Source organism: Microcebus murinus, chromosome 10 (genome assembly GCF_040939455.1).
Source record: "Microcebus murinus isolate Inina chromosome 10, M.murinus_Inina_mat1.0, whole genome shotgun sequence".
NCBI lineage: Eukaryota > Metazoa > Chordata > Mammalia > Primates > Cheirogaleidae > Microcebus > Microcebus murinus.
The window spans coordinates 59,771,139-59,843,227 of NC_134113.1; the positions used below are offsets into that span (position 1 = coordinate 59,771,139).

Below are 72,089 nucleotides of genomic sequence, written 5' to 3' on the forward strand. Positions count from 1 at the left end.
TGAGGTATAGATGTCATATTTTGCACTTTCCTATCTATTTTGACTCTATTATGCTATTTTTTTCCTTTAATATGCTCATAGGTCTCAGGAAAGTAAACAGTGTCTAGTGCTATTTTTCAAATTAATTTTTAATGAATTATAAGTTGAATGAATCCCAAAGAAAACAATAAGGGACAACCATTAGAAGGGGAAATAATGACTCTAATATATATTCATAATCATATACAGTCATTCCTTGGTATACACAGGGGATTGGTTCCAGGACTTCCACATATACCAAAATACATGTATACTCAAGTCCAGAACTCACCTATACAAAAAGTTGGCCCTCCGCATATGCAGGTTTCTCATTCTGAGAATACTACATTTTCTATCTGCATTGGTTGGAAAAAAATCTGTGTATAAGTGGGCTCACACAATTCAGACCCATGCTGTTCAAGGGTCAACTGTGTAAGTTAGTAACATGAATGTCATTTACTTGAAATTAAACATGGAATTTGATTCATAACTGTAGAGCAGAGCAAACATTTTAAACGATGTGTCTGTCTTTATTGCATCAATTTAAGATGTACGACATGATACTTTGATGCACATATATATAGTGAACTAATAACTAAGCATAAGCAATTTAACATATGCATCACTTTTCTTAGTTATGTTTTTGTGTGTGTACCAAGAACATCTAAAATCTACTCTCTTAGATAATTTTCAATATGTAATACAACACAATTAACTATAGTCCTACTGCTGCACATTTAATATCTCAACTAATTAATCCCACAACTGCAAGTTTGTAGCCTTTGACCTACATCTCCCATTTTCCTCCCTTCCGTCCCTCTATTTCTATATATTTGACAATATTTGTTAGATTCTACATGTAAGTGAGATCATACACTAGTATTCTTTCTGTGTCTGGCTTATTTCCCATGGCAAAATGTCTTCTGGGTTCTTCCACATTGTTGCAAGTAAATGTTACTCCTTTTTTAAAACTAAATAATATTCCATTGTGTGTATGTATAAATAAATTTAGATCTAGATATACATATATGTGTATGCACATACATACATATATACTAATATATCACAAATTCTTTATTCATTTCATCTGTTAAAAGACATTTATGTTGTTTCCATATCTTGATAGTTGTGAATAATGGAGCAATGGACATAGGAATGAAGATATCTCTTAGACATACTGATTTTATTTTCTTTGGGTATATACCTAGAAAAGGGAATGCTGGGTGATATGGTAGTTCCAGTTTTAATTTTTCAAAGAACCTCTATATTATTTACATAATGGATATATCCATTATAATCCCCATTTCCAGATCCTCCATAGGCAGCTATTCTAGTAATAGTAAATGTTTTGTTTCTACTTTTTATGCTTTTTTACAAAATATATTTTAATACATCTAGCAAATATATTGATTGCTAGTAATTACTAAAAATATTATTTCCACAAAGTTGTGTTTACTTCCAAAATATACTTCCATTCTAGTATATGGCACAGCCTCTCTAGTGACATAGCAATGTCAATTCAAGGAAATCCTTAATAAAAGTATACATATATTTTTTAAAAACCATAATTAAAATACTAATGCATAAAATAGTCCTCAACAATAGTGAAAGATAAATATACTAACAAAGAAAATACTAATTATAAAAATGTAACAGGGCAATTATATTATGCATTATGACAATGTATACTTTCACAATAAATAATTATACTACATATTGAATTACATTAAAAGTGAAAATTCCACATTAGGAAGGATACAATAGCTTTAATTGCATATATTTTTAAAGTGGAAACTTTAAAAATCAAGTATGTAAATTCTCAGCTCAAGAAGATAGGAACGTAAGAGTAAATTAAACCACAATAAATATAAGAAAGTAAATAATACAGATAAAGCAGAAATCAATGAATTAAAATAGCAGAAATTTAATATTAATAGGAAAAAATCAATAAACCCCAAAGTTGATTATTTCAAACAATTAACAAAATTGGTGAACCTCTAATGTTTACCAATAGGCTACTAATAAATAAGAGGGCTGTCTGGAAAGTATCCAGCCATGTAATATGAAAAATTGTATTAATAATGACTGGATACTTCCTGAATAGCCCTCATATATTAAATGAAAGGAAGAATATCACTACTTACCAGATAATGCAGACACTAAAATTACAGCAGTGACTATTAGAAACAACTTTATAAAAAACTGTACAACATAGATATAATGAACAAATTCTGGGAATGCTCAGCTTCTTAAAGCTTTCACAAGAATATTAGAAAATATAAATAGAACTACATCTGTTAAAGAAATTGACTCTATTATTTTGAAACATCCTCAAGAATATGAATAAATCTCAAAAGTACGTTTAGTTAAAAAATTTAAGCTCTGACTCAAGGTGGGAGGGGAGACAAGGGCAATGTATGTAACCTTAACGTTTATACCTCCATAATATGCTGAAATAAAAAAAAAATTAGGCACAAAAGAGTATATATTAATTGATTCTGTACATATAAAGTTATGTAACTGACAAAAATAAGCTGCTATAATAGAAATTCTATTCCAGATCAGTGGTGCCCTGGGTGGAAGGAGGAGGGGTGATAGTGAGTGGATAACAAAATGCTGCAAGAGTACTTTCTGGCATGTTCTACTTTTTGATTAGAAATGTATCAGTTAATAACAAACCATTCCAACTTAGTGGTTTGAAACAACGCTGACATTATTTTTCATAATCCTGTGGGTTGTCTGGGTTCAGCTGGATGGGTCTTCTGGTCTATGTGTTGTGAGTTGATATCACTGAAACAGCTCCAATTATCTTGGTGTTTGGGGGAGCACAGCTGGTGTCACACTACCTCAGCTGGCGTTTTGTGCTGGCTCTGGGCTGGGTCACCTCCCTTCACATGCGGTTTTTAATCTAGGGCATTTTCAAGCTATGGTGAACTCACTGCTGTCATATGAAGTGTTCCTAAAGGGAAAATGCCAATGTCCAAATACTTCAAATTCTTCTTATGTCATTCTTGCCCATGCTTACTGACACAAACAAGCCAAATAACATGGCCAATACTCAGGATCAATGGGAGTAAAGGTTACATAAGAAGGTGAATAGCAACAGGCATGATTCATTGGGGGCCACCAGTATAACAGTCTACTCCAGTTTTCCTTCTGAGGCCTGATGTTTGATTACAAAATAGACCCCTCCCAGTTTTAGGTCAGTTTTCAAGACACACACCGGACACACAAAGAAAATTAGAAAGAAAACTTCTTACTCATACAAGGAACTTCTTGTGACAGCAGGATGGGCAAGATCCATGTTGGCTTGAGCAAAGCAGAGACAATGAGTTGGGCCACTGTGGTGAGTGTCTTGTGCCTGGGCTGGGAAAAGCACCTGTTAGTGGGCTTGACATTTGCAAGGTTTAGTATTCCCTTTTGGGATAGCACTTGCAACATGAAACAAAATCCTAATAACAATCATACTCCGTGAATTCCATGTGAAATGGTTTATGATCAAAGTTTTATCAATGTTTTCTAAATTACCCTTTTTATGAAATTTTGATAATTGTTAAAAATCAATAATAAATTTATAGCAATTAATAAAATAAAGAATAAGTCCATACAATGGAATATATCACAACCATTTTAATGAAAATTTTTAAAGTATTCCAAAATATAAATTATTTAAAAAAGTGATGACATTTCTTGGTCTGTTTTGTGCAACTATAACAGAATACTTGAGACTGGGCCATTTATGATAACAGAAATTTATTGGCTCATTATTCTGGAGGGTGAGAAGTCCAAGATCAATCTTCTGGTGCCTGGTGAGGGCCTTCGAGCTTTACCATTACATGGCAGAAGGTGGAAGGGTAAAAGTGCGTGAGAGAGCATCCTCTGTCAAGCCCTTCTTACTGACATTATTCCATTCGTGAGTGCGGAGCCCTCAAGACCCAAACACCTTCCACTGGACACCATCTCCCAACACTGTGACATCAAGGATTAGGTTTTAATATAAGTTTTAGAGGGAACAAAACATTCAAATTGTATCATGAAGTATTCATAAATTAAACACTATGCACACAAATATTTTATGCTAAAGCATATCTAAATTATTGAACTGATGCTTGATTCTTTGTGTTTGTAGATCTAAAAATAGCACATTATGTTTAACTTTTATAAAGTTCTCCCATATTGTAAATGTGCTTAATCAAAGTGCACACGAATATATAAAAGTACATATTCAAAATATTAACAAGAATTATCTGTTTGCCATGCATGTTTTTACATATATTTTTAATTATCTTATTTACTTCTCACAGTTAAAATAAAATATTTATAAAAATTAATAAATGAGGAAGATAGGGCCCTGTTAATTTAAAAGCTTCTATGGTGATGCATTTTGTACATGCCTGATTTCTGACGCTTATGTTTATTTCTATTTCTGAGAACACTATCCCCAGTGCTCCTTTAGGAGTTTTTCTTTTCCCAAAAGTTAATTACACAATAAATTCCTTAGTGACTCCTGAACCAGGGTCTCCAATGACATCAGTGTTTACTCATTTAGTTACAGATTGGGTTTATTTTTTTTTAAGTGTGACATTGTGTAAGAGAAATCATATCAAGTTCTCTGAAAACCAGAGAGGAGTCCAGAATGCTGTAGCCTTTTTATTTAAGGAGAGTACAGGAAAATACTGCTTAAATTTAAGATGAAATCTTGTTGAGAAAATTTCTGAAATGTGTTGGAGATAGAAAACTCAGAGAAATCTCCGCTTGTGAGTGTGAGTATGCATTCATAACAACGAGTGATTGGCAGTGCATCTACCTATCTCCACTGACACATCCCTTGTTAGGTTGGTCACCATGAGGAATTTGGGAGATAAATGACTATCTGAAGGTATAACTGTCAGAAGAGTATGTTCATCTTTGTCACTTAGTCTCATCTTTTCATAATTCTAGAATGATACCTTACTTCAAAAAATAGGGTGATTTTGATATTTTATGAAAACATCCTTTAAGCACTTACCACAAGTAATATTTTAAGTAATTAAATAAATATATTGAAATCAACTGACAGCCTGTTTATACATTAATACAACTGAAGTTAACTCAATGTAGCATGATTTTTGAACACGCAGAACCAACCTTTTTCAGAATTTCAATAACACCTGACAGGAAGATAGATAGATAGATGATAGATAGATAGATAGATAGATAGATAGATAGATAGATAGATAGATAGATAGATAGATACATTATATATACATGTATGTGTATGTATATATAATATTGTATAATATATATACACACACATAGACTTTCTTCAATCTAATGACATATTTGTTCATGTTAACAATAGTTTCTTACTCTATTCACTTGTCAATGTAGTAGCATTAATTTCTACAAAATAGAAATATTACCCTTACACTTCAATATCATTGAGTTTATCAAACTTGACCTCTTTGTATCTAGGCAAGAAAATGCTCAGACTGATGTAGAATAAAAATGAATAAGAGAAAAAAAAAATGCAACAAAAAATACTGTTCTGCAGTGTGCCCACAGAGGAAGGACAAGTGCGAGTTGAGAAGAGATGAACTGAGAGGAGGTAACTAGGCTGCAGATACATTTTATTCCTATATCTCAATGTGATCTGCTGTGATTTCTCCCTTTGTGGTCTTTAAATATCACTTCTCAGGGATTAATTTAGTTCCCTTTGTTTAATATAATGTTTTAAATGTTGAGGCTAAACAGCAGAACCTAGGCACAAAGTAGGGCTGATTCTTGTCCTTACCTCAGTAGGAAAAAAACAACAAAAGGAACCAAGTGAAACTATTCACAAAATCGCCAACGGATATTTTTCAAATAGGAAATTCTGGGAAATTACAGACCTTGAGATACTGATTGCAGATAGGAAGTATCTGAGTAGCTCCAAAGTAAGTGATTACTCATATTTTAGGACCAAATAAGAAATGGCTAGCAACCAAAACATAGAATTACAATTCTTGATTTCTTTTTTTAGTATCTCAGTGAAAGGTATGTTGAAAAGATATACATGACATCAAAAAAGACAAGACTCTGAATGACAAATAAAGACAGAAAGAGAAAGGGAGTTATCACTTTGGTCATGAATAGTTTTCAGCATAAACAGATCATTGTATAATGCAATTCCAGGATTAGAAATAACTTCACCAAAGCAAAACTAAACTACATCAACTCAAATTGGGTCACGGAGATGAGAAACTGTTGTTCAAAGACAGTACTTCAAAAGGGAGTAGGAATCGCATTAAATGAGAAAAGTAAAAGTGTGTTTTAGATCAGTAGGTTAAACTTGTGATTCCTATACCTTGGAGTAAACATTCATTGAGCATTTGATTATGAGTCTGGAATTCTGCTAATTGTGTGATATATTTTGCATGAATCATGCTCCCTGATCTCAACAAAATTATATATTCCTGCTGAGTGCTAAGATAGTAATAAACAGAGTTTTCTAAGAGGGCACAAAAGAGAGGCACTTTGCCTAGATGAGAGTGGTTTAGTTGATTTTTCAAAGGAAGTGACCCTAAGTTGAGTGAAATACTATGTCAGTATTAAAAGCTGGGGGCATTGATTGGAGGGAATTTAACCAGATATATCACTGCACTGAGATGTACCAATAAATCATTTTGGTTTATGGCAGGTAAGTGCTTTCCACCAAGTTGTTGCACAAATAATGTTTTATATGAAATATTATATTTAGCAACATGAGTAGCCTATTCTTAGGGATCAAATATTCATAGAGACTTTTCTCTATGTCATTACTGCATAATGTAGTTTTGACTTAAAGATGGATTGCCAAAAATGTGATTAATTCCCATATAAACTCATCTTTGAATCTGGTTATATACATTTTGAACAAGATTTTCTGTAAATGTAAATTGACTACACAGTAGCAGTGACATAGCTACGATAAGGTAAACTACAGAGGGAAAGGCACCTGGCTGAAAGAGAGAGAGCTCTGCACAGAGAATCCATGTCATACTGCTAATTAATTATTAAGTGGTTCATTCTTTATTTTTTGATAGGAAACATACAAAGGAAGTTCAAGAATGGGTTGTGGAAATTTTTGCACAATTTGACTCTGAGGGGCCTATTAGTCATTTGGCTATGTGGCTAGAATGCAAGAACGTGACTATGATTACAGATATGTTAAGTAGATAGCAAGGGACCTCCAAGACTCTCCTGGGAATAAAAATGGGTGCCTTGCCTTGGTGCTGCCTAGAGCAATTGCCCCACCCCACCATCCTGGAAGAAGGACAAGGGTGGGCTCCCATTTTGGTGCTGCCCCACCTTAATCTTTCCTTGAGCAATTGCACAACTGGGGGAAGGAGGAACCCTTACTAACCTGTAAAAATATTCAGGGAATCTCAAGCCCACAGGCCAAGCAGCCCAGGCACAATAGGATTTGAAAAGTGATCTAGAGTAACCTAAGGCTAATTAACTTGTCATTGACCATCAAAGTGGTTCAGTGGTGACATATGGGCCCAATCCAGACATAAAACAGGATTCCAGACCATAATCAATTGGAACAGAGGGATCTGTTTACCATTCTACATCTTGTTGTTATTCTGTAAACCTATATCTTGCTATTGCTCAGTAAATCTATCTTGTCCTTCCTCAATAAACTTCATTTTATGCTTGGCAAGCTTGCTCTTGGTGTGTCTGGTCACTGTTTGGCCAAGAACACACCAAGGACAGAGAACAGACAAGATTACCAACCCTGAACCCCAACAGATAGAGACTTAGAATCTCAGAAACATAGACGCTAATTGATGTCAAGGAAGTTTGATAAAAGTACCCAGGGAAAACATGTATAGCAAGCAAAGAAGAGGTATTAAGAAAGATCTCTAAAAATGTCAATGCTATAGGGAAAGATAGTGGAAAAACTTTCTGGGAATAAGATGCTATTGATAAAAAGAAAGAAAAAAATCAATCAAAACTTGTCATGAAAGACGTGTGACCAAAGCACTGTAAATAATGTTTGCACTCAGGAATATTTGCAACAATGTTGTTCTTATTATTCAAATCAGAAACCTAGGTATCCGTCAATAAAGGAGTAGATTAATAAATTTGGGTGTATTTATATAATGCAATACCAGATTACAGGAGGTAAAAGAACTACTTCAGGTAAAAAGATGAATGTATTCTAAAACATGTTAAGAAAAACACATCAGAAAAGAATATATTCAGCATACCTTCATTTATATGGAGTTTAAAATAGGAAAAACACATGTTTCAAGGATGCAGATAAAATTGGAAAACCCCCAAAAAACAGAAAGTTATTACCACAAAATCAAAATTCTTATTAGGTCTAGAAGGCAGAGAGAAGGTGGTAATCATGGAAGGCTACAGAAGGGGACTCTGTGGTTCATGCTATGTCCTATTTCCTTTCCCAAGTGGCAGTTACACCCATGTTTCCTCAATAGATAGTATTTAAATTATATCCATTATTAGGTACTCTTCTCTCTTATAATATATTTACTCTTAAAGTATCTTAAAAATGAAAAATGTGAATGCCAGACCCACAGTATATATTATTGGTAGTTTGTTAAACTTATATCTCTACTTAACAAATAGTGCATAATTAAAAGGAAGAAAAGAAGAAAGAAGCATGTTAATGGTGCAATTCAAGAGAAAGGTCAAGCATTAGATTGAACTGTCCTTTTTGACACACAAAAATTGTAAATACACGCAACTCAACATAACCAAAAGAGAATATTGTATTTAGTTAAAAGGCTGCTAGGGGTGATCTTTTTAAAAGCATAATTTCACTACAATATTTCACTACAAAATTCACTACATAAATCAAAGTAGAGCTGACAATGAGTTCATGAAAACTTACATTTTACAGAAAATCTTTGTAAATGAAAAGAAGCAAAAGCAATGAGATAAAAGTGGTAGAGCCTTTGAGAATATATTTATAATTGTAAATAACCTTGACTGTGTTAAAGAAAAACTTATTCATGATACTTGTTTAAGACAGGAAGGAAGACTTGACTCAAGGGAGGACTATCTCGACAGAAGTAGGAACCACTGCTATGAAATTTTCAGTGGGGGAGAGAGATTGGGCTCAACTCTGAATACAGAACTGGTAAATGGGAATTTATAGCCTAGAACTGGGTGGGGATCACTAGACGGAAAACAAGCAAGAGGAAGTAGCAGAGGTTAGGGGGATTCTAGCTAATCTGACTTGATTAGGCAGTTGCTGAAGGCGAGCAAAAGCGATCACTCATCACCTGAGGAATGGTGGAGCATGAGAAACCTGTCCAGACATGAAGGGGGATCAAATATTGAGTGGGGGAATTCTGGCTAACTGACTTAGCAGGAAGGCAGCTATGCTCACCCCTATACCATCAACACACTTAGGGCTCTAGCTAAGACTGGACGATGCAGAGGTTAACACAGAGGTCTAAAAGTCGAGGCTTAGTTGAAAAAAAAGAGTCCAACAGAGGCTGAATAGAGTTGGGTCAAGGAAAAAATCTTGTCAGTCATTGGGCAACTGACAGGATTTCAACTTCACCTAATCATAATGTAATTATAAGCAATAGTAGTTACATTAGCTTGGTATGTGGAGCTTAATTATTGTAGTTGAGTGTTTCTCAAACTTTGGTGTGTTTCAGAAATCACCTGGAGAGATAAAGAGCCCAGAGGCCAAGGCTCATAAAAGCAGAATAGAGACTGAGCTTTTGAATTTTTACCATGTTCCTGGATGGTACATCCCATTATATTAGTATGCCAAAACACTGTGCTCTACTTCAGAAAGAACAATAGTAGAAATTAGGTTCATTTTAGAAACTTAGAGATTGTCAATGGATAAGAATAGAAAGTATATGTTTGTAAAAATATACTGTCTTTCTTTATTAAAATAAAAATCTCTTCGGATATGTCAGTGCTATGTTTTCCCAGTTCTATTGCAAAAGCACACAGAGTATCTGTGCAGTCAGCCAAAATGTTCAGCTTCTGTACTTTCATTTAATAAAGACCCAGCACCTCAAGCAAAGCCATGAAACTGGTGATGATGCTTTTTTAATCCAACTTATGAGTATTGAAGAATTATTAGAAGCATAAGATATCAGACAACCTATCAAATCACCTACATCAATGATCTCTTCTACTCATAAGGTTAAAATTGAATTGAACAAGTATACATATATATATCAATTGAAAAAGAAACTTGAGAAAATGGAAAGAACAATGAAAATAAGAACTTTAGCAAGGTGAAAAAAATTTTGAAAAAAACTTTCCCTCAATCAACCATGTAACACTGATCAGTTGAAGCTCAGGATAGCCAGGTAGTCAACATGATTACCTGTTAATTTCTAAAAAGAAAATCTATTTGAATTGCATTAATTGAATTTTTGTCCTAGTATTTATTAACATAAATTTCAATAGCACTGTTTTAAAATTTTTGATCCCAATTTTATAAACTGATTGGGCTGAAGTCAGGAATCTGTGATGAGAAACCATACAAGCCTAACAACATTCATCCTACTGGGATTGACCGATGACCCACAACTTCAAATTTTAATATTTATATTTCTGCTTATCACTTACATGTTGAGTGTAACTGGAAATCTGACAATTATATCCCTCACCTTAATGAATTCTCAACTTAAATCTGCCATGTACTTTTTCCTTCAAAATTTCTCCCTCTTGGAGATTTCATTCACTACTGTCTGTATTCCCAGATTCCTTTATAGCATGTCTACTGGAGATAAGACCATTACTTATAATGCTTGTGCTAGTCAACTATTTTTTATCATACTGTTTAGAGCAACAGAATTCTTTCTCCTGGCCATCATGTCCTATGACCGCTATGTGGCCATCTGCAAACCCCTGCATTATGTGACCATTATGAGCAGCAGAGTCTGCAGAAGATTTGTCCTCTGCTGTTGGGTAGGAGGATTGTTAATCATAACCCCTCCACTTGGCCTGGGCTTAAATCTGGAGTTCTGTGATTCAAATGTCATTGACCATTTTCTCTGTGATGCATCTCCTATTCTCAAGATCTCTTGCTCAGACACATGGCTCATAGAGCAGATGGTCATAGCCTGTGCTGTGATGACTTTCATCATGACCCTGGTGTGTGTAGTTCTTTCCTATATATATATCATCAAGACAATCCTAAAATTTCCTTCTGCTCAACAAAGGAAAAAGGCTTTTTCCACCTGTTCTTCTCACATGATTGTTGTATCCATCACCTATGGAAGCTGCATTTTCATTTACATTAAACCTTCAGCAAAAGAAGAAGTGGACATTAATAAGGGTGTGTCAGTACTCACCACTTCCATTGCACCAATGCTAAACCCATTTATATACACCTTAAGGAACAAGCAAGTGAAACAAGCACTCAATGACTCAATCAAAAGAATTGCATTTCTCTCAAAGAAATAGAAAAATATTGAAATTGCAGGTTCAAGTTATCAGGAAAGTTTGGCATAGTGATTAGTATAAGACTAGAACTGATCAGCAACCTGTGTTTGATGTTTGGTAACTACAGAAATTGAAAGTAAACTTTAATATACTGTAAAAAAAAATATGACAGAGTTAATACTTGTAGAATCTAACAATAAAAATTTTTAACTTGCATTTATAATGTTTTTATTTCTTTTTTAAGTAATCTATCCTTATTGTATTTTACAAAAGTATAGATATCCAATAAATTGAGGGGAAAAACTGGCCCTTCTTCACTGATAGTTTGAGAAACACTGTATCAATGAACCTTAAGTTTCTAAACTATTAAATAGCTTTGTAATCATCATTACATTCAGATTAACTATCTCAAAATATTTTTGATCTTAAAGCTAAAAAAGATCCTAATATGTTTATTTTCCCACCTCTTGCAAAATAATTGTGCTAGGGAACTATCTCTCATTCAGAGATTGTCCAGGAGAACAAGCCAGATCACACCTCCAAACCAGTGTTACCAATTAAGTCAAGTTAACTGTATGTATATGAGACAGGTAGATCACATGCAGAGCCCTTATGACATAATCACCCCTTAAAAGTGCAACTTCTTAATTTTGTTACAGTAGCAATTAAATTTCAACATGAGTTTTGGAGAGGACATTCAAACCATATATGTGTGTATGCATATATAGGCACACATATACACACACACATAAGGCATATACCATATACATTTAAACAGTTTTCTTTCTCTGTCACAACCTACACCGCACATTGTAATCATCATTAATATTTAACATCTCATGTCATTTTGTAAATGTCATAAGATAAAAACTTGAAATTAATATCAGAAAAATGTTATGAAACTACTTTAGTTACAAAATATAGAAGGCTTTTTTTTCAAGTTTTTATGGCTTTGCAAGGCAGATATGTCTTACAATGCCTGTAATCTTAACATTGTACATATTTTAATCAATAACATTTTTTTCTTTCTTCATAGTACAACAAATAATAGCATGCACTACAATAAAGTCAGTTATTATGGTAATTTTTCCAGATAACAATATTATGTACCCAGAAAACAATAAAATATAATAGGAAACTAAGAGACATAATGAGAAAATTTGGTCATTTAAATCAATAAAAGATACAGGTAAAAGTCAATTAATGATATTTGTAGTAGCAACAGCACCTTCAAACCAAAGCTATTAATATGACTGCTAAGGCATAACTTACACTATGGCTATAACATATTATATCAAATAATATCAATTTGCTCACCTTTAATCTTTTAATTTAACACAACTCCAGGGGGAATCAGCATTTAAATTTTTATAATAGCACAAATTATCTCTAAGCTAATATGGAAGAATGAAATCTCATGAATACACATCAGTTAACATTTGAGATAAAAAAAAGTTCCGGAGACCAATAGTGGTAATGGTTACACAATATTTGAAGGTGTTTAATGCCTGTAAATTGTACACTTAAAACTGGTTAAAATAATAAATCATAAATGTTATGTTATGTATATGTTATCATAATAAAAATAGAACAATAAATATTCCTGAATTAGGACTTGCTTTATACAATATCAAAACATATGGGCCAATGAAATTAAATTAATATGGTACTGGCATAAGACAAGATAAAATGATCAGTAGAACAATTTAGATTATGAAAGTATAGAATAGTAAGTAACCTTAATTTTTATATCTGGATTTTTTGTTATATAAAAGTAGAGAAATTTCAGTTCAGTATTAAATGATGGATTATTGAATAATTACTTCAGTCACAAAAATGACATCTTATAAAAAATTTTACCTTTTATTCATACAATGAAAAGGTAACATTGTAAGTGGCATAAATTTTTAAATTAAAAAATAATTAACAGTGCACTTGAATATATATGACATCACACATAAAGGAGTCAAAAAATTAATTAAGATTTTTAATTTTAGGCTGGGCGCGGTGGCTCATGCCTATAATCCTAGCACTCTGGGAGGCCGAGGCGGGCAGATTCCTCGAGGTCAGGAGTTCGAAACCAGCCTGAGCAAGAGCGAGACCAGTCTCTACTATAAATAGAAAGAAATGAATTGGCCAACTAATACATATAGAAAAAATTAGACGGGCATGGTGGCACACGCCTGTAGTCCCAGCTACTCGGGAGGCTGAGGCAGGAAGATTGCTTGAGCCCAGGAGTTTGAGGTTGCTATGAGCTAGGCTGACGCCACAGCACTCACTCTAGCCTGGGCAACAAAGTGAGACTCTGTCTCAAAAAAAAAAATTTAATTTTAATTAATGCCAGAATGTGACAAAAGAAAAAGCATCAGTTTGATCATGTGTATATTAAACCATCTCAACTGGCAAAAGATAATACTGAAAAAAAATTATAGGTCAAATAATATGATTGAAATTAACCACTTGGGTAATGCGCTCACGGGCAGGGAAACCTTGCCCACAGCCAGCACGCATAGTCTGCAGGATAGTTTGTGCTGTGCATTGACAACAAATCCGTTTTGCTCTTGTGTGTTGAGGAAAGCTTTAAAGCACTGAAAGCTTTTTTTACTTTACAGGCAGCTTTACTTGTAAATCAGAATAGGTAATATACACATATATGTCTTCATTACAGTATTTTTTTTTTATTTCAGCATATTATGGGGGTACAGATTTTAAGGTTTCAATAAATGCCCATTTCCCCCCCACCCCCACAAGTCTGAGTCTCCAGCATGACCATCCCCCAGATGGTGCACATCTCACTCATTATATATGTATATACCCACCCTCCTCCCCCCTCACACCTGCCCAATACCCTATTACTGTAGTACCTATGTGACTACTTAGGTGCTGTTCAGTTAATACCAATTTGCTGGTGAGTATATGTGGTGCTTGTTTTCCATTCTTGGGAAACTTCACTTAATAGTATGTGTTCCAGCTCTAACCAGGAAAATATAAGATGTGCTATATCACCATTGTTTCTTAGAGCTGAATAGTACTCCGTGGTATAGATATACCACATTTTATTAATCCATTCTTGGATTGATGGGCACTTGGGCTGTTTCCACAGCCTTGCAATTATGAATTGTGCTGCTATAAACATTCGAGTGCAGGTGTCTTTTTTGTAGAGTGTCATTGGATCTTTTGGGTAGATGCCCAGCAATGGGATTGCTGGATCAAATGGTAGATTCACTTGTATCGCTTTAAGGTATCTCCATATTGCTTTCCACAGAGGTTGAACTAGTTTGCAGTCCCAACAGCAGTGTAGGAGTGTTCCTCTCTCTCCGCATCCACGCCAGCATTTATTGTTCGGAGAATTTTTAATAAAGGCCATTCTCACTGGAGTTAAGTGATATCTCATTGTGGTTTTGATTTGCATTTCCCTGATGATTAGAGATGATGAGCATTTTTTCATATGTTTATTGGCCATTCTTCTGTCTTCTTTAGAAAAGTTTCTGTTCAAGTCCTTTGACCACTTTTTAATAGGGTTATTTGATTTTTTTCTTCCTGATTTTCGTGAGTTCTAAGTATATTCTAGTTATCAGTCCCGTATCGGATGGATAGGATCCAAAAATTTTCTCCCATTCTGTAGGTTGTCTGTTTACTTTCATGACTATTTCTTTGGCTGTGCAGAAGCTTTATAGTTTGATCATGTCCCATTTATTTATTTTTGTTGCTGCTGTGATTGCCTTTGGGGACTTCTTCATAAACTCTTTGCCTAGGCCGATGTCTAGGAGAGTGTTTCCAACTTTCTCCTCTAGAGTTCTAATAGTTTCATACCTTAGGTTTAAGTCTGTTATCCAGCATGAGTTGATTTTTGTGAGAGGTGAAAGGTGTGGGTCCTGTTTTAGCCTTCTACAGGTGGCTATCCAATTTTCCCAGCACAATTTATTGAAAAGGGATTCTTTTCCCCAGCGTATGTTTTTGTCTGCTTTGTCAAAGATTAGATGACTACATGAGGATGGTTTTATATCAGGACTCTTACATCTGTTCCACTGGTCAATATTCCTATTTTTGTGCCAATACCATATTGATTTAATTACTACAGCTTTGAAGTATAGTTTGATATCTGGCATATTAATGCCTCCCATTTTGTTTTTGTTGCCTAGAATTACTTTTGATATTTGGGGTCTTCTTAGGTTCCATATGAGGCATAAAATTATTTTTTCTATATGTGTGAAGTATGCTGATGGAATTTTAATAGGTATTGCATTGAATTTGTAGATCAGTTTGGGTAGTATAGATATTTTGATGATGTTGAGTCTGCCAATCCACGAGCATGGTATGGATTTCCATCTACTTATATCCTCTGCTATTTCCTTCCTCAGTGTTTCATAGTTCTCCCTGTAGAGGTCTTTCACCTCCTTGGTTAAGTATAGTCCTAGGTACTTTAATTTCTTTGTTGCTATTGTGAGGGGAATTGAGTCTTTGATTTGGTTCTCAATTAGATTGTTATTGGCGTATATGAATGCCTCTGATTACTGTGTATTGATTTTATATCCTGAGACTTTACTAAATTCATTGATCAGTTCCAGGAGTGTCTTGGTTGAATCTTTGGGGTTTTCTAGATATAATATGATATCATCAGCAAACATTGAAACTTTGATCTCTTCTGCCTATATTTGGATACCTTTAATTCCATTTTCCTGTCTGATTGCTGTAGCCAAGACTTCCAGCACTATGTTGAACAGAAGTGGAGATAGTGGGCAGCCTTCTCTGGTTCCAGTTCTAAGTGGGAATGATTTCAATTTTTCCCCATTCAGTATGATGTTGGCTATGGGTCTGTCATATATGGCTTGTGTCATTTTTAGGTATGTCCCTTCTATGCCTATTTTCCTAAGTGTTACTTTCATGAAAGGGTGTAGAATTTTGTCAAAAGCTTTTTCTGCATCTATTGAAAGAATCATGTGGTCTTTGTTTTTGCTTCTGTTTATGTGGTGAATTGCATTTATAGATTTACGTATGTTGAACCATCCCTGCATCCCTGGGATGAAGCCCACTTGGTCATGATGGATTATTATTTTGATAAGCGTCTGGATTCGGTTAGCTAAGATTTTGTTGAAAATTTTTGCATCTATATTCATTAGGGATATTGGTCTGTAGTTTTCTTTTTTTGTTGCATCCTTTCCTGGTTTTGGTATTAGAGTAATAGTGGCTTCATAAAAGGTGTCGGGGAGGTTTCCGTTCTTCTCGATATTGTGGAATAGTTTCTGCAAGATAGGTACTAGTTCTTCTTTGTAAGTGTGTTAAAATTCAGGTGTGAAACCATCTGGACCAGGACTTTTCTTTTTAGGGAGCTTTTTAACTGCTGTTTCTATTTCAGCTTTTGAGATTGGTCTGTTCAGGAAATCTATTTCTTCCTGGTTGAGCCTAGGGAGGCTATGTGTTTCTAAAATTTGTCCATTTCCTCCACATTTTCCAGTTGGTGTGCATAATGATTTTTGTAGTATTCATAAATTATATCTTGAATCTCTTTGGGATCAGTTGTGATATCTCCTTTTTTATTCCTGATGGAGCTTATGAGACATTTCTCTTTTTTGCTTTTTGTTAGCTTAGCCAATGGTGTGTCAATTTTGTTTATTTTTTCAAAGAACCAACTTTGTGTTTTATTGATCTCCTGAATTCAATTTCGTTTAGTTCTGATTTGATCTTGTTGATTTCACTTCTTCTGCTGGGTTTGGGGTTGGTCTGTTCTTCTTTTTCCAGCTCTTTGAGTCGTTTCGTTAGATTGTCTATTTGTGATCTTTTTGTCTTTTGGTTATAGGCATTTATGGAGATAAACTTTCCTCTCAGAACTGCTTTAGCTGTGTCCCAGAGGAGTTGATAACTTTTCTCTCCATTGTCGTTTTCTTCATAGAATATTTTTATTTCCATCTTGATTTCTTCATTTATGTAGTAATCATTTAGTAGGAGGTTGCTTAATTTCCACGTTTTTGTGTAGAAATGTGAGTTTCTGTTAGGGTTGATTTCTAGCTTTATTCCACTGTGATCTGAGAAGGTATATGGTATGATTTCTATTTTTTTAAATTTCTTGAGATTTACTTTGTGTCCTAGGATATGGTCAATCTTAGAGAATGTCCCATGAGCTGATGAGAAGAATGTATATTCAGTGAATTTGGGGTAGAATGTCCTGTAGATGTCAGTCAGACCCAATTGTTCCAGGATTTTGTTTAAGTTCATTATTTCTTTATCAATTTTCTGTTTGGAGGATCTGTCTTGTGCCGTCAGTGGGGTGTTGAAATCTCTGGTGATTATTGAGTTGTTATTAATTCATTTGCTTAGATCTAGTAAGGTTTGCTTTATGAAAATGGGTGCCCCTAAGTTGGGTGCATATATATTTCAAATTCTTATCTCTTCTTGTTGAAGTGTGCCCTTCACCATTATATAATGGCCCTCTTTGTCTTTCACTACTTTTGTTGGTTTAAAAACTAAATCGTCTGAAATTAGAACTGCCACGCCAGCCTTCTTTTGGCTTCCACTTGCCAGGAATCCTAATCTCCACCCTTTTACTTTTAGTCTATATGCATCCTTGCAGGTTATGTGTGTTTCCGGAAGACAGCATATACTTGGCCTGTATTTTCTTATCCATTCAGCCAGCCTATGTCTCTTGAGTCGAGCGTTTAAGCCATTCACATTTATTGAGAGAACTGATATGTAAGGTAGATTACTGTTCATTCTGTTGGGTTGGATGTTGTTGCTTTGATTTCTCTCTTGAGCCATTGTATTATCTGGTCTTTAATCTTTGGGTTTTGGTTGTTTTTATATTGGTGAGTTTTTATTATGGTGTTCCGTGCGTAACACTGTTTTGAGTACTTCTTGTAGGGCTGGTCTTCTCTTGGTGAATTCTCTGAGACTTTGCTTGTCTGAGAATGTCTTAATTTCTCCTTCATATATGAAGCTTAGTTTTGCAGGGAATGAGATTCTAGGCTGGGCATTGTTTTGTTTCAGAAGAGTGAGAATGGGGCTCCAGTCTCTCCTTGCTTATAAAGTCTCATTAGAGAAGTCTGATGTTATTCGAATTGGCTTTCCCTTGTATGTTACTTGCTTCTTTCATCTTACAGCTCTTAGAAGGGCCTCTTAGTTGATATTTTGGTCAGTCTGATGACTGTATGTCCTGACGTCTTCCTGATTGCATTGAATCTCCCAGGGGTCCTCTGAGCTTCTTTAACTTGTATATCGAGGTTTTGAGCAAGGCCTGGGAAATTTTCCTCTATTATATCTTCAAACAGCTTGTCCAACCCTTGAGTGTTGTCTTCTTCCCCTTCTGGTAACCCTATGACCCTCACATTAGGTTTCTTCACATAATCCCACATCTCCTGTAGGCTTTGCTCTTTTCTCTTGTTTCTGTGCTCTATCTCTGTGACAGTTTTAATTAGTTGGAGGGTATTATCTTCAAGCTCTGAGATTCTTTCTTCTGTTTGATCTACCCTGTTCTTGAGACTTTCCACTGTGTTTTGTAGTTCCCTGAATTGATTCTTCATTTCCAGGAGTTCGGTTAAACTTTTCTTCATTGTGACTATTTCTTTAGTGAACTTTTCTTCTAGATCCTGGAGGCTTTTTGTGGTTTCTTTGTGTTGGTTATTTTGTTTGTTGCAGCTCGGTGAGTGTTCTTATGATCCACATACGAAATTTCTCTTCTGTCATTTTGGTTGCCTGATTTGGGTTGTTGTCCGTTTCTAGGGGGCTGGTGCTCCTCTTTGGGGGTGTGTTTTCCGTTTGGTTATTCATATTTCCTGAGTTCCTTCGCTGATTTCTTCCCATGTCGATCAGTTGTTGTTTCTTTCCTTTAGGTTTTTGTTGGGGTATTCACACGCCTTGTTTAGTTTCTGAGCCGTTGGTGGTGTCTGTGGGTGAGATTCGACCACTCCCTGTATAATGAGTCAGTGGGTCCTGTGAAAAGGCTGTGCAGGATGCCATCCCTGTCAGTAGGTGGCGCTTGCTTGGAGGAACAGGCTATGCTGTTGATTTTGTGTTCTGTTATCAGCTCTTGTTCTGGGCGGAGCTGGGTTGGGTAAGCCTGCCCTCAGGCCGTTAGCAGGGGTCAAAGTTCTGTTCCTTGCTTCCAGGGAAAGCTGTGAGGGCGGTGCTGGAATGGCCCCACTCAGCCAGAAAGTCTGCTTGTGGGGGTGGGGCTGTCTGAGACCTGCAGTCTGGAGGAGGCCTGGCATCTTTCCACCCTCCTCAACTCCGCAGCTACTCCTGGGCCTCTGCCAGCAGGCCAGACCACATGCCACCGGGCCTCCCCGGACTGTGATGCCAGGGGGGAGGTTCCCTGGGCAGGAACTCCACCTGGGCTGGGCGTATGGCCTCCTTTTGGGGGGAGGGTTGCCCTCTAGGACACTGATATGCCCCTGAAGGCACACACACCTCAGTAGGCTGTTCACATATATCCCTTCTGTGCCCTGGGCAATGCTAGCCCTCGGTGCAGGGGATCTGGTCTGCAGGTCTGACCTCTGTGTCCCAAAGTTCAAACTGTATCCCCACCAGGGAGAGAAGCTCCGGTCCCAATTCACCCACAGGGAGCCCAAGCTGGGTCTATGTCTCTCAGCCTCTGAGTTGGCACCATTCTCCTGGGAACACCGTGCCAGCAGCACCTGGGAGGGCTGGTGGGTAGAGAGCTCACAGTCTGAGTTCCCCTTAGTCAGCTGTAGGGTCCCAAAAGGGAAGATCCCGTTCCCTGGAGGTGCCTCCGGCTGGTGGCTATATTGTCTCTCTGGGCAGCCACGGGTATGGTCGGTGGAGGGGAGGAGGAGGCAATATGGTGTTTGCCGCGCGGCTCTGGTCTGTGCACACGGAGCTGCCGGGAGGGAGTTGGGAGCCTGGTGGCGCATCTGCTACAGGCTCACCGCTAGCTGGCGGCGGCCGTCTCTGGGCTGGTGTCCGCAGGTCTCTCCACCCGCTGGGGAGCCCACCAGCAGTCCCAAATGCAGGGGAGGGGAAAGGTGAATTATCCACCTACCCTTGCTGCTGGTCTCCAGGCTGTTCCAGCGGTCTCAGCTTCCAGTTCTCCTCCGCAGCCTCCTCCCGTGGAGTCTCCTGGGGTTTCAGGTATCCCTCCTTCCAGCCCTCGTCCGCTGTATGCTCGTCTTCTTGCTTCTTTTTTCTAAATTCTGCTAGAATCTGTCTTTTCTGCAGAGACACTCTTGTCTGGCGGTGTTTCTCGTCTGCCATCTTGATCCTCTCCATTCATTACAGTATTTTTAAATGTTCACAATTTTATTTTGATAAATGAAAAATTAGAAAAGTCATATCACAGCTATCAGCTAAAGTCACTGTGCGCATGGTCCTGAAGCGGTTAAATGTATAACAGCATACAATTGCATGATTTCTAACATCCACAGAATGCTCTTGTAAATTAACAATACAAATATAAAATACAAACAAAAATAAACAAAAAATAGACAATTTAAAGAATATTAAATCTCATTTTGTAAAGAACATATAATTATTAACTGCATCAGTTTGTTTCATACCAAGTAAATAAATCAGTTTCATACCAAATAAATTAATATTGAGATGTAGATTTATACCTATCATATTGTCAATATTGAAAGGAACTTTTTAATTGTTGAAATTTAAATTGCTAAGCCTTTTTGCTAAACAATTACAACAACCTAAAAAGTATCCATGTAACTGGTAATTCCATTTTTGGGATTCTACCTCATAGAAATTACAGCACCAGTCCCACCATCTTCCATCTGAAAATTCCAGATCTTGCATGTCTCCAATGCTGCTTCACAGGTTCTGAAGTTGGATTACATGTCCCTGAGAGTTTGAGCATCTTTTCATATTTTTATAGACTGGATTTTTGGAAAATAGGACATAAATTGTCATCCTTTTTTCATTTTTCCATTAGGTTGCTAATTTTTCCATATTTTTCTTATAAATCTCTAATAATTCTTCTTCTTATGAAGGGTCTCCTGGATATCAGTTTCCACCAAATCTCTTTGTGGCCTCAGACTGATAGGATGGAAATTACTGGAACACAGCTGATTATTTTGGAAGGAGAAATAAAAGGGCAGTGAATCAAAAGTCTTAAATCTTCTCAGAAGTGACACAAATGACTTACACTGACATTTCTTGGTCAAACAACTGGGATAGGCAACTTTTCCAACCTTAAACAGTAAATAAGCACTGCATTATCAAACCTGAGGTGACCTTTAAGCTAAAGCAAGGAGCAGAGCCCTGATAGTAGAAGATCCCCCAAACCAAAGCCTCCCAACAATCTTTTTCTCCAGGTTCATACCTGAGTACAGCTGGTCTCATGCATCAGATATGTGCTTTATACAGTCTCCAAAAACCTCTCAGAGATGTGCAGAAAGTGGATGACCTGATTGAGACCAACCAGGAAAATCAAGGCAGATATCTGTGGCAATTTGCAATCACAAGCAACAACACATCAACTAAGGAGAGAGTTGAATTGCAAAAAAAAAAAAAAAAAAAAAAAAAAAAAAAAAAAAAACTAATTTGAGCTCAAACCATATTTCAAAACTGATTATTAAAAAAAAATGGAAACTATTCATGAATAAGGCCTGAGGACTTTAATGTATGTCAGAACATGCTTTTCCCTAGTGAGCCTAATGAGATGCAGTCTGGAGAGAAGCCTGATGACCATAATATAATCAGGACATCCCTCAGCCATTGTGAACATCATAGCCAGCATCAAAAGATTCAAACTGGGCAGCAGCTTTTTGCATATAGTGGACAAGAGAAAACTTTCAGCAAGCAGGAAATATTCTGTACACATAAGAGAATTCATATGGGAGAGACCCCCTATAAATATAATAAATATGGCAAAGCTTGTAATAAATCAGCTCTCATTTCCCAAGGGATGACCCAAGGGGGAAAGAATCATATAAATGTAACAAATGGGAGAAAACCACTTGTGAGACATCATACTCTTGAGTCTTCATAGAGCTTATTTGGAGAGAAACACCATGAATGTAAACAAAGCGAGACTAATTTCTGTGAAAACATAAACAGAACTTACTTCAGAGAGCTCAGGAGAGAAAACTTTTGAATGTGATTTTATGTGGTAAAACTTTCTATAAAAAATGTGCCTCACTAGACATCAGAGAAACACATAGGACAGAAACCTATGAATATAGTAAAGGTAAAAAAATTTTTATTAACAAATCAATCCTTATAAAACATCAGAGAACACATACAAGGGAGAAGCTGCCTGCATGTACTGAATGTGAGAAATCCTTCTGTCATCAGAGAACATCTAAGTGTTCATCAGAGAATCCACACAGAGATAACATACTATGAGTATTATCAATGTGGGAAATCATTTTGTGAAGGTAGTCCACACTATACATATAATAACAGACAGGGGAGAAACTATGAGTGTAAAGAATACAGAAAACCTTTCTGTGGGAGGGCAGCCCTCACTGTACATCAGAGAATTCACATGGGATGGAAACACAATGAATGCAAAGAAGGTAGAGACATCCTATGATATAATGAATGTGGGGATTCTGTCTACTATAGGACAGCCCTCACTGTACATCAGAGAATTCATACAAAAAAGAAACCTTATGAATGGAATGAATGTGGAGAAAAACTTTTGCCAGAAGTCACACCTCTGCAGGTATCAGAGAACGCATATAGGGAAAATATCCTACATGGCTGAGATGGGCTATATATTCTCCAAAACTCATTCTCTTTTATCTTAGAAACACAATTAGCCTGCCTTTCTCAGCCTGCTTTTACTATGGGCAAGATGATGTTACTGAGTTCTGGCCAATGGAATATGAACACAGTGATGATCATTATTTCCAGGCTGGGCCTACAAAAAACAAATTTCCATTCAGTCCTTCCTGATTTCTTAGCCCCCTATGGCTGATGTGTATATGAGTCCCTTCAGTCCCCAGTGGCTTTGGGAACCATAGGTAGACAATAGCAGCAATGACTTGCAATCTAAGTTCTAACACCTCCATTTATACTTTACTTGAGTGAGAAATAACTAACTATTCTGTTGAATCATTGTGTTATATGACAAATTTGCATTGCAACAGAACCAGCCCACTGTCGCTAATTCACATTATAAATGTGGGAGATCTTTCTGGGAGAAGTTACTAATCCTTATGTATTGGAAAATTCACACAGGAGAGAAATGTATTTTATCATCATTTGTCCCCAAGTCAGTTACAGAAAAATTAAATCTTAGGGTAAAACAAGGCCATACGTGGGAAAAGCTTTATAAGTCAGAAACATCTCATAAACACAGAAAACAAAGTAAAGCCTTATAAATATCCTTTGCATGTCAAGATTTTTAACACAACTTTCAACATTTGTATAATGAAAGAAGAAACTGTCAGTTTGTAGGCAAAAAGTTACCTAATTACTCAAAATTTTTACCTAAAAGCATCTAATAGATGAAGGGATAAAGAAAATGTGGTACATATACACAATGGTATACTGTTCACCCATGGAAAAGAATGAAATCTACATTTGCCTCAATATGTATAAACCTAGAGAACATTTTAAGTGAAATAAGCCAGAAACAGAAAGACAAATATCTCATATGTGAAATCCAAAAAGTTTGATCTCACAGAAGTAGTGAATAGAACAGTTCCAGAGACTGGGAAGGATAGAAGTTATGGGTAAGAGGAGAGGTCAGTCATGACGTTCAAGGTTATAATTAGAATGACAGAATAAGTTCTGGTGTTCTGTTGCACAGTAGAGTGACTGGTTAACAATAAAATATTGTATATCTCAAAGTAGCTAGAAGAAATGATTTTGAATGTCTCCATCACGAAGAAATAAAAAATATATGAGATGAGGGATATTTTAATTACCCTAACTTGATCTTTATGCAATATATTCATGTATAAAAACATCGCATCATACTCTATAAATATTTAAAATTATTTTGTGCTGGTTTACAATAAATTTTTAAAAAGCTAAAGAAATCAAGATAGAGTGACATTGTTGTAAAGATAGGCAAATACATTAATGGAAAAGAATTGAGGTCCCCAAAGTAAATCTAATTTATGGTCGATTAAATTTTTTAAAAGATACAAAAAAAATCATTGGATAAAGGTTAGCTTTTCTCAGTAAATGGTGCTGGAGGAATTGAATAGTCATATTTTTTAAAAAGTAAACTTTGATTCTTACATTGTACTATTTATGTAAATTAACTAAAAATGAATCATAGACCTAAATGTAAAACTTAAGTTATAAAATTCTAGAAGAAAACATTAAGTATTGTTGTGTTAGGCAAAGATTTTTTTAGACACAACAGTAAAAGCAAGATAGATTCTGAAAATTGATGAAATGCCATTCACCACAAATTAAGAATTTCTATGTCAAATGGATATCTGTACACCTGTGCTTATTGCAGCACTATTCACAATTGCCAAGATGTGGAATCAATCTAAGTGTCCATCAACAGATGAATAGATAAACAAAATGTGGTATAAACACACAGTGGAATACTATTCAGCCTTTAAAAGGGAGGAAATTCTGTTATTTACAACAATATGAATGAATCTGGAGGACATTATGCTGAATGAAATAAGCCAGGCACAGAAACATAAATACTGCAAGATTTTATTTATATGTGAAATCTAAAAAATTTGAGTTCATACAAATAGAGAGTAAAATGATAGTTACTGGAGGCTAGGGACGGGGAGGGGAATGAAAGAATGGGAGTTGTTAATTAAAGGGTAAAATATTTTAGATAGATAGGAGGAATAGGTTTTGAGATCTATTGCACAGCAGACTGACAATAGTCAATAATAATATATGGTATATTTCAAAATAACCAAGAGAATAAATTTTAAATGTCTCCCATAAAAATTATAGGTAAGCAAGGTGATGGATATATTAATTAGCTTGATTTAATTATGCTACCTCATATACATATATCAAAACATCACATTGTACCCCATAAATATATAACTATTATTTGTCAATACAAAATAATAATAAATTAAGAAATTTTGCTCTTAAAAAGACACTGTTAAGGGAGTAAGAAAAACCACAAACTGGGGGGAAATATTTATTCATAATATATCTGATAAAAGACTTGTACCTTGACCATGTAAAAAAAAACTCTCAAAACCCAATAAAAAGAAAAAGCACGACCCATTTTAAAATAGGCAAATGATTTAAACAGAGACTTCACCAAGACAGATACCCAGATGGCAAATAAACACAGAAAAAAATGTTCAACATTATTTGCTATTAGGTATATGAAAATTAAAATCACAGTAGTGTACGACCACACACCTACTAGAATGTTTGATAGTATAAAGACTGATTATACTAGGATATGGACCAATTAGAACACTCCTAGACCACTGGGAATAATATAAAATTATATGGATGCTTTGGAAAACTCATAGGCAGTTTCTTAAGAAGTTAAACAAATGCCTTCCATATGATGCAGCCATTCTACTCTTATTTACTCAATAGAAATGAAAGCATATAACCTTAGAGAGATTTGTACATGGATGTTATAGCAGCTTTATTTGTAAATGCCATGAAAATGATAGGGCAAAATATCTATCTAACAAGTGAATAGTCATCAAATTGTGGTATATCCACACAATGCAATTTTTCTTAGAAATAAAAGAAATGAGCTATAGATACACATAATAACATGGATGAATCTCAAAAAATAATGCTGAATGAAATAAGCCAAAGGAAAAATGATTCCATTTTTCTCTATGATTCCATTTATATAAAATACTCTATGATTCCATTTATATAAAATCATTGAAAATGCAACTAGAGTGACAGAGAACAGATGAGTGGTTTGCTATGATTAGTAGCAGTGGGGAAATGGGCAAGAGAGAGGCATTAACAAAAGGTGCAAGGAAACTTTTGGGAGTGATGGATAATTTATTATTGTGATTGTGGGGATTCTCTCTTAAGAGTATGTGTATGTCAAAACTCATCAAATTGTATACTTTCTATATGTGTGGTTTATTGTATATCAATTATAGTTTAATAATACTGTTAAAAGTTTAAAACCAAAAAAATCAATAGATTTAACTATATAAAACCAAGAACTATATGCCAAAAATTATTGACACTTTTAAAGTCCTTTATTATCTTATATATTTAATACATATATAAGAACAAAATATGAATAGACTTAAAATAATGTATATCAAAAATTTAATCATGGTGGAAAATGTTTGATATAAACTAATATTTTGATTCTTACATCATACGAAACTTTTAAAAATAAAATATTTTATCTAGAAATTTTACTTCTAGCAATTATTCTCAGACATATGCAAAAATACTCGTATGCAAAGGCTTTCAATAGAATGGTTGCTAACTACAGAAAATAAAGAACACCAGACATTTAATTTGAGTGTTGCTATAAAAATTGCCAAAATAATTATACAGCCAACTTTACTAACAGTGAAAAAGTGGGAAAAACAGAAACTTATATTATGTCATAAATTAAGGTGTGTTCAAATACATAAAAGCATATGCTTTTTATTGTGGCAAAATATACATATCCTAAAATTTTCCATTTGTAAAGTTTAGAATTCAGTGGCATTAAGTACATTTACATTCTTGTGCAACCATAAAAGCCTTTGTTTTGTATCCCATTATAAGATATTGAGATAGGGAACCAGCAGGCTTTGCTCAATAAGGAATCATAATACTTAAAGGAAGGTCTCTGATAAAACAAAAGACAGCAGAGAAACTGGACAAAAGCAGCAAGAACCCAGATGGCAATAAAAAACAATCTCAGGTTACCCTCACTGTGTATTATACCCTCCTTATAATGTATCATTGTGGTAAAAGAAACTCCTACCATCACCATGGCAGTCTACAAATGCCATAGCAACTCACAGAAGCTACCCTGGGTTTAAAAAGAGAAGGAACTCTTGGTGCCAGGAACTACCTACCCCTCTCCCAGAAATCTTATAAGTAATCCTCCCTCTGCTTAACATAAAATTAAATACAAGGTATAAAATAAGACCCCCAAAATCACAAGGTCCTATTCTTTGTTGCCCTGAGAGATAGCTGCTGCTCTGTCTATGGAGCAAGCCTTCCTTCTGTTTCTTTGTTAATTCAGTAAACTTGCTTTTGTCTTACCCTGTGAGCTAGCTCTAGAATTGTTTCTTGCAGGAACCCAAGAACTCACTTGGCATTCAGGCGAGACCCCAGTTTTGGGGTCCACGTTCCTATAACAATATGGCTGAAAATTTTTATGCATTCATGAATAATACCTATGGCATAGTTAGTTGGTGTATTTGGAGAAAGAAAAATCTCAAGAACAAGGTCTGTAATGTAAGCAGTAGCCTTATATAATTGTGTAAATGCTTTCTGATTAAAATTATCCAATGATAATAAATGATTCATTGAATATCAGAAAAGATTCCATTTATATAATACAGAATTAAAGTTTTCCAAAAGCCTTAGTAGATGTGAAAGTTTAAAAAAATGAGCTGTATCATTTAAATGATATGGTTGTCTTTCTGACCTGTGTCAAATGCTGCTGTAACATCCCTCCTATCTCCAAGGACACAGTCCTCAATGAAGCCTGCATTACTTGATTTTTTGCCAAACTTCATTACTCAGAAAATTAATTAACGACTCTTGAATGTAGGTCACAAAGCACCTTTTGTTTTTTCCACTTGGTGACATTTTTGGCAAATTACAAAGTCATGCTTGATATTATAAAAGCATTTCTCTCTGTCCTGATGATTTAAAATATCATCTCTTCCACCAGTAGATAGTGATCCTAGTATTATAATTTCAGTGATGGAGATAGTAAGAAAGTATTTTGAAGCTTATAATAGCACTAAGCCCATCATGAGGGAGCCTGTCCAATTTGTTGAAGGTGGAAATCATAGGGAACTCTGTGCATTCCCAGACATGCCGGTGAATATGAAGACATAAATACCTTTATAAAAATGCCACTTTGAACATTGAAGTCCTATTGTTGCTTTGTTTGAACAACCAACAGAAACTCTCATATACTAACAGAAGAGTAAGTATGATAAAGTTTGTGTCTTTCATTGCAATATTCTAGGTTATATTTTACTCTGGAAAATAAAATGGATTTAAGTGAGAATTTATTAATATTTAATATATTCATGATATATTTATAAGGTGCAATTTTTTAGAATGAATTCCCCTTGTATAGGTAAATGTCATTGTCTGGGAGGTTTTCATGCATGAGATACATAAATAAATCTGCATTTAACTTAACATAAAAATTATCCATGCTAACTTTGGCTGTACATTCAACCTCAAATTAAAAATAAAGTATCTTTGTATACATAGATTTATATAAACATACCCTTTCATCCCCCTAGTAAAAGGAATAATATATTGATCTAAGCGATAACACCTCATTACAGATTTTTGTATTCATTTTAAACATTTATATGAAAGATAAAATAAATAGAAAACAGTTACACTTTAGTGCCATTCTATTTATTAATTTCTATTATGTAATAGATTATAAAACCTTGGGGAAAAGTATATGTATTTTGAGAATTGACTAACACTCAAAGTTTGAAGGACTGAGTAAGATTTCACAATGGTGTACACATCACCTGAGTAATTAAGGGAAAATAAGTAAGGAAGGTAGGAGAGCAGCAGCAAAAAAAGAAAAAAAATACGTGTTCTACATCTCAATTTGATATAAATAGTTGATAGTTGTTGAATGAGACCCTAATTATATGTTATATATTAGTATTGTTTTACAAAAAGACCCAAAATATCAAGAAAAGATGGGAAATCAAGGGTGAGATTTTGCTATTTAGTTTGTAAATAGATACCTTGTTACCTATAAAATTAAACTTTTTCGTAAATCTACTTAGTTATATGAGCAAAGCAGAAGATGAACATAAATGGAAAAAAGAATGAAAGAGAAAGAAAGAGACCATTAAAAATAAAAACTTGAATATGTTAAATTTTAGGATGTTTAAAGTAATCTCTAAAATATGTCTTAATATCACATACAGATTGAAGAGAAGTCAGAAGTCAATGATGAGAAATGATACAGTAACAACATTCATTCTTCTGGGACTCACAGATGACCCTCGGCTGCAGATCTTAATTTTTATCTTTCTATTTCTCACCTACATGTTGAGTGTAACCGGAAACCTGACCATCATCACACTCACCTTTGTGGATCCTCACCTTAAAACACCCATGTACTTTTTCTTAAAAAATTTCTCCTTCTTAGAAATCTCATTCACATCTGCTTGTGTTCCTAGATACTTGTATAACATAGCAACAGGTGACAAGGTCATTACTTATAATGAGTGTGTCATCCAAGTGTTTTTTACTGACCTCTGTGGAGTAACAGAATTTTTTCTCCTGGCTGCCATGTCCTATGACCGCTATGTGGCCATCTGCAAGCCCCTGCATTATGTGACTATCATGAACAGCAGAGTTTGCAGGATTCTCATCATCTGTTGTTGGATGGCTGGTTTATGCATAATAATCCCTCCACTTAGCCTGGGTTTAAATCTAAAATTCTGTGACTCTAACATAATTGATCATTTTGGGTGTGATGCATTTCCCCTGGTGAAAATCTCGTGCTCAGACACATGGTTCATGGAACAGACAGTTATCATCTGTGCGGTGCTGACCCTGAATATCACTCTAAGTTGTGTAGTTCTGTCATACACTTACATCATCAAGACAATTTTTAGATTCCCTGCTGTCCAGCAAAGGAAAAAGGCCTTTTCCACCTGTTCTTCCCACATGATTGTGGTTTCCATCACTTATGGCACCTGCATTTTCATCTACATGAATCCCACAGCAAAGGAAGAGGTGACTGTTAATAAAGTAGTTTCTTTGCTCATTTCTTCTATTTCGCCTACATTGAACCCATTTATTTATACCTTGAGAAACAATCAGGTAAAGAAAGCCTTCAAGAATGCAATCAAAAGAATTGCATTGCTCTCAACTAAGTAAGAGAAAATCTTTTTAAAACATCTCACAAGAAAAAGATACAAGGCCACAGACTTTTTGTTTTTGAAGTTTATATCCTTCCTTATAAATAATATATAATTGAATTACTTTAATGTTCTCAATACTTCTTTAAACTAGCTTCCATTGAGTCCTGCTCAAGCCATATTTGCATCTTTGCTTTTGAAAACAATCTCTGAGAGTTCTGCATGTCATTAAGAAAACATCTAAATAGATTTCCCAAATTATCATTTTGAAATAAAATTAACTCTATAATATTACATTTTAATATGTAAGAAAAGTCATTACACAGGAAAATATGAGATAAAGTTCTTTGTAGCTCTTCTCCAATACACACAATAATATTCAAACATATGTAATAAGAATAACTTTGTGTAAAATGTCTAAAATGGATGAATTTATAATACATGTGGAAAGACAATAGCAGCACTTCCAATATTGAGAAAATAGAGAAAAAATTACTACTACAAACATACAGACATGCTGGATAAATTTTAAGAAATTTTTTATCTATAGATGAAATCATTGAAATGTTATAAATAAAATGTGTCAAAAATAAAGATTCAATTAAAAGTCGATGGATAATCTATAAAATGACTGGTGGATGCTGAGAAGATCACAGACTAAGAATGGGAAGTCATATTATGGATCTCAAAGGGTTAGGTTTAGAGTCTCAGATTCAGTGTGGTATGAGCATAATATCATAAAGTCAGAACTGTGAAATTGTTGCACACTCACTGAAAGCTTGAATTAGAAAATCAGGCCCATTTCCACAGAAAGATTGCAATTTTTTTCTGGAAAGCATTGTCTGCAGCTTATAGAGCTATGAGTCAAGGGAAAAATAATCCCAAGTGTACTTGATTGCCTGTGCCTACATAAGCATTTACAAAAACAAATTAAGTATTTACAGTCTAAATTATCTCATAATAGTCTAAATTGTTAGATATAAAAATTGAAAAAGCCACACAATAAAATTGGTTGGAAATTCAGATATTCACATCAAATTAACTAACTGCCATCTAGAAAGCAATGAAATGTGGACAGGTCATTGCAAATTATTTGAAGTATGAAAAAAAACTAGTCAGAAAGAATTCTATTTTAAATGTATTCATTATTTACAAAAATGTAAACTAGACCAAAAGAGAGGAACTTCTGCTTATCCTAATGAATGTGAGAAATGAAAAATAAAAGTAAATGGAAAGTGTAACTTACTAAAGGTAAAAACTGAAATCCATTAAACAACTTCAAGAAATTCAAGAGCTAGCTCTTTGAAAAGTCCAAAAACATATATATATTCCGCTCCAATTGATGTAAATGAGTAAAACACAGAAATGTTCAATATCTTTTTTTTATTTCAGGAAATTATGGGGGTACAAACATTTTGATTACATGTTATGACTTTGCCACATCCCAACCATGCTTTGAGATGTGCCCTTCCCCGTCTACAAGGCTCACTGTGTCCATTAGTTGTGAGTTTACCAACCCCCAACCTCACTCCCAAAGTATATTACTACTCTGTGAGCTCCTTAGTGTTGATCAGTCAGTGCCAGTTTGACGGCAAGTACATGTGGTGCCTATTCTTCCATTCTTGTGAAACAAATTTGGAGATACCTCAAAGAGCTACAAGTAGAACTACCATTTGATCCAGCAATAGCACTATTAGGCATCTACCCTAAGGAACAAAAGTCATTCTATAATAAAGACATCTGCACCCGAATGTTTATGGCAGCACAATTTACTATTGCAAGGATGTGGAAACAACCCAAGTGCCCATCAATCCATGAGTGGATTAATAAAATATGGTCTATGTATACAATGGAATACTACTCAATTATAGAAATGTTCAATATCTTATTGGAAGGTCTTGGACATGAAATAATAGAAGGAAACAAAATACTTAGGATAAATATGCAAAAGAATACATAAAACTGTTGCATTTGAGTGACTATAAGTTCTTATTTTATTCACATTTTGCTTTTCTGAAGTGGAGATATGCCATGCAATAGGTAGCAGCTATCATTTTCAAATAGACCAGAAACATATCTATTATCTGTTACTTTATAATTCATACTACAATACAGAAAACTTCTAATTTTTTTAAATTGGAAATATAATCAAAAAATCAATATAGTGAATCAGTTCATTAAATTCCTACAATAGTGAACAATTCATTTATTTTTCCTAACTTATCATTATGAAGGCATGTAAATACACGTATTTGATATGTTTCAATGCATTGTGGTTATTATCCTTTATTGATGCTCAAATTTGCCTATTTTTAACCAATGAGCCTTTTCAAGTTTGTTGGAAAGTCCTGTTCACACAAAACTATAGCCTGTAATAGCTCCTTGGTTCCTTTGTATGACAAAATGTTTCAGGCCCAATTGTACACTGCTGTGCTAGACATAATAGCCTCTCAAAGAGGTCCACGTGCTATTCCTCTCTGGAGAATGTATTACTTTACATGCCAAAAATGACTTTACAGGTAAAATTAAGTTAACGATCTTGAAGGGAGGAGATTGTCTGAGATTATCAAGATGGAGCAAATTTATTACAGTAGTTCTAATAGGAGACAGTCAGGAGAGTGAGAAAAGAAGATGTGAAAATAAAAAGAGATCACAGCAAAACAGTGCCACTAGCCAGAGAATGCCAGCAGACTCTAGAAGCTGGAAAGGCAAGGCAATGGATTCTTTCCCTAGTGCCTCCAGCAAAACACAGCCTTGCTGACCCAGATTAGACTTCTCACTTCCAGAACAATTTAAAAAAATGTTAATTTATGTTAATTTGTTACAGCAGCAACAAAAACTGATATGACAACATTTCTTGCTCCTAACCTAGAATAAGCCATTTGTCCAAAGAACCTGGTTTCTTGTAGTTGGAAATAGTATTTAGAAACTGTACTATGAACACTTATTGCTTATTGCTATTGAATCCGCCATTGTCTCTAACCCTTTTCAGAGGACAAAAGTAGGAAATATGATTTCTTTATAACACTTTAAAAGAAATTAATAGACTATTTCTTAGAGTAGTTTTAGGTTTACATAAAAACTGGACAGAAATGACAATGTTTCTATACACTTCCTGTCCCTCCTTCTAAAGCTTCTCTTGGTATTAACATTTGCAATGATGTGGTACATTTGTAAAAATCAATGAATCAGGATGGGCACGTTCTATATATTTAACAAATATATAATTTCATGTATCTACAATTACAATATCATACATAATATATTCACAGCCATAAAAGTTTCACTCTGATCCACCTACTCATCTCCCCTCCTATCCTCCTAACTCCTGGCAACCACTAATCTATCTATAGTCTCTATAATATTACCTTTTTCAGAATGTCATACAGTTGGAATTATACAGTATGTAGCATTTTCAGAATGGCTTCCTTCACTTAGCAATATGAATTTAATTCTCTGCCATGATTTTTCATGGCTTTTCATTCCATTATATGAATGCATTACAGTTTGTTTATTCATTCACCTACAAAATGATTGCTTCCATTTTTGGCAACTGTTAATAAATCTGTTACAAACATTCATGTGCAGGCTTTTGTGAGAACATAAATTTTAAATTCATTTGGGTAATTGCCTAGGAGTTTGACTACAGGTCAGTAAGGTAAGACTATGTTTACCTTTGTTAGAAAATGCAAAACTATCTTCCAGAGTGGCTGTATCATTTTATATTTCCACCAGTAATGAAAGTTTCTGCTGCTCCACAACCTTGCTGTTTCTTGATATTATTAGTGTTTTGGATTTAGGCCATTCCATTGCATGCGTAGTGGTATTTTATTATTGTTTTAATTTGCAGTTTTCTAGTGACATATGATGTTGGGCATGTTTTCATATGCCTGTTTACTAGAAGTATAAATTTTATTAAAGTAACTTATGAGTTCATAATGATATTTTTAATTCAAACTACTGAATATATAGTCTTCTTAGCAGCACATAGGACATTCTCCAAGATTGATCATATCTTAGGCCACGAGACAGTTCTAAACAAACTCAAAAAAATAGAAATCATACCAAGTATCTTCTCAGAATATTGTGGAATAAAACTAGAAATCAATCACAGGAGAAACATTCAAATCTACAAAAATTCATGGAAAATAAACAGCCTGGGACTGAATGATTATTGGGTCAAGAATGAAATTAAGATGGAAATCAAAATGTTCCTTGAACTGAATGACAAAGGGGACATAAGTTATCAAAATCTATAGGACTCAGCAAAAGCATTCCTCAAGGGAAAGTCCATGGCCTTAAATGCCTACATCAAAAAAACTGAGAAATCACAAATTAACAATCTTATGACACTTCTCAAGGAAATATAAAAAGAGTAGCAAACCAAATTCAAAGCCAGCAGAAAAAAAAATAGCAAAGGTCAGAGCAAAACTAAATGGAAAAGAAAACAAACAAAATACATATATTATATGTATTTTATATATACATAGAGAGAATCAATGAAACAAAAAGCTTATTCTTTGAAAAGATAACCAAAATTGACAGACATCTTGCTAGCTTAACCAGGAAAGGAAGAAAAAGGACCCAAATAGTATCAGTCAGAAATGAAAAAGGAGATATTACAACTGAGACTACAGAAATAAAAATATCATTTGTAAATACTATGAAAATCTCTACACATATAAACTCAAAAATATAGAGGAAGTAGACAAATTCCTGGAAACACACAACCTACCAAGAATCAATCAGGAAGAAATAAAACTCCTGAACAAAGCAATAATGAGCAGTGAGATTAAAGCAATAATAATAATAAAAAACTTTCAACAAAAAAGCCCTGGACCAGATGGAGTCACAGCTGAATTTTACCAAACCTATGAAGAAGAGTTGGTACCCATCATGCAGAAATTATTCTATAACATCCTCCCCAACTCATTCTATGAAGCTAGTATCAACTTAAACCAAAGCCAGGAAAAGATACAACAAAAAAATAAAACTACAGAAGAATGTCCATTATGAACATGGATGTTAAAATAATAAAATACTAGCAAACCAAATTTAACAGCACATCAAAACAATAATCCACCAGGACCAAGTGGGCTTCATCCAGGGATGCAAGGATGGTTCTGCATACATAAAATGGATAAATGTGAGTCACCACATAAACAGAAGCAAAAATGAAGACCATATGATCATCTCAATAGATGCAAAAAAAGCAGTCGGCAAAATTCAGCACACTTTCATGATAAAAACCCTCAACAAACTAGAGTAGAAGAAAAATGTCTCAAAATTATAAAAGCCATATATGACAAACCCACAGCCAAAATCATACTAAATGGGGGAAAGTTGAAATCATTTCCTCTAAGATCTGGAACAAGACAAGTGTATCCACTGTCACCACTTCTATTCAACATAGTGCTAGAAATACTAGCCAAAGCAAACAGACAAGAGAAAGAAACAAAGCATATCCAAGTTGGGAAAGACAAAATCAAACTATCATTTTTTGCTGATGATATGATCTTATATCTATTATAGAAAATCCCAAACTCCACTAAGAGACTCCTGGAATTGCTAAATAAATTCTGCCAAGTCTCATGTTACAAAATCAATGTACACAAATCAGTAGCAATCCTATGTACCAATAATAGTCAATCTGAGAGTCAAATCAAAGACTCAATACCATTCACAATAGCTACAAAGAAAATAAAATGTCTAGGAATATACTTAACCAAGGACATGAAAGATCATTACAAAGAGAACTACAAAACACTAAGGAAAGAAATCACAGATGACACAAACAAATGAAAAAATATATTATGTTCATGGATTGGTAGAATCAACACTGTTGAAATGTCCATACTGTCCAAAGTGATTTACAGATTCAATGCATTCCCCATCAAAATACCAATGTCATAATTCTCAGCTCTGGAAAAAAATAATTCTACACTTCATTTAGAACCAAAAAAGAGCCCAAATAGCCAATTCAATCTTTAGTATAAAGAACAAATCTGGAGGCATCATTTTACCAGACTTCAAACTATACTACAAGGCTATGCTAACCAAAACAGCAATTTATTGGTACAAAAATAGCGGCATGGACCATTGGAACAGAATAGAGAACCCAAATATAAAACCACCTACCTACAGCCAACTAATCTTTGACAAAGCAGACAACAACATACACTGGGAAAAGAAGCTCTATTCAATAAAGGAAGCTGGGAAGATTGGATAGCCACATACACAAGAATGAAACAAGACCATTATCTCTCACCACTCATAAAAATTAATTCAATTGGAAACAAAGATTTAAATGTAAGGCACAAAACCATAATAATTCTAGAAGACAATATTGGAAAAACTCTTCTAGATATTAGCCTAGGCAAGAATTTATGAAGAAGACCCCAATGGCAATTACAGAGCCAACAGAAATTAAATAAACAAACAAATAGGATTTGATTAAATTATAATAAAAAGCTTCTGCACAGCTAAGGAAATAATCAACAGAGTAAATAGGCAACCTACAAAATGGGAGAAAATATTCTCAAGCTCTACATCTGATAAAGGGCAAATATCCAGAATCTACAAAGAACTCAAGCAAATCATCAAGAGAAAAACAAAAACCCCATTAAAAAGTGTGGAAAAGACATGAACAGAAGCTTTTCAAAAGAATATAGACAAATGGCTAACAATAATATGAAGAAATGTTCAACATCACTAATCAGGGAAATGCAAATTAAAACCACAATGAGATATTACCTTGCCCCAGTTAAAATGACTTTTACTAACAAGTCTGAAAAAAATAGATGCTGGTCAGGATGCAGGAAGAAAGGAACACTCATGCACGTTTGGTGGGACTGCAAATTAGTACCTCTATGGAAAACAGTATGGACATTCCTCAAGGAACTAAAAGTAGATTTACCATTTGATCAGCAGTCCCACTACTGGGTATTTACCCAAAGGAAAAGAAATTATTTTATCAAGAGACACCTAACTCCGATGTTTATTACAGTACAATTCACAATTGCAAAGAGGTGGAATCAACCCAAGTGCCCATCTATTCATGAGTGGATTAACTCATGAATTGGTTTATGTATATTGTAGAGTACTACTTGGTCATAAAAAAGGATGAATTAATGCTTTTTGCAACAATCTGGATAGAACTGGAGACTATTATCCTAAGTGAAGTATCTCAAGAATGGAAAAACAAACACCACATGTACTCACTATTGAAGTGGACCTAACCAACGGGCACACATGTACAAAGGGAGGTAAAACTCACTGGAAATCAAGTAGGGAGGAGGGAGAAGAAGGAGAGGAACAAAAATGTACCTAATGGGTATAATGAACACTATTTGGGTGATTGACACAATTATAGCTGTGACTCAAGCATTAAAAGAGATCCATGTAAAAATATTTGTATCCCCCTAATATTTTGAAATTAAAAGATAAATAAACCTTAAAAAAATGTATTTGACCCAAAAATACACTCTGGAAATCACTCTAACAAGTGTGAGAATTTCTTTTTATGTTAGAATTATGTTCTATCAGAATTAATAACTTTTTATTACAATTAATGTCTTTTTGCATATTTTTATTGTGGAAAATGAAAGTCAATCTACATTTGTTTTAGGCATCAGTTAAACAGTGGTGACACTTTTCTATAGTAATTTTTAATATTGGTAGAATATATAAAGGTACATGAATTTATAGTAAATTGGTTTTAAAATGTCATGGACTATTAAGATATTGACATTAAATCAATTATAATAAATTATTATAATTAATTTTATATACAAGTTCATAGATTAATATATAATTTAGTATATTAATTTCATGTATATTAATTTAGAATATGTTTAGAAGCTTAATATTTTATGCTATATAATCAATTACAGAAGTTATGACATTAATGTTTAATTTAAATAATACCTTTAAATATATTCATACATTTGTTTTAAAAAAATCTGAAAGTGTATGCTCTATGACATAAGCAGTATGAGTTATATAATTTCACTTTTTTTTACTTTCCTTGTCTAATTAAAATTTCCCAATAAAACAAATATTTCATTTAACAAACTAATGGATGAGTAGTGTGGTTTCTTTATGCTCTTCCTATTTGGTAGATCTTAGTTTAAGGCATGTGGTAGTAAAAATGGGCTACAGTTGTGTTTTATTTTATAATGACATTCTTCTGTTGTCCTACTGGCCTTTATTCATTGCTGCAACCTTCTGTCTCCAAGGACAGTGTCTCCAAAGAAGTTGGCAAACTTTTTTTAACCTCAAATTTTATTGCTCACAAGATTCATTAGCGGCATTGTTTCTGGGTCACCGGGGACTCCATTTATTCATTTAGCTGTGTTTTTATCAAATGAGGCAAATGTTAAGCTAGATATAAAAAAAATATGCTCTCTACCTTGTGAGATCAGAATAGCAACTCTCCTGAAACTGGGGAAGATTCCTGACATTTCACAGCCTTCATATTATAATATTTTCTCTGGTTTTGTTTTTTTTTATATAGAGAATGTTAATAAGGCAACAGAAAGTCCAAGTAATTGGTTGAAGATAGAAACTTCAGAGAAGTCTATGTATCTTAGAGTTGTCACAAATGTGACAGTGGCTTCATAAGCAAAAGTGACCAGAAGTTCACATGAAAAACTTCATCTCAACCCGCATTTTCAATTTAGGAGTTTTATAATTTCAAACAATAAAACCATGATTGACAGTCATAATAGTAAGTGAGATAAAGTTTCTCATTTTAATTATACTTTTTTGTGATCTGAGTTTTATTATGCTCTTGAAGGAAAAATATATTTTACTTATCTCTTCAAAATCTGAAATGTGAGTGATAATTGCTATATTTGGTAGAGCATTCATTTTTTTCATTTTACAATATGGTTTCTCTTGGATATATAAATGCTATTTTCTGAAAGATTTTAATGGACAAGAATGTATAGACATTTAAATGTTAAAATTTGATAGCTACCCAGAAACACATAATATTACCTATATTGCCAACCTCACATCAAAAGATAAGATATATATGCATATAATTATGTTAGCACACTCCTAATTCCCCAAAAAGAACTACAAATTGGCTGAAGTTACGTCATCTTATTAGAGATCCCTGTTTTCATTTCAAACATAGTTTGAAAGTAAAATGAACAATAGCCAGTTCACTATAGTTACACTTCACTATAACTACTTTTTATACCTTGTAATACCCTAAAAGGAAAAAAATACATTTTTGGAGCATTGATTAATGTCTAATAATGATACGTCTGAGTAAATTTACTCAGGGATATGATGCCTTTGATGCCTGAGAGATCAGAAGGAGGGCTGGAGAAATAAATTATGCCAGAAGATCTTGCAAAGAAAAGGCACTTTCTCTGTTACCAGCTATGAAAGCAATAAACAAAAGCAGAAATGTTAATCCTCTTTAAAAGTCAAAAAAGAAACTCAGCAACAGATTCAAAGACATAGAAAATTTAAATGAAAATTAATATAAAAACATTTTGAATCAGGAGTCCAAATAGAAAGGAAAATAGCTTTGCAGGTGTCTGGAGAAGATGCTATGGATAAATCCATTTAGAAACATTTGTTGGACAATTGAAAATGTATCTGGGACTGTGTTAGTTGCATGGGCTATTATGCTATTATGGTGAAAAAGACACACATTTCATGATCCCTACAAGTTAATATTCTTTCTTAAGTGTCAATTTAGTAGTAAGCACTGTTTTCAATGGGGATTACAGCTAGCATAATCATCAGACTTGCAGGAAATTTTCCAGAGGGCTTAAAACTGAAGTTGAAAACCAATGAAAAAAATAGAAGTTGCTCAGGTAAGTGGAGGACAGAAAACAAATTCTATGCAAAGCATTTACTAAAACACCTGGTACATTGAATGTGCTTAATAAATATAGTCTATTATCTGTATTGAAAGACACATATTAAGCAAAGGAACAACTGCATGAAAGATTGAGAAGGTGGTAAGTTTTATTTGTGGTGTGGTGAATTTGAAGTCCACGTGAAATGTTCACGTAGATAATTCAGGTTACACTTGAGAATCAGAAAGGAACATCACAAAATAAAGACACAGATTTAATAATGATCACCTGAAAGATATTTCAAAACGTAACAATTGATGAAAATACAGAGTGGATATGGGTATGGTGAAAAGTGAAGAGGAATAAAAGAACTAACAGATTTTAATAGTTTTTAATGGTATAAAACAAACAAAAAATTCAAACAGAGGTTCTAATGACCTCATAACTACCTGAAGAGACATTTTCTAATTGAATATGCAACAATCCCTCCAAATTTGACTAATGATGTATACTTGTGTATTAGTCCTTGGCTGTCATAATTCCTATTTTATGTCTTAAATCAGATTAATCATCTTCCATGTTCTCTTTTTCCACATTTTATCTCTCAGTTAAGATTGCTATAGATAAGCCAAAGAGAAATTGAAATAGGATGTGTTGGGGGAAAAAAGGAAAACACTAACAAACAGATTTTTAAAGGGTCACAAACATATCACCTATAGTACCTTTGAAGTTTATCCGAGCATTTCATGAAAGTATAAATGTAAACTATGCATAAGGACAAGTATACTGTCCTACAAAAAACATTTTGTATTGTGCATCACCATGGAGTGCCTAAGGACAGGGAAGCTAAGGAGAAGCCAGTGTCGGCAGTAGGGTGAGGAAGTTGTGTGCTTGTGTGTGTACATATGGTATGTATGTGCATACACACATGCCAGAGTTTAGTTGTGTCCAGGGAAGAAAACACTCAAATGCTATAAGCAAAAGCAAAAACCAAACTTTTTAAAAGTAGAGCCAGAATGGAGACTTCAAGTGACTATAGTGTCTGCATAGTAAACCCCAGTTGTCTGACACTTTAAGAAGGAACAATGTGTCAAGCAAATGTATCAACCAGAGAATTCTTGTGAGTCAAAGGACATCTTTGCTCCTCATGAAATGACAGACCCGTTGAAGTCGAAAGTAATCCTTTACATAGTGTGCATTTAAGGTGTAAAAAAATGTAAAAAGTATGATAAGAAAAATCTGAACATTATAGATTTAATAATGTTAAAAAAATCTGCAACAAAATGTCTCTGAATGTTACACTCAGGTCTGGCAGAAGTAAGAAATCAGCAATGAGGAACAATACAGTAACAACATTCATTCTACTGGGACTGACAGATAACCAACAACTGCAGGTTCCGATTTTTATCTTTCTCTTTCTCACCTACATGCTGAGCATAACTGGAAACATGACTATCATCTCCCTCATCTTAATGGATTCTCACCTTAAAACAGCTATGTACTATTTCCTACAAAATTTTGCTTTCTTGGAGATCTCTTTCACATCCGCTTGTATTCCAAGATACTTGTATAATATAGCAACAGGTGATAAGATGATTACTTATAATGCCTGTGCCAGCCAAGTGTTTTTTACTGATCTTTTTGGTGTAACTGAATTTTTTCTCCTGGCCGCCATGTCTTATGACCGCTATGTGGCCATCTGCAAACCCCTGCATTATGTGACAATTATGAGTAACACAGTCTGCAGAAGACTTGTCTTTTGTTGCTGGGTAGCTGGTCTCTTTATTATAATTCCCCCACTTAGCCTAGGCCTAAATCTGGAATTTTGTGATTCTAATACCATTGATCATTTTATCTGTGATGCATCTCCCCTCCTGAAGATCTCTTGTTCGAATACTTGGTTCATGGAACAGACTGTTATCATCTGTGCGGTGCTGACTCTCATTATGACACTTATGTGTGTAGTTCTGTCCTACATTTATATCATCAAGACAATTTTAGGATTCTCTTCTGCCCAGCAAAAGAAAAAAGCCTTTTCTACCTGTCCTTCCCACATGATTGTGGTTTCCATCACCTATGGCAGCTGCATCTTCATCTACATCAAACCTTCTGCAAAGGAAGAAGTGGCCATTAACAAGGGTGTGACAGTCCTCACTACTTCTATTGCCCCCATGCTGAACCCCTTCATTTACACGCTGAGGAACAAGCAAGTCAGACAAGCCTTGAATGACTCAATCAAAAGAATCATAATATTTTCCAAGAAATAAGTGACTGTGAAGTCCAATAAACATATATAGTGAACTTCCCAAATTCCTTAGGTTAACTTTTTCGAAACTCTCATTCATCCTGATCTAGTGACATCTTCCCCACAGACCTCTTCTGAGACCATGTCCTTCAGTAACAGGCTAAAATAGCTTTTGAAAATTTATTTTTTTTCAATTTTTTATTTTTTCATATTATGGGGGTACAAATATTGTTAGGGTAGAAAATTTAAATCCTGACTTCATTTTCAACTTAGGAATACCAAAGAATAAAATAATCAGAAGTATATCACCAAATTAGAAATATTGAAAGAAAAAAAACAACTTAATATATTTTCACATTTTTCAGCAAAATAAGAAGCATTGGTAACCAATCACTGTTTCTTCCAATCTAAAACTTTCAAATGAATTTTTAGGACAGGTACTATTTTACGCACTAAAAACAGAAAAGGGAACAAAACCAGCACAAAATCTCCACCCATGTACCCTCATAAATAAAAAGAAAAAATTCTATGTTAAATAAAATAAAAAAAATTAACTTGCAACTGAAATAAATATTTTTGTCATAAAAGAAATATATAAACTTCATAATTTTAGAAAAAAATCTAAAATACTAAAAATTAAAAATTGTAAGATTTTCAAGTATGTTGAATTATTTTAAAGTTATAGACTTTCCTCAAAGAAATACATGAAATTAAAAGGAGAATGGTAAAAATAGATAACTATTTTGAGAAATTTAAATATTTTGATATTGCAAAAAAGCTCCAGATGTATAAATAGATATAATGAAATGTCAACACAGGATGTTGCTAAAATGAGCAAATGCTTGTCAAAAAATAAAGTAAAAGAAATCAAGAAAAAGCAACTAAATATACATGATCTTGGAAACTTACAAAATTTCTAAAAGGAATATGAAAAGCTCTACACAAAGGTATTGCATTTTATGATATAAATAGCTATACACAATAAAAGCACAAACTGTTTACCACATTTACTCTAAAAAGAAAAACGAACCTCATCCAGCTCATCATCTGAAACTATTTCTCTCATCTCAATGTACTCCAGGCATTTGAACCTACATTTCTCCTCTGCTTTTATGTCTAGTCTTTTACTTACCTGTCAAAAAATACATGTATTCTCCTCATTCATTTATCTTTAAGGTTTCAATCTAAAAGTCACTTTTATTGGGAATTCTTTCTTGCTCAATCACATGTGACCCCAAAACACAAAAGATTCACCATTAAGTAACAGTCTATGTACCTGCTATTATAACTCTCTTTATCTGCCTATATCCTTCAGTGGATTGTCAATATAGAAAGCAGAAACTCAAAATTGTCCTCTTTTTTTTTTTTTTTTCACCTTAAAATAACCTTTATTTTTTTTTTAAAGTTAATATATGCAATATAGGAAACTGAAAAACACGAGAAGCAAAGAACAAAGTCATCCACAATCACAAGCATTTCACAGTTGGACATGTCCTTCTAGATCCTGACACATACACAACATCCAATTTTATGGGATTGAGATAGTACAGTATGCATCATGCTTTTTCACACATCATGAATATTTACCAATCGAAAATCTCAAAGCTATGTGAGTATTTGGATAACCAAGAATACACTACACCAACTCAATCTGTTAGGGAAAAAAATGTAATCCTGCCTTTCTTGGGACGAAAATTTCATAGAAGACAAAAATGGCAACAGGCCTCTAGATAAAAGTACTGGCAGAGTTCCGATTAAAATACTTCATTCCCTTAATGCTCAATTTAAAATCAAACATAAAGCAATAGAAAACACTAAGTATAATGTTTCTAAGAGAATTCATTATCAGATCTATATCATTAAAGTATTAGCAAGAAGGTATGTTTCTATTGAATTACTGAATATATTCTTATAGTATAGCCAAAAGGGATGCACACACATCAATGGCCATCATCAAAATGTAAATATGAACACATCTGCATACTTCTCTCATTTCATACTTCCTTCTGCTCCTCTGCTGCCAACCTAATGAACAAATCCTGATATACACTGCTCAGAGGTGGTTTAACAATTCCATGTCCAAGATGCATCTCTTCTATCAATTATTACCAAGATAATCACAAAATGGCTATTCACTAGTTCTTTTTATCATAAATTGTCACCTCAAGACATCTTCCAAAGCTTAGATGTTGCAAAATAAGGAACTTTGTCCACAATAAAGATACTTTACTAAAAATGCACATATAGACCAACGGTTATAATCTAAAGCCATCTTCTAGATATGGAGATACTAGCAAAGAGCCCTTCCCTTCACCCTTCCTCTTCCCCCACTCCAGAGACTAAGTACAGGACTAAGTCTAGCTCCAAGAGGTGGATTAACAAAGGTCACTCCCAGAAGACAGTCCTTCCTAAAAACTAACAAAAAGACATATATAAAGGGATTATTTAACTAGCTCTATTTTTAACATATTTTGAGTATTAGGATTTGTTTATCCTTTAATACACAGCAATATTAACTAAAATGCACATGTAGAACAATGGTTAACTAATCTAGCTCACTGGCACAGAACCCTTCTCTGCATACTTTCTCTTCTCCTCCCCCACCGCCCAGTGATGGCATACTCTCTAAGATATCAAGTTTAACAATTCCATATGGATATATATAATGTATATAATGGATAAATGAGTCCTAATTTTGCAATATCTAGTCTCTAGATGTTAAAGAGGTTGCCAGTGTATGATAAAGTAGTTAGTAAAATTAGCACATTTTGTATACTTTGTGTTGAAATTCATAGGAAAGCTTGTCCTCTGTAAATTACTTTTGGATATGAATTTGTTCGACCATTTCTAAGCATTACACATGCCTGTACTTGTCCACTGGATATAAGGCAGAGAGAAGGAAATGGAATGGTTCAAGACCAAAATGGTCATATTTAGACGATACTTCAGATTATAACCATTGCTATGTGCGTGCAGTTTTATTTAACAGTGCTGTGTACATAGTGGACAAGTTCTTATATGAAATATCTAGTCTTTCTAGATATTTAGAAGTGCTTGATGTATTTAAAAGTAGAAGTAGTAAAATAACACTTTGTAAATAGCTTTTAAAAACTGATGGGAAATATTGTGTTTGGAAGTGGAATTGTTAATCCACCTCTGTGAACAGTACACTCTCTGCTTGTTCACTAGGTTGAGGGAGGTGGGAGGGAAGAAATTGCAAAGAGTGTTTTGCTTGTGTACACGAGAGAATCTCAGCTTATCCATTGCCCTGTACGTTATGTGCATTTCATTTAACTTTGCTGTATTGTATATATTGTATATATACCGGACAAATGAGTCCCAATTTTATAATATCTAGTCGCTAGATATTAAAGAGGTTGCCAATGTATGACAAAAGTAGAGTTAGTAAGATAACATTTTGTACATTTTGTGTTAAAATTCATAGAAAGGCTATCTTCTGAAAAGGACTTCTGGAAGTGAAATGATAACATCACATCTGAGTGACACATGTGCCTATATCCACTGGGTTGTTGGTGAAGAAGAGTTGGAAGAAATGAAGGATTCTAGACCAGAATGTTCTTTTTTAGAAGACACTTTCAGCTGTAACCATTGTTACATGTGTGTATTCAACACTACTGTGTATATAGAGGACAAACTTAAGTCCTTAATTGAAACATCTAGTCTTTCTAGATGTTTAGAAGTGCACAAAGTATGTTAAAAGTAGAGGTAGTAAATAACACATTTTGTAGATAACCTTTTGTTAAAATTCACTAAATACTGGCTTTTGGAAATTGATCAAACACTTGTCTGAGCAGTATAGGATATTTGTGCTGTTCAGGGAGGAAAGAAAAGAAAGTGCAAAGGGCTTTATACCAATGTGGTTATGGTGAGGTGAGACTGACTATTGTCCCTTATGTCTGTGCATTTCATTTTACTCTGCTGTGTATATAGTGTATATAAAGGACTAATGAGTCCTAATTTACAACATCTAGTCTTTCTAGATAAAGAGGTTGCCAGTGTATGACAAAAGTAGAGTTTAGTAAACTAATGCATTGAGTAGACTGAGTTAAAATTCATAGAAAAGATTTTTCTTAAAAATACTTACTGAAGTGAAATTGTTAAAATCCCCTCTAAGCATTACAGATGCTTAGACCTGTCCACTGGATTGGTAGAAGGTAGGAAGGGGAAGAGTTCTAGGCTAGAATGTTCCTACTTAGAGGACATTTTGAGATTGTAGCTTTTGTTATGAGTGTGCATTCAATTCTACTGTGTATGGTGGGAAAAAACTTAAGTCCTATTTGAAACATCTAGTCTTTCTTGATGTTTAAAAGTGTACAACATATGTTAAAAGTAGAGGACTAAAATTGTCCTCTTGAGTAGCAAGTGTCTGGCCTTTCAAATACATTGAAAATTTGCCTTTCTCAACTATAAAAACAACACCAAGCACACTTCAATGACTACTTATAACACAAAATAAAAGGGAAAATATTTTCAACCCAAAAAAAGAGAGAATTAAATGTGTCATCAAAGTTTTTGAAGTCAAAGAAGAGTTTTGATAACATAAATAACATAAATATGTTAAATATAACATAAATATGTTAAATAATATTTAAATAACATAAATATGTTAAATATAACATAAATATGTTTTTACATTTTTATATGCCGCTTTAGTGAAAATACAGTTCAAATTTATGATATGCTTATATGCATATATAACCTTAAGTGTCATTTTATTCATTTTATTGTATATAAATACTGAAGATATACAACATGATGTTTGATATACATACGCATAGTGAAATGATTACTACCGTCAAGCAAATTAACGTACCCATCATCTCTAATGCATCCTCTCAGACCACAGTGGAATAAATTAGAAATCAACTCCAGTGGAAACACTCATCTCTACATAAAATCATGGTAACTAAACACCTTCTGCTGAATGATTTTTGGGTTAAGGAGGAAATTAAGATGTAAATCAAAAGATTCTTTGAACTAAATAATAAAGGAGACATAAGTTATCAAAATCTGTGGGACACAGCTAACGCAGTCCTGAGAGGAAATTTATATCCATAAATGCCTACATCAAAAGACAGAAATATCACAAATCAACAATCTAATGAATTGTCTGAAAGAACTGGAAAAGGATGAGCAAACCAACCCCAAACCTAGCAGAAGAAAAGAAATAACAAACACCAGGGCAGAACTAAATGAAATTGATTTAAAAATAAAACTATACAGAAGATTAATAAAACAAAAAGTTGGTTCTTTGAAAAAAATAGCATGCTTCTTGCTAGATTAATGAGAATCAGAAAGGAAAGGACACTAATAAGCTCCATCAGGAATGAAAAAGAAGAAATTATAACTGATGCCATGGAAATACAAAATATCATCTATGCCCTTGTACACTGTTGGTTAGAAGGTAAATTACTATAGCCATTGTGGAAAATGGTATTGAAGTTCCTCAAGACACTAAAAACATAACTATAGAATCATGTGATCCAGGAATCCCACTTCTGGGTATATAGCCAAAGAATCAAAACCAGATGCCAAGGAGATATCTGCCCTCCTATTTCATTGAAGCATTGTTCACAATAGCCAAGATGCAGAATCATCATAAGTCTCCATCGATGGATGACTAGATAAAGAAAATGTGGTGTACAGTCATGTGCTGTATAATGGCATTTTGGTCGACAATGGATCACATATACAGTGGTGGTCCCATAAGATTGCAATAGAGCTAAAAAAAATTCCTATCTCCTAGTGATGTAGTCATTGTAATATCATAGATCAACATATTACCCAAGTATTTGTGTTATGTTGGTGTAAGCAACCCTACTGTAGTGCCAGTCATATAAAAAGTATAGCAAATATAATTGTGTATAGTACATAATACTTGATAATGATAAAAATAAATGACTATGTTATACTGGTTTATGTATTTACTATACTATAGTTTTTACCATTACTTTAGAGTGTACTCCTTCTACTTACAAAATACAAGTTACCTGTAACTAGGGCAAGCCCTTCAGGAGGTATCCAGAAGAAAGCACTGTTATCATAGGAGATGACAGCTCCATGTGTGTTATTTCCCCTGAGGACCTTCCAGTGGGACAAGATGTGGAAGTGGAAGTCAGTGCTATATATCATCCTGACCCTGTGAAGGCCTAGTCTAACATGTGTGTTTGTGTCTTAGTTTTTAACTTAAAAAAAAAAAATTTAAAAGGCAAAAAAAAAAACTAAATAGAAAAAAATCTTATAGAATAAGGAATATAAAGAAAGAAACTATTTGTGAACAGTTATACAATGCATTTGTGTTTTAAACTAAGTGTTGTTAGTGTACTAGGCCTTCGCATTCATTCACCACTCACTCACTGACTCAGAGCAACTTCCAGTCCTACAAACTACATTCATGGTAAATACCCTGTACAGGTATAACATTTTTAACTTTTATACCATGTTTTTACTGTATTTTTTCTGTGTTTAGATATGTTTTGATATATAAATACTTACCATTGTATTATAATTACCTATTGTATTCAGTACAGTAACATGCTATACAGGTTTGTAGCCCAGGAGCAATAGGCTGTACCATACAGGTGAGCTGTATAGTAAGCCATACTATCTGGGTTTGTGTAAGTACACTCTGTGATATTTGCACAACATCCCCTAATGATGTATTTCTCAGGATGTATCCCTGTAGTTAAGAGACACATGACTGTATATACATAGTGTAATACTATTCATCCATGAAAAACCCGGAGGACATTATGCTAAGTGAAATAAGCCAGGCACATAAAGGCAAACACTGCATGATCTCATTTATTATGTGTAATCTAAAATTGTCAAACTCACAGTCATAGAGAGTAGAATGGTGGTTACCAGGGGCTCGGAGAAAGGGAGAGTGGGAGGGAGGGAACAGGGTGTTTTTGGTCAAAGGGTACAAAGTTTAAGTTAGACAACAGAAATAAGTTTTTGAGATTTATTGTACAGCTAGATGACTAAAGTCAGTAATAATGTGCTGTATATTACAAAATACCCAAGAGAAGAAATTTTAAATGTTTCACCATAAAAAAGATAAACAAAATGATAGTTGTATTAATTCACTTGATTTAATAATTTGGCACTGTATACATGTATCAAAACATCACATGGTACCCCATAGATGTGTACAATTATAATTTCTTAATAAAAGTATTAATAATAAAAATATATTTAAATGAATTTCAAATATTCTTGTACTTAGTTATATTATAAGGTAAATTTATTTAATCTCAGAATATTTTATGCAATAGATTCTACAGTATTCCTTTTCCAGAAATAATCATAAAGACTATTTTATGAAAGAATTAATTTCAGATTGGTGCGGACTTTCCAATGGAAAGCCATAGAGATTCTGGGGTATTAGTAAGTTTTAACACAACTTAAATATCAGAAGTGCTAGTGCATGAAAAGAAATTTATATTTCTGCTTTCCTTCAGAATATGCTCATGGTTGTTGAATCTAGGAATGTTTGTTGAATTTAATTATTTGTTTTGAAGTTTCATAGTTTTCATTATAAGAATAACTGATTCTGAGAAAATAAATCTGAATAATATTTTAAAAAGTCTTAATATAATCTATTCACCTTATAACAAATTGATAAAGCAGAAAGGGAGACTGATGATCTTTCAACTACCTGACAGGAATTAATTTTCAAAAATTGAACTAGGCTTGTTTTTTAATTAGATTCTTAATGTTTTTCTACCAGTCTTTTAAAAATGATTCTTCTGTCTCTAAAGGCTCTGTTCCCACTGTTACTATGTTTGGTTTGATTTTTTTTTTCCTCCAAGTTCATTACACAGATGATTCATTAGTGATTTTTGATCCTGGGTCACCAAGGACCCTTTTGCTTATTAATTTTTTTGCAGATTTGGTAAATGAAATAAATATCAAGCTTGAAATTAGAAAATCCTCTCTCTGAGCAAAATAGTTTAGAACATCAGCTCTTCCAAAGCTACTGAGTTCCTTTGGACCCGCTTTTGTTTTCAGGAACAAAAAGTAAAAGGGAGAAAAAAGCTATTTTCTATACTTATGATAGTACCATATTTTTTGTGAGAAAGGTGGTGCAATTGATTAAAGATAGAAAACTCTAGGAGGTTATGCATCCCCAGGCTACTGTTACTGTGGGAGTGATCAGATTCAATCAGTAGTAAGCAGAAATTCTCATGCTAGTTTTGAACATTATATTCATTTTCAAATTATAGCTATCAGAATATTTGTAGTTAGACAACTAGTAGAGGGAGGCTATGATTAACTGCCAGAAGTGTAAGTATGATAAATTCTATTATTTCAGTTACATTTTCTTTTAGAGCTGGGTCATACATAAATTAGTCTTTCCTGAATGTATAAAATGTAGAAATGGAAAATCTAATATGGATAGTGATTAAACATCATTTTTAGAGTCTTGGATGCTGTACAGCCATTGATAAGATTATTTTAAGCAACAATAAATAAGAAGTCATCTAAAAGTAGCATGATTTGAGTGCCATGAAAAGTAATAACATCTCCCAAGCATAAATTTCTGGAAACTAAAAACTAAAAATTAATGGCCAAGTATGTGTATTCTCAGTGAAATTGGAGACTGGGAGATAAGGATGGAATGGGGAAACATGGAGCATTGGAGGGAAGATTACTCCAAATAGATAATTCATGCAAAGTGTTTCTTTTAGTATCTAGCATATAGTAAAGGTCAATATTAGTTTGATTATTAGAAATACAAGAGAAGAAATATGATGGAGTGTGGAAAAACAAGAAGTATTATTTTGAATTTATGTTTTGGATGTAGTTTATTATATGACTGAGATTTTGAAGAATAATCACTTTTGGAGATTAGGCCTTCAGGAAAATACCCAAAGACAGTGTACATGTTAAGAAGTAAGAAGCACGAAGAACTATCAACATAACAGCAATCAGCAAGAAAAGGATTGTCTAGAAAGTACAAAGGAAAAAGGTTATAGGCAAAAGATTTATGTGGCAATAAGGCAAGTTATGAAAGAATACTATGAATGTAATGTGGTTAACAGTACACATTCTACTTAGGAATTTCAACTAACAGAAAAAGAGAGGTATTCAATAATCTTTGGTATAAATTGTTTCATTAAAATCAAAATAGGATTACAGTATATTGATGATTGTACTGTGCTTAAACAAACAAACAAAAATAATCAATGTGGACCAGGTCATTGAAATAGTTAAAATATACTTATTAGTCATTATCAGCCAGGTAATTTTATAAGTACTCTGTGTATTAACTCATTTAATTTTTCAACAAAGTAAGTGTATGAAGAATAATGTTATTTTCATTTTAAGATTACAAAGCTGACAGTGAAATCAACTCATGCATGCAGAAATGTTTAATACTAATATGAAAAACCTGATATTTTTGTACTTAGTGATATTAAAAACAGTATTTTGGAATATGTTCCAACTTTACCTAAACAGATTTAAAGGTAAAAATTGTGATGATTTTGTACAAAGCTATGTATATTACACCCAATATATATTCTCATTCTATACAATAAATTCATCATCAAAATGTTCCATTCTTTCTGCACCACAGTAGGAAAAGAGTATAATTTTTTAAGGAGTTATTTTTTTATTGTGGCCAAATATACATAACATAAAATCTACCAATTTAACTATTTTTAAGTATATATTTCAATGGCATTGAATACAGTCACATTGTTGTACAACCATCTCCAAGAATATTTCATCATCCCAACCTGAAACTGTACCTACTGAGTGTAATTTTAAGCAGAAAATTATGAGGGATAGTCAGGGGAATGGGTAAGGAAAAATTTGTTTAAAGAAAGGACATGTTTTAATAACTATTAAAACTCTAAACTAAAGCTCTAGTATTAGAGCTCAAAATCTTAAGCAATGGATACAGACAGCCTGTAGAGCAAACTGAAACTATTTGTGATATATTAATATTTGTACTTTATCAATAACAAAACTTCAAGCAAACATGTCAAGATGATAAAGAAAGTTTAATATTTAACCTTGGGATTCAGCCTGTGAGTAGGGAAGAACTCTTTTTTTTTTTTTTTTTTTTTTGAGACAGAGTCTCGCTTTGTTGCCCAGGCTAGAGTGAGTGCTGTGGCATCAGCCTAGCTCACAGCAACCTCAAACTCCTGGGCTCAAGTAATCCTGCTGCCTCAGCCTCCTGAGTAGCTGGGACTACAGGCATGCGCCACCATTCCCGGCTCATTTTTTCTATATATATTAGTTGGTCAATTCAGTTCTTTCTATTTATAGTAGAGACGGGGTCTTGCTCTTGCTCAGGCTGGTTTCGAACTCCTGACCTCGAGGAATCCGCCCGCCTCGGCCTCCCAGAGTGCTAGGATTACAGGCGTGAGCCACCGCGCCTGGCTGGGAAGAACTCTTGATTTCACAAAATATTAGCATTCAAAACGGAAAAACTTAAATCCAAGGTGTGGTTAAAGTGAAATATAAAATGATAAATATGTGATGAGAAGAAATCACCCCTAATATTTTGGAATGCAGTATAAAGTAATCCGATTTTTCAATATCCCCTGAAATCACACACACCAAACACACAATCGTATAACTTAAAGCTATCAGTGTATTATTTATTATGTCAGAAACAACATTTTTAAGTGCATGTAAATAATTTTACATAGTTTTCCCTCCATTAATTACCACTCTATGCAAATATATCTGAATTTTAAATGCAGATTGGGAAGAAGCAAATGATGAGAAACCATACAATAACAACATTTATCCTGCTGGGACTGACTGATGATCCACAACTGAAGGTTGTGATTTTCATCTTTTTATTTCTCACTTACATGTTGAGTGTAACTGGGAACCTGACAATCATCTCCCTCACCTTCATGGATTCACACCTTAAAACTGCCATGTACTTCTTCCTACAAAATTTCTCGTTTTTAGAAATCTCATTTACATCTGCCTGTATTCCCAGATACCTGTACAACATATCAACAGGTGACAAGACAATTACATATAACAACTGTGCCATTCAAATTTTTTTTACTGATCTTTTTGGTGTAACAGAATTTTTTCTCCTTGCCACCATGTCCTATGACCGATACGTGGCCATCTGCAAGCCCCTGCATTATGTGACCATCATGAACAACCAGAACTGTAGAAAACTCATTCTTTGTTGCTGGACAGCTGGCTTGCTGATCATACTCCCACCCCTTAGCCTGGGTCTAAATCTGGAATTCTGTGACTCTAATGTTATCGACCATTTTGTCTGTGATGCATCCCCGCTCCTAAAGATCTCTTGCTCAGAAACATGGCTCATAGAGCAGATGGTCATAGGCTGTGCTGTGTTGACCTTTATCATGACCCTTGTATGTGTAGTTCTATCCTACATATACATCATTAAGACCATTCTACAATTTCCTTCTGCCAAGCAAAGGAAAAAGGCATTTTCTACCTGTTCTTCCCACATAATTGTGGTCTCCATCACCTACGGAAGCTGCATCTTCATCTATGTTAAGCCTTCAGCAAAGGAATCAGTGGCTATTAACAAGGGTGTGACAGTCCTCACTACTTCCATTGCCCCTATGCTGAATCCTTTTATTTACACATTGAGAAACAAGCAAGTAAAACAAGCCTTCAATGACTCAATCAGAAGAATTTCATTGCTTTTAAAGAAATAGGGGAATTTGCTAATGTAAAAGAATCTTAAATTTTCATAAAAAGATAATTGGTTCTGAAGTATATATTTTTAGATGTTTACATCTTTTCTTTCTTTGCAAGGAAGCGGTTTCAGTATAACATTTCTCAAAAAGAAAACATACTATACTTCTAGAAAACACAAGAATGACTTCACATATCAACAAATTTTAACAAAGTCACAAACAAAGTGAAACAAAACAAAATAAACAGAATCATTGAGTTCATCATATAGTTGGGATTGAATAATTGTACTTATTGCCTTCTCTAAGTAACTTTCAAAGATCCTTCTTAATGCCAAACAGTATTTCAGGAACTGGGGATAAATTATAAAATCCATATATATTATCCTTTCATGCCTTATATTTTAGTGGGTATAGGTGACTAGCCCATTAAATAAAATTTACATACCACAAACAACAACCAAAAAAAAAAGACAGATAATATTTTGAAGCTATTACAAATGATCATATCTTAACATAGAAACTAAATTACAAAATGTAAAATCCTACATAAACAGAAAATATGTGAAATAAAATACTGAAAGTTCTTCTTTAAAAGACTAGTAAATTTGTAAGGAAAATGGTCATTTATCTATATCTGCATTAGTTTCTATGCTTTGATCTGTAACTATAACTACTGGCTATTTAAAATTTAAAAGTATTAGAAGATTGTGAAAACCTAAAAAGTAAAAAGAAATTGGTTGTATTCAAATTTGGCACACAAATGTCTACAACTCCAAGTAAAACTATGGCAACTATACCTTCATCTATGACAAATCTTCAGCAATCAGTCGCTATTAATAAGGGTGTGAGAATGCGTACTACTTCCATTGTCCCTATGATGAATCCCTTCCTTGAAAAATAAGCAAGCAAAACAATCCTTCAATGACATTTTAAGGAAGTTGAATATATCTCGATAATTTTGTATTACTACAGCTTGAAATAATAATATTTTGATATAGTCAGTTATATAAAACATACTACTAAAGTCAGTTTGTTTTACTTTATAACGTAGCTACTAAAAATTTTTAAATTACATATGCAGCTCATGTTATATTTCAATTGAAATGCTTTAGATATTTATGCACTGATGATTTACAGTGGACTCAGAATTTAAATTCTAATTATTTGACCCAAAACTTCAATATTTGACTCAAGAAAGCCTCGCTAGAGAAACACTTTTTCATAACAAGTTATTTTAAAGAAATTCTTCAAGTGAACCCTGCGTGTATTGAAATCATTATAAGTAACATTCAGATAATGAAAGATGCTCACAGTAGGCTTAAAAATAATTAACTACAAAATGTAATACATCTTTTTAATATGACTGACAATGTACAAATTAAATTAATCTGTGGGTTAAAAAGTAAAAGAACTATTGGATGAAAATATAAATGTGACCATTCGCATAACCCTAATTTCCCTGAAAAAAGGGAGTTAAACTTTTAAGCATATAAAATTAATATAAATCATGGGAATATTACTATCTGAGCTATGCTGCTTCTTAGAGCAACATCCTAATACTGAGTAGGCAGGAAAAACAGCAGAGTGAAATGACTTGAGGGACCTTGTGAAGTACTTCCTAATGCAGGCAGAGATTTGGGGCAACTCTCGGTATGAAATGTTCTACAGCATTTACTCCAGTCCATCCAAAGCTCTCTTTGATGAATGGTTTTTTTCCCCTCATCATTTTTTGCACTTTTACCTAATCTTCCCACATTTCCTCAATTGTCCCAGTCCATTCCCTAACTCCCAGATTGACAATACTATGAACTATGTTTTTGTTCTGAATCCCTGAGATGCTGAGCATTGGTTGTTTCCAAATGGAAATCAGCGGATTCAGTGACCACTGAGCTATTAGAAACTGTCAGCTTTTATTATAGAAGTTTAGATTGCCATAATATCCCCTCACCTATCATGAGATCAAAGAGTTAGAGGAGGCCCGTGTTATAGGAATAAAAGTCACCTGCTCCTTCAGGTTCACTAAGAGCTGACCAGAAAGCCCAGACTGAGAAATAATACAGGTCTTGTTCTAAGATGCCTGTCTTTTCCATCCCCAGGGGTAATTTTAATATACCTAGTCATCTAAATTCCTTGAAATGTCTAGAAATGTTAAAAACATCCTATCAGCAACAAATATTTCTGACCCCTTACCCTAAGTCAGGCTGTGCATTGTTTCTATTAATTTTAAACTTGTACAAATAGAGAATATTTCATAATGCACACCTCTGTATCCCTCACAGTGTCAACAAGTATCAACTTATGGCCTATCTCGTTTAATCTAAAAACTGATCCATTCTTCCCAACCTTCTCTTGATTATTTAAAACAGATACATATATTATTTATCTGTAATATTTTAGCATATATTTCTAAAAATATCAATATTTTTCAAACATTAAGGTTTAACGTATAGGAAGGAACATAATTCAATGTATACAGCTTGATTAATTTTTGCAAGTGTAGATATCATGTAACCAGCACACAAATCCAGATAGAGGATATTTTCAGCACCCCAGAAATCATTTCCATGCCACTCTAGGTAAATATCCTACCAAAGATTTCTTCTATGCTGACTTATACTCTCAGAGGTTAGTTTTTCTACTGATGACCATGATATAAATAAAAATACACAGAATGTACACTTATGGGTCTAGTTTCATTTGCTCAATATTATGTCTGTGATAGTCATTCAAGTTATTATATTAGCAATAATTTATTCCTTTCATTTCTAAGTTGTAGTCAATCATGTAAATATAGCAAAATTAATTTGATTATTTCCTGATAATGAATATTTGGGTTGTTTCCAATATGTGACTATTATAAATAAAGGTGCTTGTTATGTTGACTTTGAAAAACAAAAGTTCTAAATTTTAATAAGGTCCAATTCTAATAAGATCTATTTTTAAATGCTGTTTTTATAGTTACTTTTCTCTAGTAACCTTTCCAAATTTAATAATTGCTAACAATTTAATTGTTTAATTTCTGTTGTTAATAGGGCTTTTTGTGTTTCTGTTTCAGAAATCTTTGCTTAATATCATGAAGTTACTTAATTATGTTCTATTCTATAAGTTACTTTCACAGCTCTTAGCAATTAAGGTTAGTGGCCCATCTGTAATTGATTTTTGTCTATGGCTTGAGGTATGGAACAATGTTCGTTTTTTCCATATGGATGTCCAAATAACTCATCGTTTATTGAAAAGATCATCCTTTCCTCATTGCATTCAGTGGCAACATTGTCATAATCAATTGTTCCATAAAGTGAATCTTTTTCAGGGTTCACCATTTAATTCCATTAATATATTTCTCTATCTTTGAATCAATACTATACTGTTTTATTTACATTACCTTTTTAATATGCTTTCATATTGGGTGTTGTAATTCAGATAATTTTGTTCTACCTCCTCAAGAATATCTTGGCTCTTCTTGACCCCTTATTTTTCCTAAAACCTTAAAAACTTAGGCAATTTCTGCAAACAAACAAAAAATTTCTTACAGAAATCTTAATTAAGATTGCATTGGCTTTATAGAACAAGTTGGGGAAGATTCCTTCCTTCTCAATATTATGAAATAATTTATGCAGTATAGGTACCAGTACTTCTTTGTAGGTCTGGTAAAATTCAGCTGTGAAACCATCTGGTCTGGGACTTTTTTTTATTGGGACTTTTTTTATTGCTGCTTCAAGTATGTTGCTCTATTCAGGAGTTCTATTTTTTCCCGACTGAGCCTAGGGAGGGGGGGTTTTTCCAAGAATTTCTCTATTTCCTCAACATTTCTATAAATTCAATATCACCTTGATACCAAAGCTAGGAAGGAATTCAACAAAAAAACAAAACTACAGAAGAATATTCCTTATGAATATAGATGCAGCAATTCTCAAGAAAATTCTAGCAAACCGAATTCAGCTGCACATCAAAAATATAGAGAGGCTTTGTGCAATGTTGACAAACTTATCACTAGGTATTTTGGTAGATTACTTTCTAAGTGTTTGATGATGTCTTACAATTTTATATAGATTTAATTTTCTGTTTGTTGCTAGTATGCAGAGTTACTATTGTTTTTTGTATATTAACTTCATCTGTATATTTTGTATATTGGAAATTATCTGTATGATGATTTTCTCTGAGAAGCAGGTTTGACATAATTTACCAAAATTGCAAGCAAATAGCTATTTGAATTATTATATAAAGATTCACAGACCTTTCTGCATTATATTTTAAAATGCCACATTTAATAGTTAATTTTTGTCTGGCAACCTTTCCAAATTTAGTAATTGCTAACTATTAAATTTACTAATAAATTCAAATTAGTAAGGCTTTACTGCTAGTGTCTTTTGCATATTGCAACATACACAATCAAATAATCTACAAATAATGATAGACCATTTTATTTTTTTCTCTTTATTTATTACCCTGTGTAGAAATGATGGGAGTAGACAATCCATCATATACCTCCACTGAAAAGAAAAGTTTTCAAAATTCAAAATAGCATATGATGTTTTCTAGATTTCCCTCATCTAACAAACTTTGTTTCTATTTAAAGTTTTCTAAGAATTTTTAATAATGAGTGGGAATTTTATTCTATCAAATTATTTTGTACATTATTGAGACTATCATATTTTAATACCTTTATTCTGTTAATGTGGTAGATCACACTGGCTGATTTTCAAGTGTTAAAACAACCTAGAAATTTCTGCAATAAACCTCATTTTATGGTTATGTGTATCTTTTTCTGTGTATCACTCCATTTTATTGGATAATTTATACTTAGGGATTTTTACATTTATTATAAAATGTCAATCTGTAATTTAACTTGTAAAATCCTTTCTAATGTTGGTATCAAAATTATACTGTTCTCATAAACAAGTTAAAAACTCCTTCTTTTTCTTATCTCTGGATAAGTTTATGTAAAATTGGTATTATTTGTTCTTTAAATTTTGGAGGAATTTCCTTGTGAAGCCATCTGATATTGAAATTTCGTTGTGAGAGTGTTATTAATTATGGAATTAATGACTTGCATATGCATTGAAACATTTATATTTTCTGTCTCCTCTTGTCTCTGTTTTATTCAGTTGTGTTTTTCAATTAATATGTTTATTTTATGTAAACTATTTATTTTATTGGCCTAATGGTCTTCACAATATTATTCTTGTAATATTTGTGGGGTCTACAGTGATATTTCTGTTTACATTGCCAATTTGAATAATTTTTATTTTTTCTCCCTTTTGGCTATATTTGCAGGTTTATCCAATTTAACATTTTTAAAAAATAATTTTTATAGTTTTACTTATTTTCTTATTATCTTATATTTAATTCCTATATAACTGGTTTCTGCTTTTTCTATTTTATTTCCTTCCTTCTATTTTATTTTAATTTGCCCTTTGTAAAGCCTCTAAAAATGAATAGTCACATCATTGTTTTTTTACCATATCATATTTTCTAAAATATATATTTAAAATGTAAATTGTCCTCTAAATACTGCTTTGGCTATATTCCACAAATTTTATGTCACATTTTATTATAATTAAATAAAAAATATATTCTGATTTACATTGTGGTTTTTTTCAGTTGACCTCAGTTCTTTAGATGCAATGTAGAAGTCTTAAATATTTGTGTTAAAAATTTAAAGATAACCAGCATAAAATGTAAGACTGAAATAAGTAAATTCTCCTTAGATGCAACTAAATTCTATATAGGTAGGTAAAAAGGTACAAAATTAATATTAAAAATAATCTTTCTTATTAAAATGAAATCCTATCAATAAAACAATAACACATAAATGACAGAAATTAACATAAAATAAAAATGTAAAAACACTTTCTGAAACATGAGTTTCTACAAACCATAATAGCATAAACATAAAATTAAAACAAATGACAAACTAATGAAAAGGTTTCCTATCACATATGACTGTTAAACTTGACTGCCAGTATTAAATTAAGTGTGGATACCAAGCTAGGCTATAAATAAAATTTGACTATATACTTTGATATAAGTTTTTTGACGGCATTTTGGTAATTTAATATAAAAACCTCAAAATACAAATATATTTTCATTCTGAAATTCTACCTCTAGAAGTTCATCTAAGTGTGCTTTCTCTAGCAGATGTTACCTGCAAAAAAGACCCAACAAACAAAATGTATCAGAATATAATACAATCATGAAATTGACTACAATTAAGCAATTTTTAAATAAGAGTGACATTTGCCCATATATAATATTTAAAACGAGTAAGAAAAGTTTAAAATATGAAGGGATGCTCCCAAACCTATGTTATGCATCATAATGCACTTCTACAATTATTGTTATTATAAGAGTTAATATAACTAGATGAAAAAGGCAAGTTATAGTTGTAAATAATGGTTATTATATTTTTATTTTTAAAATATTTATATGAATATATTACTTTAAAATATTAAAAAGAATTACCAATTGCTTCAAATTTTCTAATATTCTTCTGTTATGTTATCTTTTTCAACATTTGAGAATACCAAATATTAAAATACCAAATATTGGGTTAGTTTTGTGATCTTTCAATTTTCATACATGGTAGGGAAAAAATGCAGGAAAAGCAGACTTGTGCTTGACCATCTGATTTTTTGGTTGTTGTACTTTGACCTGCTATTGTTGCATCCTTGTGTCTCTAGGGACACTGTCCCCACTGTAACATCCTTCAGGATTTTTGCCCAAGTTCATTAGCAAGAAGACTCATTAGTGATATTTGAATGTGGGTCACCAAGGACTGAATCATTTATTATTTAGTTTCAGGTTTAGCAAATAAATCAAATGTGAGTATTAATAGTGTGGAGGCCCCTCACCCTATCCACAGAAATCATAATATCAGTGCTGTAAAAGCAAAAGAGGGCAATATTTGAAACAATATTTTGTTTTCAACAGAAAAGAGCGCTAGAGAATATTTTCTAGGCAAAAAGAGTGACCACACTCCTTGGTTAGAAAATCTTCCCAGTGTGTTAGCAATGGAAAAGCTGAGACCACCAAGCCCTCCCAGAACACAAGTCAGGGTAAGTGGAAAGTCATAAACGGAGACAAAAATCCCTCCCAAGCCTTTGCTATTAGGTCCTCTTCATCAAATTAGCCTTTAGGACCCTTGTTAGAGAATCCGCTGGAGTGATTATTAACTCTCAGAAGAGTAAGTACAGTGCCCCTTTCATTTACTTTCATCTTTGGTAAATCTGCATGATGATTTTCTCTGAGAAGCAGGTTTGACATGATTTACCAAAATTAAATACAATTAGTTATTTCAATTACTATATGAAGTTCCACAGACCTGAGATGTATTTTTTTAAATGCCAACTTTTATGGTTATATAAAGATGGTGTGACTTTATAGATGGTGAGAAGTTGTCTCTGCCACACACTCACTCTCCTCAATATAGGAAGAAAACTGCATTCCTGCATTAAAATCCCCTAATATGACAATTTATCTAATGAATTTGACAAAATTAGTTATCCTTGCAACTTTTAGAATATAAAATCTTTGTAAAATGCAACTGTTTTGTTAAGCTTTGCATAAAAGCTAAAATTATTAATAAATGGAATTAATGAAGGATATTTTGGAATAAAGACTATCACCCACAGGGTGCAAAGAGCAGGTTACCACGGAATAGTTCTATCAACTGCTGGAGTGCTAAGTGGATTAGAGAAAGTAGAAAGGCTGAAAAGAGTATCCTTCCTTTTAATTAAAATTATTTATTGTAACTATTATACTTTGTTCCTATATTTCCTAGGAATGTTACAGTTCTTCAAGAAACCATGTTTGTCTCTCCTGCCCAGTGATGGCAAGGGTAAATCTTGGGGTTTGACTGTAGTAAGTGATCATATAATGAGAGGTGCTCCAGCCTTCATCTCTGGAAAAAGTGAATATCTTAAAGGAACAAATGCTAAACTTTCATACAACAAGCTAATTGAGTTTTCTTAGGAAAGAAAATTGTTTTTTGTTTGTCTATTTACGAGAAACTCAAACATTGTAGATATTAATTGAAAACTAAGAATAATTTGAGTATGTTAATAAAATTAAGTATGCTAGCCGAGGAAAAAGTATAGAGCAACTACTAATTCAAATTAACAACTGGAGGCCAGACGTGGTGGCTCACGCCTCTAATCCTAGCACTCTGGGAGGCAGAGATGGGAGGATCGTTTGAGCTCAGGAGTTCAAGACCAGCCTGAGCAAGAGCGAGAGACCCATCTCTACTAAAGATAGAAAGAAATTAGCTGGACAACTAAAAATATATAGAAAAAATTAGCCGGGCATGTTGGTGCATGCCTGTCATCCCAGCTACTTGGGAGGCTGAGGCAGAAGGATTGCTTGAGCCCAGGAGTTTGAGGTTGCTGTGAGCTAGCCTGACGCCATGACAGCACTCTAGCCCAGGCAACAGAGTGAGACTCTGTCTCAAAAAAAAAAAAAAAAAAAAAGGAATTAAAAAGTCTTTAATTCTGGTTTAAAAATATTAAAATATCCATTGAAGAGACATAGATGGAAAATTTAATGGAAACAGCCTTTACCTACAGAAGACAACGATGAAAGCCTTAAATGCAGACAGAACAGAGGACTATTTCATGGTGTAATTGTGTGAATTAAGATCTATAAGACGAAAACCTGTATTAAACAAAAGTATCGATAATCTTGAATAAAGGCATATGATAAATTGCTGTAATTTGAATGTGGATACTACTACACAGTCACACAATGAACTGAAGGAACATAGTGATATAAACTTTATAGATGATGGCTTGATAAATGTACACAAAAGTTTGAAGTAAATATTTCCTTTGCACTTGCAATTACATTTCTAACAATTATGATGAAATTGTGCAACAATGTTTATAAAATATGATTTTTGCAGATATTTTAACAATCATAGAAAATAAAAAGACATAACCGTGTTTCAGAAATGAATTTAAAACTTGTGGTATATTTATAAGGTTTTTTTAATACAGGTGAAATTTTGAAATAGGTATTTTTAAAAATAATGGGGAATTTAAAATTAGTTACACAAATACAGTGGGTTGAAATTTGATGGAATTTACTGTACTTATAAAGATGTAAAAATATTTACAATATATTTTAAAGTGAATGCATGTGAAAACTGTATATTCAGGTATGAAAATTCCTTAACCTCTAGCTTAAATATCTTACTGACAGATTCCTAAAGAAGCAAAAATGGCCACCAGCAGAGATACAGCTATTTGTCTGCTTGAGAGATAAGGTGGACACACCAGATAACGGTTTGATCAACATGGAAGGTAATAGCATGAGCACAGAGAGTGATACTTCCATGGTATGACTTTATTCACTAGCAAAATTCATGTTTCAAATGCAAAAAAACTCAATGTTAAATATAGGGACATCTAAAATTTAAATAATTAAAATCAGTGACAAAGGAGTTTCAAGATGAAAGCCAAATAGTACTTAAACTACTTTTGAATGTGTAGGCCAATGAACTAGAACTAGACATCTGTGTATTTATACCCTGACATTTCTTACTCATTGATTATAAATTTAGGATTGTGTTAGTTTTGGTAGCTCTCCCAGTAAAAAAAAAAAAAAAAAAAAAAAAAAGACAATAGGCCCTGATTTCAAAAACTTACTTTCTCAAAGGAAGTGCTCAAATAGTAGGAACAATTACTTACCACAGGAGCACAAACTAGGAGCAGTCAGCTCTGACAATAGACTTTTAGGAGCCTTTCCAGTAGACGTGACACTCAAACTGAAGATCACAAATAAGAAGTTGTGAAAAGGCAGTGCATGTAGACTATATCTAGCATTTTAAATTTCATTTTGAACTTGATGATTGTAAGGCATTGAAGTCCTTTCCATACTGGACTAAACAGACTGAAAGTATAAAATAAATATGTTGTCTTTTCCAGCTCTATATCCTTTGACCAAACATTTTTTCACATGTGATGAACAGATTGTGCATTAAAATACTCTGTATTATGTATTCCAGTGGTCACTAAGTGTAAATTACATGGTAACAGAAAAACATAAGAAGAGTCAGAAGATTGATTCAACCATGTGGAAGCTGCATTTCAAAACACAAAACAAAACAACATAAACACATGCTTGGTCATAGTAGCAAAATAAATAATACAAGTTGCAAATGAATCAACAAAGCCTGTGTACAGAGCCCAGATTAGTTGTTACATATTTGTTCTTTATTAAGGACCAAAACTAGGAATTATATTAAAACACTAGTAAAGTAAAATATTGGCCTTTAAAATACAGAGGAAAGCTTAGATGTAAAAGAAATTATAATTTTGTGGAATCACAACAAATTGGGGGTCAAATCTAATACTGGGATATCCAGTCTTGAATGCTGATCGCAAATGTGAAACAAAAGAGAAAACTGGAATGGTAGAATAATTTTTTAAATATATTTAAAAATCAATCACAAACTATCAAAACAATAAAATTAAATAAACAATTAAATAGTCAAACTCAAGTATTAGAAACATCAATTACAGAAGAAACCACATGTGAATTTGTTTGCTGTCTCTAGTAGTCAGTTTGCTGATATCTGACTTTTATATAACTCTACTCAAGTAAAATATCTCTAAATTTTACATGAAGGTTGAATAAAATTCAGTACTGAGATGAAAAATCACACAGTAACAACCTTCATCCTGTTAGGACTGACAGAAGATCCTCAATTTCAGATTCCAATTTTTATTTTCCTATTTCTCACTTACACATTGAGTCTAATGGGGAATCTGACCATCATATCTCTCACTTTACTTGAATCTCACTTGAAAACACCCATGTACTTTTTCCTACAAAATTTTGCCTTTTTGGAAATTTCATTCACATCTGCCTGCATTCCTAGATATTTGTACAACATAGCAACAGGTGATAGGTCAATCACTTATACTATTTGTGTCATTCAAGTGTTTTTTATTGATGTCTTTGGAGTAACAGAATTCTTTCTCCTGGCCATCATGTCCTATGACCGCTATGTGGCCATCTGCAAGCCCCTGCACTATATAACCATCATGAACAACAGAGTCTGCAGAAGGTTTGTCTTCTGCTGTTGGATGGCTGGATTGATGATCATACTCCCACCACTTACCCTGTTCCTAAATTTGAAATTCTGTGACTCGAATGTCATTGACCATTTTGTCTGTGATGCATCTCCTATTCTCAAGATCTCTTGCTCAGACACATGGCTCATAGAGCAGATGGTCATAGCCTGTGCTGTGATGACTTTCATCATGACCCTGGTGTGTGTAGTTCTTTCCTATATATATATCATCAAGACAATCCTAAAATTTCCCTCTGCTCACCAAAGGAAAAAGGCTTTCTCCACCTGTACTTCTCACATGATTGTCGTATCCATCACCTATGGAAGCTGCATTTTCATTTACATTAAACCTTCAGCAAAAGAAGAAGTGGACATTAATAAGGGTGTGTCAGTACTCACCACTTCCATTGCACCAATGCTAAACCCATTTATATACACCTTAAGGAACAAGCAAGTGAAACAAGCATTCAATGACTCAATTAAAAGAATTGCATTTCTCTCCAATAAATAGGAAAATATTGAAATTGTGTATTCAAGTTATCAGGAAAGTTTGGTATAGTGATTAGTAGAGGATTAGAACTGATTAGCAACCTGTGTTTGATGTTTGATAAGTACAAAAATTGAAAGTAAACTTTGATATACTGTAAGAGAAATCTGACAGCTAATATTTCCTGAATCTAGTAGTAAAAAATTTGAACTTTCATTTATGCCTTTTTATTTCTTCTTTAAGTAGTCCATCACTATTGTATTTTTAAAAAAGTAAAACTATTCAATAAATTGAAGGGGTAAACTGGCCTTGCATCACAGATAGTTTGAGAAATGTTGTGTCAATGAACATCAAGTTTCAAAACTATTTAATATCTTTGTAGTCATCATTACATTCAGATTAATTGTCTTAAAACATTTTTTATCTTAAAGCTAAAACAGATACTAAGGGTTATTCCTCCCCCTTGCAAAATAATTGTGCTAGAGGACTGTCTCTCATTAAGAGATTACCCATAAGAACAACCCAGATCACACCTCCAAAGCAGTGTTTCAAATTAAGTCGACAAGTCAGCTGTGTATGTGTGTGAGATAGGCTGATCACTTGCAGAGCCCTCATGACCTAATCACCCCTTAAAAGTGTAACTTCTTAATTTTGTTATAGTAGCAATTGAATTTCAGAGATTTGGAGGGGGCAAACATTCAAGCCATAGCACTATACACATATATATACATATGTATATATAGATATACATACACACACACAGATATACTATGCATATACCATATATGTTTACACATAGTTTTTTTCCCTCTGTCACTACTAACACCACACATTGCAATCTCCAATTTTGATCATGTGCCTGGAAGTTGATGTTTATACATATTGAAATAAACCTTCTGATTAAAAAAAATGTATTATTTTGTGTTAAAAGAAAAACTTAAGAGAATTTAATGAAGCAGAGTTTATTTGAGCAAAGACTGATTCATGAATTAGGCCACACCCTGAACCAGTGGAGGTTCAGAGAGCTCCACCTAGAAGAGCAGTGAGCTTTTATAAGGCCAACCACACAAGTGAAGTAGAGAAATCATCTTATTGGCTACAATTAGGCATTTGTCTTATTGGGGCATACTGTGATAAATTGCTACCTGTGATTACCTGAAACTCAGCTGTTCATTACACAGTTAAGATACGTTTCAGTTAGTTTACATACTGTTAGGTTGCAGTTTGCTACATAGTGTTTAAAAGTATGAGGGCAGCCTCAGGCCTCATTGATATTAATTTAACACTAGGAAAAGGCTAAAATAACTACTTAGTTTCTGCTATAAACTAAATAGAAAAAGAAAACGTAGTATAACTTACTATATGTAGAGAGAGGAACACTCCTACATTGCTGGTGGGACTGCAAACTAGTTCAACCTCTGTGGAAAGCAATATGGAGATACCTTAAAGAGATACAAGTAGATCTACCATTTGATCTAGCAATCCATTTACTGGCCACCTACCCTAAAGAACAAAAGACATTCTATTAAAACAATCATCTTTCTTTACATACTTCAAATACATATTCCTACTCTTCTCCCTCCCCCTGCCCCTCCTCCTCCTCCTCCATTTTCTGCTGCTTCTCTCTCTCTCTCTCTCTCTCTCTCTCTCTCTCTCTCTCTCTCTCTCTGTTGGGCTAGCATATTTTACATTAAGGTTGTAGAGAAAAAATATACTCATTTTATCCTCAAAAGAGAAGCTACAGGTCCAATCAGTCATAGATTCCTCCTTAAGGTAGACTAGGCTACATCCTTAAAAGCAAGTGAGTTAGTAAAAACAATTTACAGATGCACTACTGCAGCTAGTCCTGAAGTTGCAATTATTGCAATTGACATTTTTTTTTTTTTTTTGGAGACAGGATATCACTCCTTTGCCTGGGTATGAGTGCTGTGGCATCATCATAGCTCACTGCAACCTCAACTCCTGGGCTCAAGTTATCCTCCTGCCTCAGCCTCCTGAGTAGCTGGGACTATAGGCATTTGCTACAACATCTGGCTAATTTTTCTGTTTTGGAATAATGAGGTCTCACTATGTTGCTTAGGCTGGTCTTGAACTCCTAACTTCAAGGGATCCTCCTGTCTCAGCCTCCTAAAATGCTTGGATGAATGAGCCACCAAACCCAGCCCGCAATTGATATTCTTTATTGGCCTCTTTCACCAAATATTCTAGATTGCCCTTTCCCTGAGTCAAGTTTCTCTGGTCTAAGATGTTTGCTTAATGGATCAGGCTTTCATCTTTCAAATGGACAAGCCCTTAGTTTTCCTGCCCATGTTGGGTTGTGATTGTTGCAAATGCCCATTTAGTGCTCACCATCCAGTATAATAATACTAAAAATGTCCCAGTGAATTTCCTGGGTCCCAGGCATACACATTCTTACCAGCATAGTACAGTAACAATGCTAGTTCATTTTTGTAATTAATATCGATTATTCCAAGCAGTGAATCATCTTCTTTCCTGGCTTACTTGTTCTGTGTCCTTGGGAGCCCATAGCAATAGTCATAGATCCCAATTCAGGGAGAAATTACAATGTTCCCTGATAGAAATGTTTCCTGTCTGGAACCATAACTTTTATCCTAGTCATACCTAAAAAAAATAATAATAAATAAATAAATAAAAATAAAAAGACACCTGCACTCAAATGTTTATAGCAGCACAATTCACAATTGCAAAGATGTGGAAACAACCCAAGTGCCCATCAATTCATGAGTGGATTAATAAAATGTGGTATATGTACACCATGGAGTTCTACTCAGCCACAAAAAATCAATGATGATATAGCACCTCTTGTATTTATCCTGGATAAAGCTGGAAGCCATTCTACTAAGTGAAGTATACCAAGAATGGAAAAACAAGCACCACATGTACTCACCAGCAAATTGGTATTAACTGATCAGCACCTAAGTGGACATATAGGAATAACATTTTTGGGTGTCAGGCAGATGGGAGGGGGAGAAGGGGAGGGGATGGGTATATACATACATAATGAGTGTGATACACACCATCTGGGGAATGGACACGCTTGAATCTCTGATTCTGGGGGGGAAGGGGAGGAAAGGCAACACATATAACCTAAACATCTGTACCCCCATAATGTGCTGAAATTTAAAAAAGTAAAATAAAATTAAAAAACAAAAAACAAAACAAAAAAACTCTTCTTATATTTAGTTTAACGACAAACACAATCACACCTACTAATTCCACAAAATAAACACAAAAAGGACCGCCACACACACACATACCATTTTTAGGCGATCTCTGTTACCATATTCCAAATACAATTAAATTGAATTTCAGAAATCTTTTCTTAATATTCAAGTTTAGATGGCTGAGTTAACCTTACTTTTCACTTCATATATATGGTTATCACTAATATGTACATGACCAACTCTAATTTCATTTATTTCTTCCCTTTGTCACCATCTACCTTTTCTTAAAACGTGCACATTTAAAGTATAACTGGAAAAGGCAATATAAAATAAAACACACAAAATGTTATTTGAAAAAAACTAAATTTATTTTATAAAATTTACTGCACAGATATTCAGTGGAAATGTGTAAGATATATGATACAAAAGAGAGTTTCAAAATTTTACAATGGTGAAAACATAAAATTTTTAAATAGAGATTAATTTATAAGATAAAAATAAAGGAATAAAAATCAGATAGGGATGAAAAAAGAGAATGAGTCTACTAGAAAAATTCTAGCCTCTGTCATAAAGAGGTTCAAAGTAAAATTAACTAAAAAGTGATACAAAGAAATGCGTGAATGTACACTATGAGAAGAAAATACCAAAATTATCAATCTGGGAATTTGCCACAGAGCCAATCAGCTGTCCCCCTTCCATCCAGAGAAAGGGAGAGAAACCTTTGCAGCCTAGTCACTTACAAATCTTTGCAATATAAAAAAACTAGCTTTGCACCTCCTGTTTTCAAGTCCTTTTAAAATATAAACACATAGGAAAGTAATTCTGCAAATATGTCTGGAACTCTCTAGCTATTTAATCATTCTGTAGCTTCCAGGGCTTGCCCTTTAACCCAGGTGCCATTCAAATTTGCTCAGAAAGCACTAACCATGTATAAAGAAGGAAATGTTTACCCATGACACTTCTAACTTTGCATTGAAAACTTATCTTGAACTTTACTATGAAGACAAGTGAAAGATCCAAGTTTTGTAATCAGGTCTCCATTATATCCCTTTCTATGGATGTCCAATATAATTATCCCCACATGTAACATGAATATTGACAATATTGAATTTTACCTGAGCCCTGTGATTCTGGAAAACTACAAAGTTTAAGAAATTGCTCACGCTTTCTGTTCTAGAAAGCCCTTACTCAAAGAATCACCCTTCTCTGAAGGACTGAGCTAGGATTCACTGATGCCTCCTTGCTTACCTGTGAGAAGGTGAGATAGAGACTCTCCAAATTCCCTTTCTTTGCCTCACAAATCATTAGCCAGACTGCTTCTCTCTGTTTGCTGATGATATTCTCTTATATCTAGAAAAATATGAAGACTCCAACAAAAAAAACCTCTCAGATTTGATAAATGAATTCAGTAAAGTTTCAGTATACAAAATAATGAGTGACATGTGCACCATCTGAGGGATGGTCATGCTGGAAACTCAGACTTGGGGGGGGGGGAAGGGCATTTATTGAAACTTTAAAATCTGTACCCCCATAATATGCCTAAATAAAAAACAAACCAATGCACAAAAATCAGTAGTGTTTCTATACACCAATAACAATCTGAGAACCAAATCAAGAAGGCAATCTCATTTGCAATAGCAAAAACTGTAAACAAATAAAATACCTAGGATTATATATAACCAAGGAGATGAAAGATGTGGGCAAGGAAACTATAAAACACTAATGAAAGAAATTATAAATGGCACAAATGGAAGAACATCCGATTCTTATGGTTTGGAAGAATTAATATTGTTAAAATGACCATACTGCCCAAAGCAATCTACAGAACCAATGCAATCTCTACCAAAACACCAATGTCAATCTTCACACAATTAGAAAAAAATCCTAAGTTCATATGAAATGAATAAAGAGTCCAAATAGCTAAACATGTACTGAGCAAAAAGAACAAAGCTGGAGGCATCACATTACCTGATTTAAAATTATAAGATTATAGTAACCAAAACAGCATGATATTGGTACAAAAACAAATACATAGATCAATAGAATAGAATAGAGAAAACAGAAACAAAGTTACATATTTATAGATAGTAAGTAAAGATTTGGAAGCTTATGATAGCAATACACCCACCGTGAGGAAGTGTGTCCAAATTGTTGGAGGTGCATATCACAGAGAGCTCTGTGCATTCCCAGACATGCCAGTCAATATGAAGACATAAATACCTTTATAAAGATATCACTTTAAACATTGAAGTCTTAATATTGCTTTGTTTGAACATTTGAATTATAAAATCATGCCCATTTCCAGACAAAGATTACAATTTTCCTTTCCGGAAAGCATTGTCTGCCGCTTATAGAGCTGTAAGTGAAGGGAAAAATTATACCAAGTGTACTTGATTGCCTGTGCCTACATAAGCATTTACAAAAACAAATTAAGCATTTACAGTCCAAAGTCTCTCATAATAATCTACATTGTTAGACATAAAAATTGAAAATTCTGCACAAATATAATTGGTTGAAATTAAAGTATTCACCTCAAATTAACTAACTGCCACCTATAAAGCAATAAAATGCAGATACATCATTGCAAATTATTTGAAGTACGAAAGAAAACTAGTCACAATGAATTCTATTTTAAATGTATTCATTATCTACAAAAATGTAAACTAGGCCAAAAGAGTGGAACTTTGCTGATCCTAATGAATGTGAGAAAAGAAAAATGAAAGTAAATGGAGTAACTTACTAAAAGTAAAAACTGAAATCCATTAAGTAACTTCAAGAAATTCAAGAGCTAGCTCTTTGAAAATGCCAACAGCATAGCTATATCCCACTCCAATGGATGTAAATGAGTAAAACCAGAAACATTCAATATTTTATTGAAAGACCTTGGACATGAAATAATAGAAGGAAACAAAATAATCAGGATAAATATGCAAAAGAATACATAAAACTGTTGCATTTGAGTGATTATAAATTCTTATTTTATTCACATTTTGCTTTTCTGAAGCAGAGATATGCCATGCAATGCGTAGTACCTATCATTTTTAAATAAGCCAGGAACATATCTCTTATCTGTTACTTTACTATATAATTCATACTACATTATAGAAAACTCCTGATTTTTTAAAATTAGAAATACAGTTAAAAATCAATATACTGAATCAGGTCCTTAAATTCCTCCAATGATGAACAGTTCATTTATTTTTTCTAAATTATCATTGTGAAGGCATGTAAATACACATATTTGATATGTTTCAGTGCATTGTGGTT

General features: G+C 33.6%; 5 protein-coding genes across 5 annotated transcripts; all 5 read left to right on the plus strand.

Moving 5' to 3' along the window:
• Positions 1–10,491: 10,491 nt before the first annotated feature.
• On the plus strand, positions 10,492–11,430 carry LOC105864764 (olfactory receptor 6C2-like). The gene has a single exon (XM_012752865.2). The coding sequence runs from the start codon at positions 10,492–10,494 to the stop codon at positions 11,428–11,430; it is 939 nt and encodes a 312-aa protein (XP_012608319.2).
• A 17,985-nt stretch (positions 11,431–29,415) lies between these two features.
• Positions 29,416–30,354, plus strand: LOC105865881 (olfactory receptor 6C2-like). Its single transcript, XM_012754828.1, has one exon. The coding sequence runs from the start codon at positions 29,416–29,418 to the stop codon at positions 30,352–30,354; it is 939 nt and encodes a 312-aa protein (XP_012610282.1).
• An 11,133-nt stretch (positions 30,355–41,487) lies between these two features.
• LOC105865885 (olfactory receptor 6C2-like) lies at positions 41,488–42,423 on the plus strand. Its single transcript, XM_012754841.2, has one exon. The coding sequence runs from the start codon at positions 41,488–41,490 to the stop codon at positions 42,421–42,423; it is 936 nt and encodes a 311-aa protein (XP_012610295.2).
• Positions 42,424–53,161: 10,738 nt separating this feature from the next.
• On the plus strand, positions 53,162–54,097 carry LOC105865890 (olfactory receptor 6C2-like). Its single transcript, XM_076006822.1, has one exon. The coding sequence runs from the start codon at positions 53,162–53,164 to the stop codon at positions 54,095–54,097; it is 936 nt and encodes a 311-aa protein (XP_075862937.1).
• Positions 54,098–64,725: 10,628 nt separating this feature from the next.
• LOC105865689 (olfactory receptor 6C2-like) lies at positions 64,726–65,661 on the plus strand. Its single transcript, XM_012754488.3, has one exon. It carries the CDS (start codon positions 64,726–64,728, stop codon positions 65,659–65,661), a length of 936 nt encoding a protein of 311 aa, XP_012609942.2.
• The last annotated feature ends 6,428 nt before the right edge of the window (positions 65,662–72,089 follow it).

What these genes read in the sequence shown, in the direction of transcription:
- LOC105864764 (XM_012752865.2), top strand. Translation starts at nt 10,492, where the DNA reads ATGAGAAACCATACAAGCCTAACAACATTCATCCTACTGGGATTGACC.
- LOC105865881 (XM_012754828.1), top strand. Translation starts at nt 29,416, where the DNA reads ATGATGAGAAATGATACAGTAACAACATTCATTCTTCTGGGACTCACA.
- LOC105865885 (XM_012754841.2), top strand. Translation starts at nt 41,488, where the DNA reads ATGAGGAACAATACAGTAACAACATTCATTCTACTGGGACTGACAGAT.
- LOC105865890 (XM_076006822.1), top strand. Translation starts at nt 53,162, where the DNA reads ATGAGAAACCATACAATAACAACATTTATCCTGCTGGGACTGACTGAT.
- LOC105865689 (XM_012754488.3), top strand. Translation starts at nt 64,726, where the DNA reads ATGAAAAATCACACAGTAACAACCTTCATCCTGTTAGGACTGACAGAA.